At 45.2% G+C, this 51,019-nt stretch overlaps 3 protein-coding genes across 4 annotated transcripts; 1 reads left to right on the forward strand and 2 right to left on the reverse strand.

Annotated features, from left to right (window-relative positions):
• Positions 1-282: 282 nt before the first annotated feature.
• On the reverse strand, positions 283-7,229 carry RBP7 (retinol binding protein 7). Of its 2 annotated transcripts, none has more exons than XM_054579652.1 (4): positions 7,094-7,229; positions 2,710-2,888; positions 2,492-2,593; positions 283-506 (listed from the first exon to the last, which is right to left on the reverse strand). In XM_054579652.1, the coding sequence occupies exons 1-4, from the start codon at positions 7,164-7,166 to the stop codon at positions 456-458; spliced, it is 405 nt and encodes a 134-aa protein (XP_054435627.1). In that variant the 5' UTR covers positions 7,167-7,229; the 3' UTR covers positions 283-455. The 2 variants fall into 2 exon arrangements, with proteins under 2 accessions (XP_054435627.1, XP_054435625.1); XM_054579650.1 differs by lacking the exon at positions 7,094-7,229 and adding an exon at positions 5,797-5,835.
• Positions 7,230-16,265: 9,036 nt separating this feature from the next.
• Positions 16,266-36,990, reverse strand: NMNAT1 (nicotinamide nucleotide adenylyltransferase 1). The gene is made up of 5 exons (XM_054579778.1): positions 36,908-36,990; positions 21,781-21,951; positions 20,668-20,851; positions 18,509-18,651; positions 16,266-18,193 (listed from the first exon to the last, which is right to left on the reverse strand). The coding sequence occupies exons 2-5, from the start codon at positions 21,893-21,895 to the stop codon at positions 17,778-17,780; spliced, it is 858 nt and encodes a 285-aa protein (XP_054435753.1). The 5' UTR covers positions 21,896-21,951; positions 36,908-36,990; the 3' UTR covers positions 16,266-17,777.
• Positions 36,991-37,134: 144 nt separating this feature from the next.
• Positions 37,135-49,208, forward strand: LZIC (leucine zipper and CTNNBIP1 domain containing). The gene is made up of 8 exons (XM_054579779.1): positions 37,135-37,290; positions 37,683-37,837; positions 40,357-40,465; positions 41,514-41,649; positions 41,990-42,088; positions 43,534-43,629; positions 44,258-44,339; positions 44,817-49,208. Exons 3-8 carry the CDS (start codon positions 40,365-40,367, stop codon positions 44,873-44,875), a joined length of 573 nt encoding a protein of 190 aa, XP_054435754.1. The 5' UTR covers positions 37,135-37,290; positions 37,683-37,837; positions 40,357-40,364; the 3' UTR covers positions 44,876-49,208.
• The last annotated feature ends 1,811 nt before the right edge of the window (positions 49,209-51,019 follow it).

The following is a 51,019-nucleotide window of genomic DNA, read 5'->3' on the forward strand; positions in this document are numbered from 1 at the left end:
CTTCCCGATGCTTGCTGCTTACCTAGGCTTCAGGTCTTAGCTAAGGACCGCCCCCCAACCCCAGACCCCTGCCGCCACTTGCCCATGCCCAAAAAAGTCAGGCTTGCCCTCCCCACAGCTGCCCGCCCTTATCTCCACTGCTCGGGCGGCTCCTTTCATCTGCTGTCCTCGCCAGACCTTGAAGGCAGGAATCACATCTTACTCACTGGTGTATCCACCAAAGACCAAATATTTCCTAAAATAGCGGGATATGCTAACATGGAGAAGAAAAAGTCAGAGTCATCGGACAGGTTTATTGAAGCGAAACAGCTTTCCCACAATGCAAGTGGTTTCTGGCGCAGGCTCTCTGACCACAAGGCCCCATCACCAAGCCAGGACAGGTTGACACCTGTTCATTCTGGAATATGGCCTGGTATTAAGCCTCAGCCCTGCGCGGCCCCGCTGTTGGACGCGGATCAGGCTCTCTGGAACGTCTGCCTGCACACTTGGCCCTCGCAGAACATTTCCTAGGGATCAGGAGGGAGGGAAGAAGAAGATGACTTGGCATGTGGTCTATCAGTATTCGCAATGCTCTGACACCAAGTGTGTGCGGTTTTTTCCTTCCTGACACCAATTATGTGCTGTCTTTTCCAACCCCCTTCTCCAACTCTGACGCCCACTGGTATCCATTAAGTCAACTCAATTCTGACACTAACAATCCAAAGTGAGTGCAGAGCCTGCAGGCCTGGGGCTCACTGTTCCCTCTCCAGATGTCAATTGCGAGTCCCTGGTCACCTATACTTCTGACCAACCAGTGAGGGTTCCCGTGACTCCCTCTTCAAGTCCAATAATTCGCTAGAATGGCTCACAAAACTCAGGAACACACGTCAATTATGTGCACAGGTGTTTTGTTAAGGCCACAACGCAGGAACAGCCCCGTGGAACAGATGCATAGGAGAAGGTACTGACCAAGAGCTTGGGGCAGGGGCCAGGGGCATGTGGAGCTTCCAGGCCTCTCCAGGAGTCCCACGCTCCCAGCACGTCAACATTCCCACCCCCTCCGGAAGCTCCCTGGACTCCTTCACTTAGGAGGTTTTATGGAGGTTCCATTACATAGGCACAACTGGTTGATTGAATCATTAGCTATTGGTGAGTAACTCAATCTCTAGCCTCCAAGGGTCTGCTTGGGCAGAGTTCCTGGACATGCCCAAGGAGGATGTGTGCAATTCGAACATTACTTCTCACAGCCAACTAACCCGAATTCTCAAACATACTTGTATTTTCTTTGTGATGCCGTTTTTGTGATGGCGAGTTTCCTGCTTTGTTTTTATTGTCAGAAGATTGTGAGAGTTGTCAATCTAGAATCAAAATGTCTTCGGTGCCGTTGTAATCAAAGCCTCCCCTGACCCTCAAAGACCATTCCAACTTTAAGACTAGCGCTCTAATTTTGTTTTCATGGATTTCACCTAGATTTCATACACGTGTTAAGGCAAACAAGGCATATAGTTGAAAGCACACATTCTTGTCAGATCTGGATTTCAGTCTCGCTGTGCGGCCTTGGGGAATTTCTAAACCTCAATCTCTTCATTTGTAAATGGGGAAAGCAGTATCTCTTTCAAGGTACTGTCTTGAAGACTAAGTGAGATAATCCCCTCAGAGGACTTACCATGTAACTGGGCACAAAGTCATCACTTGAAAAATGTAAGCATCATAACACACATGGCAGGAAGAGATTCTCGCTGAAAAAGCTCTCTGTAAGCCTTGAGGTACAATAGTATACCTTCAAGATTATGTTTAGAAATATATTAGGTTGAGCTATAATTTACATGTTCATGAAGTGCTCGTTGGCGGCATGGGACAGCGATGCACCCTTTTGGAAGTGAGTAAGGCAATGAAGCAGCAAGAGGCAATGATGTGTGGCCTCAGGCCACAGTGACCCCTCTGTGAGTTCTTCCCGAGGGAATAAGGCCATGGGGGTAGAAAGCTCTAGGTACACGAATTTAAGCAAACCTGGAAATTCATTAACCCGGCGGAATATTGTGTGGCAAGTTTGCTACCTTATTTTATATATTCAACTAAAATATAATGACTTCAACAGGAAAATTATCTAGAAACCTGGAATATGTTTTTATATGAAATGAAAAAGCAGAATATTCTGACAGAGACCAGAAGATAACACATCAAGTAGAAAGTGTTGAAATAACGGGATTGCTGGTCATGGCTTCCTGTTTAACATTTTCTTCAATATTATATCGCCTCACTAACAATAAGAACAATGTGCCCTGGCTGGTGTAGCTCAGTGGGCCGAGCGCCGGCCTGTGAACCAAAGGGTCCCCAGTTTGATTCCCAGTCAGGTCACAGGCCTGGGTTGCAGGCCAGTTCCCCAGCCGGGGGCGTGTGAAATGCAACCACACATTGATATTTCTCTCCCTCTCTTCCCCTCTCTAAATAAATAAATAAATAAATAAATAAAATCTTTTAAAAAAAAGAAAAAGAACAATGTGGCAAGTACCAGGTGGAGCTTGTCGCCTTCAATCCAATGGGTCCAGCCTCTGTCCTTCTTTTCCCCCTTCTGGACACAGGTGAGTCTGTCATTGTCCCAGGTGACCAAGCTCTGCATGACAGAGGAGAGAAACCTTAGTTTGTTCTAGCAGGATCCTCGACTATTCCTAAGTACAGTGCCAATTATCTTGCCTGATAAAGAGCTTATGTTATTACTTTCATCTTTACCTTGCATTTTCTGTTATCCAGGCCTTTGTTATCTTCATCAAATTCTTCTCCAACTTTAAATTGAACAAGGTAGTTCCTTAGGCTGCTGTACGTGTGTATGGTAAAAGAATCCCCATTTTGCTCAATCACTTTCTGTGGCTTCAGCAGCTTGGCTATCTTACGAGTGGCAAAGTCAATACCTTCAAAAGAGTAATAATGATAAAAAGAAATCTCAACTTTCATCTGAGATGCAAAAGCAAAGACCTTTACAGCTATTCTCAAAATCATTGCATTTGATTGCTAGTATTTCTTTTACAATGTCAATGTCATTTGTCACCACAATTGGATCTATAGGGAAAGATATCCTTGCAAACCTCCAACCAGAGGCTGATTAAAAGGATTCAACAGCCGCCCTGGCTGGTGTGGCTCAGTGCATTAAATGCTGGCCTGCAAACCAAAAGGTTTCAGGTTCAGTTCCCAGTCAGGGTACATGCCTGGGGTGCAGGTCCATGTTTCTCTCTCCCCCTTTCTCCCTCCCTTCTCTTCTCTCTAAAAATAAATAAACAAAATCTTAAAAAAAAAAAAAAAGGTCCACTTGCTTTCAGAGGACACTCATGAGGCTGGCTGCGCGTTGCCGATGATGGGACTGAGGCTGACGGAAGCTGGGCACGGCAGAGCCACTCTTGGAACCCCCGCCAGCGGCTGACAGGGGGACGAGAAAGCCAAGGGGACAGGGCTCAGGCCCCTAACCCAACCTCGATGACAGCCACTCTGCCCTTTTCTGCTTTTATGTATTGACACTTCAAATAAAAACAGAATCTAAACAGTTTCTGAACAACCATTTGAAAAAAACCTCAAAAACAACTGCAATCCTTTAGGAATCTTGAATAAGCTTTAAAGAAGGGTCACACCCATGGAATACTGAGAAGATCAGGGTTTGGGTGTAGAAAGTGGATTTGAATCCCATTGCTCACTTATTAGCTTTGAGAACATTATGTGGCTAGAGGTTGTAAATGCTCTCTACCTGTCCTTCAGGAATTTAAAATCAAGAATAAAGGTGAAACGGCATAATCTAAACCTTCCTTTAAGAAGAGAATCTGCTCCCCTGGCTGGTATGGCTCAGTGCACTGAGCGCCAGCCTGCAAACCAAAGGGTCACCAGTTCAATTCCCAGTCAGGGCACATGCTTGGCTTGCGGGCCAGGTCTGTGGTTGGGGGCATGTGAGAGGCAACCTGTCGATGTATCTCTCATACATCCCTCTCTTTCTTCCTCCCCTCCTATCTCTCTAAACATGAATAAACAAAATCTTTTTTTTTTTTTTAAAGAAGAGAATCTGCTCCCATCAAAGGCAAATTGAAAACAATCTTCTTGAACTTAAAAACACTTTGATTATTTGAGTTCTGGGCCATAGATCCCTCTATATGCCATGTGCTGTTTTTAAAAAGAATCTGAATATAAGACATTGAATAGTTCACTAAGCACTTGGTTAACTTAAATATTTAACTGGGACAAAAATCTCAAGCTCTATTTTTGGCTAAAAGGGATAGATCGCCTGGTTGTATCTTCCTTCCACCCAATGAACAAGATAAGGACTTTCTGGTTTTTATTACAGGAGCTATCTTTATTCCCCTGAAATATAAACCTGTGTGTTTAAAAAAAAAACGTTTTAGTTCACTGTGTAAAGTCATAAGACATGGCTCAGATAGGAGAGAATGCTAACTCACAAAATGGGCTTAATTCAAACAACTGAATTTAAAAGGAGTTTTCATTCTTTAAATAAAATATAAGATTTATTGTATGTTCTCTACCAAAGTCTCCTTGTAAGTCTTTTTTTGTTAATTTTTTATTGTGGTAAAATAGACAAATTTTACCATTTTACCCATTTTTAAGCATACAATTCAGTGGCTTCGTACAGTCACAATGTTATGCAACTATCAACATTATTCCTTTCCAGAATTTTTTTATTCTCCTGAACAGAAACTCTGTACCCGTGGGGTTCAGGACACGGTCACTCAACACAGGGCACCTTAGTGTAGTGCGTCTACCTCTGCAAGCAGAGGGCAGAAGGGATGGAAAAAAGAGGCTGGCCTCTGGTAATTAAGAGAGATTATTAAGGGGAACTTACATACGAAGCATGTCTTCGGCAGCTACAAGACGAAATGGATCCCCTCACTGCTTGGCAAGTGCCAAAATATCATCTAGGGTAAAGGTGGGGACAGTCGCAAGTACTAGTACGTAAATGCTACCAAGTACAGGAAATTACGTTACGTGCCTAACTAGGTCACGACCACATGTGTTCCAGGAACCAGCGCACAGCAGGAGGCACGGGCAAGGCCCTGATTTCTGTCCGAATGAACACTGATTACGACCGGACAGTCTCTCTCTAAGGGGGGGTTGCAGAAAGTTACACCTTTCTGACCTGGCCCAGCTTGCAGGACAGACATTGGCCATGTCATAGAACAGTCTCTCACCCACACTCCCTGTCCCGTCTGTACCAGGACAGACAGAAGTTAGGAGACAACCTTTGACTCTTATCAGCCTGGAAATGGCACCAGGAGAATCTACATAATCAACTTTACTAACTAGCCCTTCTTTTCCATTAGTTTTCTCATATATTTACTTCCCCATTATTTGCCACCCTGGAAACGGAAAGTCCTTTTGTCTTGTCGCTCCTCTACAAAATTATTACTCTTTGCTAAGATGCTACATAAGCTCAAGTTCTGACTGCTCCTTTGAGGTACTCATTGCTGCGTACCCCTGAGTGTACGCAGGATGCGTGTGCTAAATTTCTGTTTGTCTGTCTCTTGCTAATCTCTCTTCCGTTAGTCTAATTTAGAGAGCCCCAGCCAATGAACCAGATAGGTAGAGGGGAACAATTTTTTGAGTAATAAAATCAGATCAATGTAAATCAGATTTCGTTTGAGAAGCTCTAGCCTTCCCTACTTAGTGTGAGAAAGGGAGGGGAGGAGAATCCTACCAAGGGGTCAGAGACCTTAAAACCATGCCTGGGCCAGAGAACTGTACATTTCACAAAGGGTTAAAATGACCAATTTTATGTTATCCATATTTTATCACAGGAAAAAAAATTGGATTCCTGTCTTAACTTACAGATGGAGAAACTGAGGCCCCGCATCAGATCAAAGGAGGAGGAGCTGGAGTCGCCCCCAGGCCCCGTTCTCTGGGCCCCAGCTCTGGCTCCTCTGTCAAAAGCGCCACGGATTGGCGTCATTTAGTCAAAAGCACTTGGCACAAAGTAGGTGCTCAGATCCACCAAATCTAAAGACTGAGAGTAAGGGCGGGGCAGACCGGGGTCTGGAAGGAAGGAAGGCCTTCCACCGTTAGGCCGGAAAACTTTCTCCAGCCCCCCTGGGAAACAAGGACATTGGTCAGTCTCCCACCGCACCCCCCACCCCCAACGCATACACCCCGGCTTGACTCAGTGGTCCCTCCGCTCCCTAAGCGCTCGGGGCTGCTGGCTGGACAGCGGGCGACCCAAGCGGGGGACCCTTTCAGGCACCCACTGACCGCCCCCGCCGCCGCCCCACCCTGGGCTGGAACTGCATCACCAAGGCGGGGAGCGAGGAGGGGCAAGCGGCCTCTAAGGGGCCTGGGATCTTGACACCCCCGAAGTCCTCCGGGGAAGATGTGGACGCCAGAAAACGGAAGATTTCAGACCCGGTTTGAATCTAGCGGGCAGGGAGGGCAGGGCGGGGCGGGGCGCCCGTGCACCGGCCGCGGCCGGAGCTCGGACGCCGGGCTCCGGAGCAGCGCCCGGGACACCGGTGCTGCCGGCCGGGACCTCCCTGGGGCGCCCCTGGGCTCCAGGGATCGGGCCGGCTGCCCAGAGCCGCGCCTTAAAAATGCCTGCAGAGGGGCTTCGGCTGGGACGCCCTCGCGCGTGGCCGCAGTCCCGTGGTGTCCGCGAGCCCTCCTGCGAGGTATCCCACGCCAGCGGCCCTCGCCTGGTTAGAATCCACGCAGGGGCAGGACCCTTGGCCACCCGCGGGGTAGAAGGACGGTCGAGGGGACGACACTAAGGCGGGTCGGGGGGCCAGGCGAGGTCAGGGGGCGGCGGGACGGGCGAGGGACGGGGCGCTGGCGGAGGTGGAAGGACAGGGAGCAGGGGACGGGCGCCCGGACCCGCAGACAGACTGGGTGGGGTGGATCGACGGGGAGGCGGAGGACTACGGGACAGGAGAGACAGCAGGGCTGGGGGACCGGGAACGAGGGGACGGGCAGGTGGAGTGGGGGACGCAGGACAGACTTGGGGGCGCTCAGACGGACGCGCCCGGGGACGAACGCACGCGGGAAGGACAGACAGGGAGCCGGCCGCCCGGGGACACGGACTGACAGGCTGTCGTCCAGACCCAAGACGGGCGCGACCGCCCGCGGCCCCTCCGCCTACCTAGAGCCAGCAGGTAGCCCTCGAAGTTGTCGCTGGTGAGCAGGTTCCAAGTGCCGCTGAGGTCGGCGGGCATGGTGGGGCTGGGCGACTCGGGGGCGCACGGGCTGGCGGGCGGCGCGCTCGGCCCTAAGTGCGGGGCCCCGGGGGCGGGACCGGGCGGCCCGCGAGGGGCGGGGCCGGGGGGCGCCCGACGGTCAGCCCGGGGCAGCCCAGGGCCTTCTGGCTCCCTTCGCTACGGCCCTGGGAAGCTCCGGCTCCTGGGGTTCCTCCTGCTCCAGAGGCATCCGTGGGCCTGCCCAGGCTGTGCTGGGGGCCACACTTTTTTCTCTGCTTCAGGTTAAGGGCCAAGGGGTCGCCTTCAGACTCAGGGCGTTCATCGCTGTGTCCGCTGCAAATAATATATTGATAAACCCAGACCTAGTTGTCTCAATAAACACAGGGTTGTTTTTCTTACCTATCCAGCAGCCCAGGGCTAAGTGGTTGTTGGTCACGATTTGGCAACTCCACAGCGCGGAAGTGGCCTCTCTGTGATTCGGTGGCCTTACCTCACTGTGATGAGCTCCCTGACCGTGGGGTCTACAGCCAGGACACCCTCACATTCAAGGTTGGAATCGGGAGGGAAAGCGCCATCTGCCATTGTCACTTCAGATTTTTCTTTACATTCATTGGACAAAGCTGTATCTTATGCCACTTCCAACTGCAAGGGAGCTCGGGGACTCTAGTACCTAGATTTAGTCCGGACTGTAAAGAAAGGCAAAAGAGAAGGAGTTTGGGAATGTGGGCTAACCTGAAACATTAGCCACAAAAACTATTAATGTATAGGACGCCTCTAAGATGTAAGCATTCATTTCTGACCCCTCTCATGAGCTCTAGACTCCAATATATTAAGAGCCAGAATGTATTGCGTAATTACTGTGTATATTATCATTGGGCACAAAATCCTACTTCTCCAATCGTTACTTCATTCTCTCCATTGACCGAGACAAAGAGAAGGTTAGGTAACTTGCCGAAGCTCACAGAGGTGGTGGAAGAGTCTGGTTGCAAACCTAGGCAGCCTGACTCCTGAGCTCACGTGCCGGCTCTCACTGCCTACTTGACATCTCCACTTGGATGTCTTAAAGGCATCCCGAACTGAACAGGCCCAAGACAGAAAGCGTGAAACGAAAGTATTCTCCAGCTTCCCTCATCTCTGTCAGTTGCACCGCTGGTCACCTGGTTGCTCAAGCCAAACCCAGTCGGTACCATGGATTGCTCCCTTCTCTGCGCACCTGTCTCCAGTCCATCAGCGAGACGTGTTGGTTCTTCCATCCTAACCCAATCCCCCTCTTTTATGTCTTGCCTCCTCCCTGAGCTTGCTGCTTCAGCTCTGATCTCACCAAACCATTCTCCATACTGCAGCCAGGACGAGATTTTGAGAAATGTAATTCAGATCTTATCACTGCTCTGCTTGAAACTCTTCAGTGTTGTCCCATTCTTCTTCTGTTCTTTTAAGATTTTATATATTTATTTTTAGAGAGAAAGGAAGGGAGGGAGAGAGAGGGAGAGACACATCAATGCAAGAGAAAAACATCAGTTGGTTGCTTCTCATAAGCGCCCTAGCCGGGGACTGAACCGGCAACCCAGTCATGTCTCTGACCAGTAATCAAACTGGTGACCTTTTGCTTCACAGGACAACACTCAACCAAATGAGCCACACCGGTCAGGGCATACTTTGTGTGTGGGGGGGGGGAGGGGAGAGAGAGAGAGAGAGAGTGGAAAGGGGGAAGAAAGAGTGGGAGAGAAACATCGATTGCATGCCTTCTGTAAAGGCCCAACTGGGGACCAAAACTGCAACCCAGACACGTGCCCCAATCGGGCATCGAGCCAGCGACCTTTCGGTTTCCAGGACGATGCCCACCTGAGTGAGCCACCCCAGCTGGGGCCCATTTTTCTTAAGTAGAAATTTGCACTCTGCCATGGTACATGAAGCCATTCCTGATCTGGCCTCTGGATACTTCACCGACAGCGGTGCTGCATTCTGACTCAGGACCTCCCATCACACCAGTTTTGTCGTGGCCATGGCTCTGTGAAGAGGTGAGACCCTGTCCTTTTTCAGGGTCTGTATGTGGTGCTCGTCTCTCTGGGGTGTTTTTCTCCTGGTTTTTGTGTGGTTGGCAACTTTGGCATCCAGTTCCAAAGTTACTCTTAAGGGTCCAATCTTTCCTGATCATGCTCTCCGCAGAGAGGAGCGCTCCCCAAATACCCTGGCCTCTTCCAAATGCTTACTTTCTCCTCGTGGAGGTGGCATGAGTTACCTGGTCAAGGGCAACCTGGGCGACCACCATGCTAGTTCCCTGAAGGCGGAAGGAGCATCAAGGACATGCCACTTCCCCCCCTGAAACTGCAGAAGTTCCAGGAAAACCTGAATGAGTTGCTTGCCATTGATCCAGTTTTTATCAACCTGGCTGTGAATCTATCAAAAATTCTAAACACAGGGTATTCCTCTTTTTTCCTTCTCCTCTTTAAACAGGGACTTGAGCGTATGTCTGTTTTACAGGCCCAAACTTTCCCTCCAGTAGCCTGTTCCAAGGTCTAGGCTAGGGGAGTTAGTGTGTAAGTTATTATTGTCTCCCCAGTGTAGTGGATACAAAAATAACAAAAACCATTAAATTTGCTCACAACTCTGCAATGTGGGAAGGGGTCACAGGAGACAGCTCATCTCAGCTTTGTGCGGCAGCAGCTGGGGTAGTAACTTGATCTCAGTTTGGAGGGCTGGGGAAGTCACTTCCAAAATGGCTCAGTCTCCCAGCTGGTACATTGCTTCTGGCTGTCTCTTAGCTGGGTGCCCAGCCAGGCCAGGGGGCAGGGGTCCAGGTTCCTTTTCATGTGGGCCTCAGTGCGGGCTGCTGGGCTCCCTTGCAGCATGGGCGGCTGGCTGGGTTCCAAGAGGGAGCATCCCAGGAGCACCAGGAAGGGGCCGTACCATCTTTTCTGACCTAGTCTCAGAAGTCATGTAACAGCACTTCTACCAGAGTCATAGGCCCGCCCAGATTCAAAGGGAGGGGATGTGGAGCTCATCTCTCAATGTCACATTGTAGGGATAGCAGGTGGGATGGGAGATCTTAGAATAGCCCCCTTTGCAAACACCGTCTGTCGTGGGCACCTAGCCCTCTTTTGGCCCTCACACTAAGTTATGACTTCTAACCTAGACTTTGTCAGTAATGAAGGTGTAATTTTGGTTCTCCACGTGTTTTGTTTTTCATCTTATTGTCTAGTTTGTTTAGAACCTGGACAGAGAAAGCCTTGGATCTCTTCGAAAATCTCTATGAATGTCAGCTTTTCTGAACAGCCTTTGATATACTTCCAATACATGTTTACTCTGCGTCACATCTCTGCTTATTGCCCTCATAACTATCATAACCCATAACGATCATTTTTTCGGTTTGTTTGTCAACTACCTTTTTCATTAAAATTTCAAGGGTGGAGACCATGCTCACCTTGTTTACCACCACAGCGTCGCCAGGGCCTACCACGGTGCTGGGCAAGGGTTCAGTGAATGGTTGCTGAATGAATGGCTACAACTTTTTTTTCCGATTTTTATTTATTGATTTACTTTAGAGAGAGGGGGAGGGTGGGAGAGAGGGGGAGAGAAACATCGACCTGAGAGAGAAGCATCAATCGGTTGCCTCTCAAACGTGCCCCAACCGAGAATGAAACCAGCATCCCAGGCGTGAGACCTGACCAGGAACTGAACTGGCAACCCATCGCTTTGCAAGATGACACCCCACCAATGGAGCCACACTGGTCAGGGCTACCACTTTTTCTAAAGAAGCAAGGCCATTTTCATTGAGGAAACAGAGTGGCATTGCACTGTCACGCTTTGCCTTGCCCAGAATGAGATTGTTGAGTCTCATAACTATAAGGCATTGACTCCTTTGGTGGAACATGAGAGGCTGTTTTCAAAACCCAGACTTGGCTATAGTTGCCACTTAATGGGCACAGAACCATGAACTCTGACCAGATTTCTGGAACATGAAGCCTGTTTAAATCCCAGGCTAACAGGATATGAAGAAATCATACTTACTTCCTACCCTTAAAATCTTATTGTTCCAAATCTTGGCCTGAAAATGGAAGTCACGGGAATAACTAATAATGATGTTAGCACTTGTGCTGGCTGGTATAATAGAAATAACTAATAACAATTTTGGCGTTGGTGCCAGCCCGGGCAGGGGCCATCCGGTTGGGACAGGGTTGGATTTCAGTTCAAGTCGCATAAATGGGACTTGCCCATGGGATAAGGAGTCATTTTTCTCCCTTACAATTCTAAGATGTTTCTTCTAGACAAAGAACAAAATTTTCTCTACAAAGAAAAGAAGGGAGGCCCTGGCTGGTGTGGCTCAGTGGACTGAACGCGGGACTGAGAACTGAAATGTCGTAGGTCTGATCCCCTGTCCGGGCACGTGCCTGGGCTGCGGGCCAGGTCTCCAACTGGAGGCGCGCGAGAGGCAACCACCAGCGGATGTTTCTCTCCCTCTCTCCCTCCCTGTCCCTCTCTCTGAAAATAAATAAATAAAATCTTTTTTAAAAGTTTAAAGAAAGGAAGGGAGAACTTTGGCCCAATTCAAGCCCTATCTTTTCTTCCACTTGATACCAGCAAAGCAAACCGTAGCATGGTAGCCATGGATCCCAAACCGGGTACAGGCACTGCTGCCTCTAGACAGTAATGGGTGTGGATTGATGAGGGGCTCTTGTCGGGGAACCGCTCGTCTGTCACTTGATGGAGCCTGATACTGGTCCAGCAAAGAATGGCATGGATGTCGTGGTGAAGCCCGCACCGTCCATGCCTCCCCTCCCCAGTGCGGGGAAGCGATGCCATCGAGGAGCTGGCCCGGTTCCCGGGGCGGGCCCTGGAGTAGTTGAAGGCTCAGGTGATCACAGAAATCCTGTCTCCTTTGCCAGTGCTTGATTTTAGGGACAAGCAGGTTCACATGAATTTGAAGCAGCCAACAACGTATGGGAAGTTGGATGGGGCTGCTGGGAAAGACGCTTGACTTTAACAGAGCCTTTCTCCGCTTCTGAACATGAACAACAAACACTTGCTACTGGTGACTGTCCGACAACTCAAGGGGCCCCAGATGCAGGACACTGTGACCGGCTGAGTAGGGGGATGAAAGGAACCAGGGTCCTTGATGACGCCGTTGATTCACTGGCCCGTGAGCCCTGAGTCCTGCCTGCCCTCTGTCTCTACTTCTGGTATAAATGTCCTTATTGTTTAAAGCACTTGCAATTGAGCTTCCTGCTACTTGCAGTGGAAAACATCCTGATGTAGACAGTAAAAGTGAGGTACTCTTGTCCCCTGAAGCAACTTGTTTGCCTTTTCCAACCTGTTTGAGGGCACACGACAAGCTAAGTATGGTTCCCTTCCGGGCGTGCTTCACTTGCTGAAGGTACTTAACAAGTGTGGAGGGAAATCCTTACCCTTCCTGAGGACCATCCCTCCCGATGAGAACAGCGTGGCTGGAAACTCAGGTCTGCTTTGGTGGCCCTAACGCTCTGAGCGGCGCTCTTTACACAGCACGTGTGCCAAGAGAACCCCTGGCCCCTGAGGAGCCACCCTGAAGGGAGCAAGTTAGGACTGTGCTTCCCCGGGCCCTCAGCCTCGCTCCCCTGTTCTGCGTCACAGAGGGGAGGATGCTGGCGAGGTTGCCAGACTCTCACTGGCTTCCCATGGAGCTGTTTTTCTTGAGATCCTGAGGCAGGTTGACTAGGGCCAGATGAGTTTTCTTTAATCCTCACCTGAGGGTATGTGCAAGAGTTTTAAAGAGAGAGGAAGGAAGAGAGAGAGACATCAAGGTGAGAGAGAATCATCGATCGGTTGCCTCCTGTATGCACCCCGACCAGAGATCAAATCCACAACCTACGTATGTGCCCTGGTCGGGAATCAAACCCACAACCTAGGTATGTGCCCTGACCGGGAATTGAACCCATACCTTTTTGGTTTACGGGATGACACTCCAACCAACTGAACCACCCAGCCAGGGCCCAAGTGACTTTTTTTTAAAAAAAAAAAAGACTCCTTCTTTTTCTCATCATGCACACACGTGCACATACCCAGATTTTGTGACTCTGTATGATGATGGATGTTAACTAGGCTTACTGGGGCGACCATTATGCGATAGACAGATTCAAATCATATGTCACACACCTGAAACTAATATAATGTTTTATGTCAATTACGCAAAAAAAAAAATCAAAATGAACTCTGAAAACAAAACAAAAAAAAGCCTCCTCTCTTCCTTGACTGCCCCGCACTCCTCAGTTCCTCCCGCTGGTCCTTAGTACAATTGTTTTAATGTAGAAATGAGACTCAAGCATTCCCCACACTGAAGTATTTGTAGATGAAGTCACACATCTGGGCTTTGCTTTCAAAGATTCCGACAAAGCGAAAACAATGGAGGACGCAGGCAACGCAAGGCTGTCAGAGCGTTAAGAACGTTACGGATGAAGCTGGGCGAAGGCTTCATAGCCGTCCATTCTACTGTTCACTAGCTCTATGTTCTGTATGTTCCTTAATGTTTGAAAATGTCATTTTGGTCATGTTACCCATCGGCCTGGGCAGCTTCCTGTGAGGAGCTGCCCCTGGAACGGCCTCGGCCCTGGCTCCCCGCCCTGCAGGCCGCGGGCGCTCACGTGCAGGGCACCTTTGGGAGTGGCTCTGGAGAGGCCCTTGCTGATGCACAAAATGCAGCGGGTTTCCCTCCCCGCCTGCCTGCGGGCAACCCTGCAGCAGAGTCTGTGTCTTACACGTGCCTCCCCTTGGCACTTCGTGTAACAATAGTGTCCCAAGACATGCCCCCTGGTCACACAGCAGGGAAGGGACAGGCGGCAGCGCCGAGTGGTGAGAAGCCAGTGTGAATGCCAACCCTCCACCCTGTCGAGTGTTTCAAGAGTAAAGGGGCCTCAGAGGTCACTGCATTATTTTAGAGAGAGGGACACGGAGTCAAGGGACTCCGTCCGCACGCATGTAACTGACAGGCCTGACACTGAAGACCCGCCTCCCAGCCAGAAAGACGCTTCCTTGGCTGAGTCACGGGCAGTGTCCCTGCCTGCCGGTGTGAAGGCGCCAGCACGGGCAGCTGGGCATCTCCTGCTTTGTCCTGCGCGCAGACCATGGCTCACGTCACCTGCTCCCTCTGCCCTTTTGCTGCCCTAGTTCCAAGGCATTGCTGACATGGGGCATGTTCAGCTGAGTCCTTCTGTGTGGACTGAACCCCTCGGCCATCGCCATCAGACTGTCGTACCGTGGAAAGTTTATTTGCTTGTACTCTTCCCCGTAGGGTGGGTGACAATTTCAATATTTGGCTAAACTATCATTGGCAAAGTCATACATCATGTGAGGTGTGGAGGGTTAAGAGCACAGGCTCCGAGACAAACTGCTCATTCCAGCCTGGCCTGTCGTTGACACCCGCCACCTAGTTCATGAGGCCAGGCCCACAGTAGCGCGCGCCCAGCTCACACTAAGCGCTGGCATTATGGAGTTCAAACAGTGCCGCTCGTAGATGAGTTACAGGTGTCAGAGATGGGCCCGTCTGTGCACCCTCACGTTGGGGCGGAAGCCGCGGGGCCTTTGGGAACAATTAGGAGAATGGCAGAGGAACAGATGTCCATGGCACCCAAAAATAAGTTAGTTAAAGGAGCCTATTTCCTAACACAGTGACTCCTGGGTTCCCAGGAAGGGACTGGGAGGTGGGGTGGAGGAGAGTGGCCCACGCGTTGGGGGCGCTTGCTTCTCCCCAGCGAGGAGACCCTCTGAGGGCAGAGTGCAAGCTGACTTCGATGCACAGAGATGAGCCTAAATCGCCCCTTCGGTTCAATCTCTTCCCCCTGGTCCCCAAGGAGAACCTTCTTTTCTTTTTTTCCCTTGAGTTTCCATAATGTGACTTTATTATTTTGTTAGAAACATCATATACCCCCAAACAGTGAACACCACAAATGTACAAAATGCAGAGTTGGCCTGGCATGGTTCTTGTATGTTACCTGCTATATCCCTTGTCTTAGTTTCCTTGGTAAGGAGGCTGGCCTGGGCTTTTCTGACATTGTACTTGCTCACTAGGGAGTACTAAGTTCTGGAGGTTGGGAATCTCAGATGAAGGTGCCAGTGTGGTCAGATGAGGGCCCGCTTTGGGGGTTGCAGACTCCTAGCTGTCTCCTCCCACGGTGGAAGGGCCCCGCTCCTCTTAATCTAAGAGGTTTGCGGTTCCCCGTTGCCCACTACACCGATAAACAGCAGCAAAAAAAAAAACAAAACCCCTCTCCATGTGCTGTACATTCAACTGAGGGAAGCTGCTGGAGCTGCAGGGTAAGGACTTGCTGTGAGCTTGTTTGCAGCCTTTAAATTGTACCACGCAAGGGTGAAAGGAGCACAACACGTAAAAAGACCAGCACTAAACAAGCAAAACGCCAGCTTTACGCGTTTCCCAAACTCTGACATTGCAACAGCAATTTATGAAAAAGGCATGGAACAGAGGAAACAATGATGTTTTCTTTTTCCTCGATGGAGTTCACAAGTTATTAATGTTTGTTCCCCTGTGAAGTTCATTGTTCTATTTTCTATTACCCAAAGAGGAAGCTCTGTCCTTGAAGATACGCAGAAGCATGCTATTATGCTGTGACATCAGCAGCATCCTTGGTACTGGGACAAAAAGCCAAGCCAGCCAAGCAGCTGGTTTGATGGACAAAGTCGTTGATCCATAAATAGCACAACAAAGGGCTATTTCACCATCGCCAGCTCTCCCCGGGAGGGTCTCCATCCACACGCCTTACCCAGAGGGGCTTGAGGTCAATGTACTCATGGCTGAGCAGGGAATGGGCACTGCTAGGCACAGGGACAACAGAGCATGGGAGACATTTCTAGCGTTGGAACCTTTCTGCAGCTCACACAAGACTTTACATGCACTAATTACAGTTTTGCAGGAGAAGAAATCAAAGCTAAATTTTGATAACTTTCTACTTCTAGATCGTTATTTTCCAGCACTGCTCTGACTCTCAAACTCCACAAAGCTAAGGAGGGAGAAGGATGACCCTCATTTCCATGGTCTGAGATTCTAACTTTTCACTCACTCTGCAGATAGAGAAAAAAATGACTGGGTGTCAAGCTGTGCACCCCTTCCCATCTTCAAGTTGACCTGTTGGCATTAGCAATAATGTCAGGAGCTCTAGAATGTACATTTGCTCATTTTATTTAACATTTTCCTTTTGTAAACTGTGGATTCAGATCTGATTACACAACTGCACAATTTTAAGTATTTTTTTCTTACACAGTTATACATCCTTTATCTAGAGTGGTGTAGGCATGAAATTTAAGTTGCAAAAGGTATTCTATTTTCATTAAAATTTTAAATTTAGTCTTGTTTCTATTACAGAACAATTTTCATAAACCATACAACTATTCTATAAAAAGCTATTTCTGGTCTTTTTGCTTGACCAATCAGTAAAACTTCCACAACATTTTAATCAGTATCTGACCCTATAACAAGCTTGTATTTTTAATATAAAGCTATAACTTAATTATTTGGGAATTCTACTTTGGTTAATGTCCATACAAAAGGGCAAAAAGAGAAAGTGTTTTTTAAAAGGCCCCTTTTCTGTTAAAATTCACAAAAGGCCGATTCCCAGTGGGCTGGAACAGACCCGGCGAGGCTCTTCAGAGACCCAGGGTTTGGCCAGAGATGAGAGTGTCTGCGTGCCACTCACCAGCACCCAGGACCCTGAGCTGAAACTGCTGGGCTGACCCTGCGGGCCATCTCTCCTGTTTTTAGGGTCTCTGTGTGGTTAGGCTATCAATAAAGGCTTAGAGCACTGACGATAAAATTCTTGAACAAGACATCTCATCCTCTGGGGTTCTCTCTGTTCCAGGTACTGTGACATCATCTTTGAAGTGGCTCCTGAAGACAAAAATGATGGCAGAGGGCCAGGGTCAGGACATGAGCTGCCACAGGGCTGGGCATCTCCCCGCTGGTGGGCATAGGAGATACCGGCCAGTGTGCCATTCTAAACATTCTGGGCTGGGACCCCACTCCCCGCCTCCGAAGGTGGAGCTTGAGGTAGGTGTGTATCCTGACAAAACTGAACCAGCCGTTCTAACGTGCCAGAAAGAACGAACTGTTGGCCTCAGGTTCCTGCCAGGCACATTGACAGACTGTCTCTGTGCGGCTGGAGAGGACTGAGCGGCAGCGTATCCTGCACGATGGCCATCTTAAGAATTACTGCCGTGGCCATGCTGGGCGCACACTGCTCGGAACGAGAATGCATGACTGTTCGCTCCTGTCACGACTCACGTTAGGGTTTTCATGGGCTCTTGTTGTCCTGCTTTGCTCCTCTTATGTGACAAAGCCGGGATGTCCTTTGTGATTTCTTATTTATAGTTAGTGTAATTAAACAGTCTTCCAGTTTTAGTGCTGCTAATCTCATGACTTAAGGATAAAAGGATTAGTACATTTTAGAGAAAAAAAGAAAAAGAGACCCTAATACCGAAACATTCATTCATCTTAGCAACTTCTGATAAAAAGAGGAAAAAAAACCCTGACTTTCATTTACTACTTTTACCAAACTTTTCAGCTTTAGTTTATGAAACAGGATTACAGGTCTTTTCCCCAGTTACTGACTCCCATACTGTTTCAAATCCCCAAAAGGGAAGTCTGCAGCTTCAGGCTGTTGTGTTTCTGGAGTTAGTGTCTCCGGTGTTTCTCTGCAAAGGAGCCAGGATAACCCCGACATTCTGCTCTTCACTCTTGGAACTATACAAATTATGCTTTTCAATATATTCCCTGACAAGGTCTGGTACCAAGTAGCGGATGCTCTGGCCCCTTCGGAGGGCTCGCCGGATCTTGGTGGAAGAGATGTCATTGGTGATCCATTCATTCACCACGTGAATGTTGGCCTGGTGTTCCCACAGCATGTCGGACTCATAGACGAATTTCTGAGCATCGTTTCCCACCCGGGTAACACATACGAGCCCGTAGTCCCCCACGATTTTGGCGATGTCCTCACTCTTCCACAGATTGGGGACGTGAAAGGACTCCAGGATATCTGCCCCGCACAGCAGCTTCACCTTTGGCACACCTGGGGAGAGGAAGAGGGCCCTGCCTCAGGGTTTGCTTTTCTAACAAGTCCCGGCGTCAAAATGAATGTGGGTATGTGTTTTTCTGGAGAGAAGGTTCATAATTTTTATCGGATTCTGATTCTCAGAAGAGACCTAGGACGTGTAAAAGTTAAGGACAAGAGCTGGGGAATGAGCTCAGGGCGCCATTTACTCCCCCGGCCCCCGCCCCCGCAACTCTGAGGGGTGTTTCCCAGGCACCCGCACCTCCTGAACAGAAAGTGAACGTGGGAAGGGGGCTGGCTCAGCTCTGGAAAGTCTGGGTAAAACACACAGACCTTTTGCTTTGGGCTCTGGGGATTTTTTCGGACTAACTTCTGATCTTTGTTCACGCCACTTCCTCTTCTGCCCAGGCCTCTCCAGCACAGGTGAGTCCTGCCGGTGGTCACAGCTCCCCGCCTCCAGCTTTTCTTGATGGTGTCTGTAAAACAGCGAAGCAACAGAACATCCCTTGTTCTCCCCGCGCTTGCCTGAAGCGTCGGCCCTCTGTGGACACCCAGAAGCCTCTGATCTAATGCTGAAGGTGGGGCGACAGTTAAAACATTAACCGCAGGTGCCCTTGCTGCCTGTCAGTAGGAGTGGGTGCTGGCCAGTACACTGCAGTCCCGGCTCCTGGCTACCGGGGGTGGGAGGCGAGGAGAAGCCTGGGAGCACGCACACAGTCGCTGTTGCGGTCTAAGCTTTGTGCGTCTGCGTCACAACAACAAGGGTGCTCGTTATCTACTACAGGCAAAGCACTACACTTGACACTCGGCACGGATTATGTGCTTAAACATTCTCAATATCCCATGTCATAAATAATAACAGTTATTATCCTATAAATTCTAGTCCATAAAAATTCTATTATCATCACCATCCCCATAACAGAGGGGGTAGGCTTAGAGCCCCGGGGACATAGGAGCCTGATGGAGGGAACGTTCTGGCCCTTACAAAGCAACTGTGTCATTGTCGCCATCGCATCAGAGTTGTTTATTATCTGCTCTGAGAGAGGACACAGATTGATTTGCTAAGGTCACTTAGCTTATAAGTGGCGGAGCCTGGATTTGAAACCTCAGCAGGTCAAACTCTTGACCACTGAAGGGTGTGGCTTGGCCTGGGCCTGGAGCGGGCAAGTGCCTGAGGCCTGAAGGGAGGGCCGGCAGGCAGCGTCCGCAGGTGGCTTTGCTCGGGGCGGGCAGCCAGGGGCCCGGTGATCTACCGCCGCGCAGTTATTCAAGCAGCTTGAGCTACACTTGTGGAACAGACTCCGGGCACTTGTGCCCCCACACCCCTTCCTGGGTGAATTCCCGAGAGAGAGATGTAAGGGACCGCAGGTTACTCGGAGCCAGAGGGGCCGATCTGCAGAGGCCCGGTGCCTGACGGGAGCCTCCCCACTCTGGGCCGAGCATAAAAGGAGTCAGCCCTTCTGATACGTCACCATGCTGGCACCGGCTGCAGGCGCAGTGTTTAATTCTACCCTGAAAATGTTTCCCAGCGGTCCTCGCAGCAGCTTCTGGATGTGACCGAGGTCCTGCTGATGAGACTCACTCGTGAGAGACTGGGAAGGAGGAAGGGCAACAGAGGCCACCTTTCCACTGCTGTGAAGCTGAACAGGTAGTATCACAGCGTGAGTGTGGTGCCAGGCTCTATATCCCACTGTCCAGCCACCAGCTTTAGGAGACGGGGACAGCTGAACAGTGGGTGGTGGTGGCAGACAGGAATAGTTTCCTGACTCCAGCTGCAGCTAAGGAGGCGTGACCTTGAACGAGCCCCGACTCCCACTTCTGCCCTTTTAACACGTTTGCCTAAACACCTATGTGCCTTTCGGCTCAAAACACTCATGGTGGTTTCTGGTTCCCGTCTGAACCCTAACTGATGCGGTCAGAAGCCGAAGGCTCGGAACCCTAAGAATGGACCTTAGGCAGAAGGGTTTTTCAGAGAGCGCTCCTGTTTCATACACAAGAAAGTGTTAAGTAATAACTAGATGTTACTCCCTCTGGTTTCTGAACCCTGAACTGGAACGTCCAAAAGTGTAAGCACAGAGGTCTGTGACAAGCCCTGGTGCTGTCATGGAAGCAGCAAACAGAAACAGGCCAAGCCGCCATCCAGTGTCACAGCGCCCCTGCCGTAAACTACCTGTCTCTTTTTTTATACCTAAGACTCGTGATGAAAGACCTTATAACCTGGCCTTTGTCTGTGTATATTCTCTAACAGAGAGCTACATAGTAATACGCATACAAACATCTCAAAACACCACGGAAGACATAAAAGCTGAGGAGAACCGCCTGCATAATGTCGCCTCCCACGGGAAAGGCACAGCCCCAAGCTGTCCCGCCCCAGGGCCAGCTGTGTTCATCTGTGTGCTCACAGACACAGGCTGCCCCAGACACGGCAAAAGGCCAAGAAAGTTCCCAACCCATTTCTCGAGAACTGACAAAGCTGATTTCACCATAAATACCTTAACACCTTAGCAGTCTCTGTCCACTCCTTCTGCAGACTCTCCCAGCTGTCGACTTCCACCCAGCCGGCATTCTTGGTGGCCAGTTCTGCCATGATAACTCGGTGATGTGCGGAGATGAGCCCTTTCTTCTTATATGCATCGCCAACAGGAGAAATTATGCCCTTGATAACTTTATATTTTCCTGGATAAAGAGTTAGGTTTGAAGTGAAGTATAACAAGTTCGATTTTGCGCACAGGGAATATTATCATCAATATGTTTCATAATCAAGGATTCTCTTTTTTTTTTTAAACAGGGATTCAGATTCATTCATTCATTCATTCATATATAATTGTGGTAAAATAGACATGACATAGAACTGCCTTGTAAAACACCTTAATCAAGCTGTATCGCCCACCCAGAGAGTAGAAAAAGCCCAGTTCTCCCCAGCCTTTGATATTTGACACTAGCAAGTTTTAAAATTTTTGTCCACATGATGGGGAAAATAGATGTCATTCTTTAGTTCCCTGATTATTAGTAGTATGAGCACCCATCCATCGGCATCTCGCATGATCATTCATGCAACAAAATAAGTCTCGTGTACGTAGGGAAGAAAAACATTTTCCTTGACCCCTTCATTGGGTCCCTGGCTGGGGCTGAAACTTAAACTGAGAAAGATAAGATTACTAAAAGAAAAGCATACACGTTTATTTAACATAAAGGTTTACATGACACAGGAGCCTTCATAAGGAAATGAAGACCCCGAGAAAAAGTTCAACCTGAGTATTTTGGTGCTGGATTTGAGGGCGGGTAGACAGTAGTGGAGAAATAGGGCAGGGCAGAGGTTTTAAGGCAAGTGCAGGAAATTCAGGAAACTTAGGAAGAACCTGTTCACTGAGGTTCTGCTTGGGCTCCCTCAGAGATGAGGCCGCTCCTGTCCTCCATACAGGGCGGGCACCTCTCCCATGAGGGTTTCAGGACCTGCTTCAGGGACGGTGGGGGAGGAGGTCAGAGTGGACTTCCTGGTTCTGCCAGTTTCTCAAACTCCTGCTTAAAACATCCCATATGCCACGGGGCCATGTCGGGGGACAGGTGTTCTGAACCCCGTCGCCGCTTTTGGTTGCTGCTCCTACCTGTCCCATTCATGTAGTCCTTGGCCAGCTCGAACAGCCTGAGGTGCATGTTGGTGATAGGATTAAAGGAACCACAAGCAAGGAGAACCACTTCTGTCTTCTCTGAATTCTCCATGCCAAGAATTTGCCGCTGTTGACCTAAGTGGCACACTCTGACACCTCCCTTGTTGTCTACAAAGGAAAAAGAACGTCAGTTATAGGTCTTCGGACACCCTTCTGTGTTCTCATTCCAAACAGATGGATTAAAATATTTGGCTTTAATGACTATGAATTGCAAAAGTGGCCCCATTTCTCCACCTTCCCTTTTCAGTGTGAATTTGCTGTTCCTCCCAGAAAGGATGGGGATCTCCTCCCGACGCTGTGTGACTTGCTGTAGCCAAAAGAATGTGGCAGATGCGACAGCGAGGCTTTGTACACTTCCACTTTCTTTTGGATTCCTGCCCTGGCCAGCCCGTGGGAGGGCGACGGAGCGTGGGGGAGAGCTGGCGCTCCTGCTGACGGACAGCCCGCCACTAGCTACGTGGCGGAGGCCACCATCCGAGACCAGCCGGGTCACAGCTGGCTCAGGCAAGACCAGCAGAGCCTGGCTCGGATCACACACCCACAGCTGACCCTGAGCTCGTGAGCAAAAATGTATGTTTACTGTTGTAAGCCACTGCAGTTTTGTGATTGCGCTATGCAGCCAGTTTACTGCCACGACGACAGTGTCATCTACCAAATGTGCCCTCCAAAGCCGAGTTCTGCCTCTAAGTCAACAGGATCATATTACCATTCCACTGAATACTAGCTTACAATTTACAAACCTCTTTTTCTTTCTTTTTAAAAAGATCTTATTTATTTATATTTAGAAAGAGGGAAAGGGAGGGAGAAGAGGGAAAGGGACATCAGTATGTGAGACATCCATCCATCCGTGGCCTCTCGCATGCCCTCACGCCCCCAGCTGGGGACCCGGCCTCCGACCCAGGCATGTGCCCTGACCGAGAATCAAACTGGCGACCTTTTAGTTCACAGGCCAGCACTCAACCCACTGAGCCACACCAGCCAGGGTACAAGCCTCTTTTTCCTATAAATTATTCTATTTGATCTTCCATACACCCAGTGAAGTAATGCAAGACATCTGATCTAAAAATTTCATTAACAACTTTTATTAAATGAATGTCGATTGAGAAGTCACAGGGTGACAAAAGGGCCATAATGAAAACCAAGTCCTCGACCACATCCCTCTCACCAAACCCTCTATTCAACTCCCTAAAAGCAACCAGCAATAGCTTTCTCAGCTATTTCTCTTGGTAGATTCTACCATCATTCTGTATTATGTGCTTTTAATGGTATCCCTTAATAACTGTCTACTTACTTTCTCTTATGATCTCTGAGGATTAGCTCTCATATACCCCCATTCTCCTCTCCCAAACTTCCATATCTTCTGGAGGGTGGGGGCTTGTACCACAGTACAGGCTGCCCCCACTAGGTGAGTGTTCTAGGAACCCATCTGAATCAGTGCACCAGCTGGCGTTGTTGTGAGAGGCTGCACTCAGCTCCAGTGAATGTTTTGGAAGACTTTTTCTACACCTTTGCCCACTTCATGATGGGTGATTTACGAGCGCCCCTGCCTGCACCTGGCTCAGTGCTCAGCCGTTTTTGACCAAAAAAAAACCAGCATGATCTCCGTGCCCCACCCTGCCTATTCACCTAATCTCACCCTGAGCGATTTTCTGTTTCTCCAGATGAAAAAAGTCATCAAAGCAGAACATTTTGCTGATGTGGAAGAGGTGAAACAAAAAACAGCAGCAGCACCAAAAGGCATCAAAATCTGTAAGTTCAAACACTGTTTTGAGCAGTGGAAACAACATCTCAATAGAGGTATTGCATCAAATGGAGAGTACTATGAAAGTGACTGAAGTTTAAACATGTAAGAATAAATATACAATTTTTGAAAATCATCTTCTCCCAGAATTTTGAAGGTACCACTTCTAGATTATAGTGCAAACAGCAAAAAATCCAAAGTCACATTCAATCTTGGGTCCTTTAAGTGTGACTGACTTATTTTCTCCCTTGAAGCCTGTAAGGTTTCCTCTTTGTCCCAAGGTCCTAAAATTTCACACTGATGTCCTCTAGTGGGGACATCCGCCCCACCGCGCTGCGCACCAGGCAGGCCCTTTCGAGCTCCAAAGCCTTAACTTCCGCTCTGAAAAGCACATGAACTGTTCCACCCGTGACCTCCTGCCTCCCCTTCTCTCTTCTCTCAGAAATGCCTGTTCTTTAGAGCAGAGGCACCTGGAAGGGTCTTCTAATGTTATCATTTCTCTTTTACTTCTGCCTCAAGCTCTAATTCCTAGATACCAATTCTATCCTCCAACACATCTACTAAGTTTTTCCTTTCTGCTATTATATTAACTTCTCAGAGTGTTCCTTTTTACAGATCCTCATCTTGATTCACTAAGGCATTATCCTGTCTTATCTCCCTACCAATATGAATGGTACAGTTTAAATTTCCTTCAGAAATAGCTGGCGGGCAGTTCTGAGTGCGTGGGTAGGGCTTTGCACAGCGGGCTCCCCAGCACGGTAACCCGGCCGTCGATACTGCAGTTCTTTCCTTTGCACTGGTCAGATCTCACAGAAAGGTGTTGTCCTGTCTCCTGCCTAGATAGCATCACAGTTAAGAGCTTATGTCCCCAGTACGTACATGTCCTGGAGGGCCCTGCGCAACCTGACCCCAACCTCTTCTGCCTTTTGCCCCAGTTTTTCTGTCTTAAGCAGAGAAAATAACAGAGCCTACCTGATGATCGTGAGGATTAAATGAGGCAACACACAGTTCAGAAAACTGCTTTTGGTAAGCAGTAAACACACTGTGAAAGATAACTGTTGATGTTGCATGTCATGTTGCTACACTTCACCTCCTTCTGATCTATAAAAACACCAATTTCAAATAGTTCAACCAAACCTTATGAACACTATTGAATCTGGGTTTCCCTGGGACGCTCCTTCTCTAATTCGGACTGAAAAGCTCTGCTCTGCTGTGCAGGTGCTATTCCGAAATCCTTTTCCTCTGAGTTAGGTCCCCCGGCTGCTTAGGGCCACAGCACAGACTCTCATGCTTCCCTTTCTCATTTTTTGAGAAGCGTGTCCTCAAGTAATTTCGTAATGAAGAGCACATGGGAGGTAAAATGCTCGCTTATGTCTCTCTTCTTTCTTCAGTGATGCATAGCCCGAGAGAATCCCAGGTTTGTATTCTGTAATGAGTCAATGACCAAAAGTCCCCGCGGACACTTTGGACAAGACCAAATGTCCTGCAAAGGGCGAAACAAGACAGGACGGCCGCTTACAAAGTCCTGAGTGCTTCCATTTAAGTACAGTCTTGGGGACGGACATAAAAAGCATTGATTCAATACATTTGAGGCCTTCTGCAAACAAAGCACCGTGGCAGGGATCACAGGGACAGCGCTAATCGCTGACAGTAAATAAAGGAGCGAAGGGTCAGCAACGCCGCACATGGCATTAAAAAATGAGTTCCTTGGTAAGAATGGCTGACGTGTCCTGCCTTTCAGTCAGCCACCTCAAGGATGAAACCGGGGTTCGCCTGGGGCTTGTTCCCACTCATCGCCCCCCAACCCAACCCCCCACCTCTCAGGCAAAGTACCTGTGGTATTATGGGGTGGGCGTGAGTGCCGCCCCTGCAGTACCCTGGGCACCCGGGGAAATCAGGGTATCTGGCCACTACTGAGCATGGTCTCCAGGACCCAGGTGGACGGGCTGGGTTCAGCCCCACCCATCTCAGGTTGCAGGTACCATTCCCCACGGAAGACAGAGCTGTGAGCTGCAGAACAGGGAGGCTGAGATCGGAGGCGCTGGTTCCCGAGCTGCTCCCCGCACGCAGGAACAAAGAGCGCAAGGCCGCTCCCTGACCCTGGGGATGGGCTCAGGTGTCCAGGTGCTCCCCAGGGCAAGGGCTGGGGAAGGGGCTGGAGAAGCTCATCTCTCAGCCTAGAGAAAGCGTTCTCCCCTCTCACATTCATGACCTGTCTCAAATATCTAGCTCAGTCCTATTACTTCACCGTGAATACAACCAACCTGAGCTCAGACTGAACATTACACCCTCAAAGCCGCAGAAGAATTAAATTACAGGGAGCGCCAATCACAGGCCAGGGTGGTTTAAAAACGCAAACAAGGACCTGTCCCTCTCCCAGGAGAGCACTCTTCTACAGGGCGGGGACAGGACAGGCAGGGCCGTTGCAAGCGGTTTGGACGCTTGCATGGGGCTGCCCGCGACCCCCCTGGCCCACGGCAGGCGCTCAGGACGCGGCGCCATGATTCACTTCTGTCTCGCTCACACGGCCTATCACGTGCACTGCGGGCTGCCACCGTCGCATCGGCGCCGGCTGTAAGTGTCCCTCCTCAGTCCGCTGCGACAAAAACATCGTTTCTTTCTGAGGTAGTCTGGAAGTTTAGCTACAATTTACTTCTGATTCCCAAGTTCAATGTCACTGCCCTTCCTGGGTTTTAAAAACATTGATGTGTAAACATTAACGAAACATTTTGTAAACATTAAGCCAGCTTTTAAAACATTAACTTCTTCAGAAAGGATAGGAATTGTTTGGCTTTTCTTGTCACATTTCAGGATGTTACAGGAGGTCGCTTAAGTAATGTGGTTGACTTGACAACCTCTGGAATTTACCTCTAAAAAGCAGCTATGCCTTTCAAAACATTAAGCATGTAACTAACTATATTCTAGTTCTAACAGCGTGCTGCTGATTTAACCAGTGTGGGATATTTTGAAATTGCCTGTTTGGTTTTTTTTTTATTTTGAGCACCTTCATTGGGGATAAATCTTTGTCCTTGGAGGGTAAATTTGATTTCTACAAACACCCTAAAGTCATTCAGTGCTAAACCCAATTAACAAAATAAATAATTAAAGTGACTAATAGAGTTTACAGCAGAGAGAGAGATATAATGGGGAAGTTGTTATACGCATGGAAACTATATACACATAATCTCAAAAGAATTTCAAAAATGTGTGAGCAGCGACAGCAGACTCCCCTTGGTGGGTAACTGTCGGTTAATCCCCGGTTTGTAAGTGATTCTCGGTGAGAACCATCTGGCTGGAGGCAGCGCTAATGCTACCAAGGGGCGCGGCCAGGGCTCTCTCGCTCTACCTCTGCCTCTTACTACTAGGTGTTTGTCCTTGGACAAGACCCTTAATCTCACTCTTGGTTTCCTCATCTATAAAATGTGGAACCACAGTCCCTACCCCATAGGATTTGTGCATACTGAGAAAAATGCACATAAAATGTTTGACACGTTTTGTCTGATTACATACACGTATATTAGTAACTCATGCTATTACTTGCGGATTGGCGTATAGCATTAATTTAGTCCTAATAAAGGAATCTAGGTTCTAAAGGTTCCTTAGAGACCAGTATCAACAGTGCTTGCAACAGAGTAGGAGCTGAATAAACAGTAGCCACTTTTCACATTCTAACTGGAGTATTCTTGGACAAAATTTTGCTCAAACGGGGTGGATCGCAATTCATCTTTGCTATCTTTAAAACTTTACCCCTGCAGTTTAATGTTACATTATACTGAAACAGAATCTGACGTTGGTTTCTTGAAGCCATTTCACCACTGGACAAATGTAAAATGTAACTTACTGTGCCCCACACAGCCAAGTGACAGTGTTCTTGTTTGGGATCACCACTCTGCTTCTCCAGTTTTACGTCCTGCTCAGGTAAGTTCTCTCATCAGCCCACCCCTCACCCCGCACCTCGGCCTGCCTGTGTCTTACCTGTGGAGGGGGCAGGGTGCGCTCTGGGACTCCTGTGTTAATTGAAGCCTGCCCCATTGTGTTTGTCCCTAGTGCTGACGGCAGTCACCTGCGTCATCTCTTCGAAAAGTCAAAAATCTCAATATAGCAAGAATAACTAGATTGGGCAGACTGGGTTTAATTTTTAATCAATACTTATTTCTTTTAGCATAAGAAGAAACCATGAGGGCACCAACGTTTCAATTTAAGGACTCCCCAGAGACCACTCCCAACAGCCTGGTGTTAGCTAGCATCTGTGGGTTGACCTGCAGGGCTGACGGGGACATGGAAAGCTCAGCCAGATTATGACTTGATATGTTGTTTCAGATTCTGGGTGGGAAATTTGTCTGGGCAGGAAAACTCAGTCAGCTAACAACTTTCTCATTGGGCCATGAAGCAAATGCAGTTTGGTACATTCAAAAAAAAAATTGCAGTTCTAAGAACTCTTGGTATTCTAAAAGTATCTGAAAACTGTGACCCCGAGCAGTGACAGAGCAGGGCTGGCAGCGGCGGCCGCATGGTAATTAGCCTGCTTCGAGCTTGGCGGCCGCGGCTGCCAGGGCCCGTGCGCGGCGCAGCTTGCCTCCTCCCTGCGGAAGGCCGGACTGCCACGGAACGTTTTTCGCCAAAAGAGCCAATTAACAGGAATTAGAAGAATGGCAAACTTTATTTGTCCACCGATTATGAATATTAATAACTCTTCAATTTCTTGTGCTAAAGGAACGAGGTTCTTAAGTGAGTGGCCCGCAGCCAAATGAACCCTTTAGTGCCAGGCCAGGATTAGAGCTCATAAAGTCCGCAGTGCCTTCCGGTGTTATGCTTAAAGCAGATTTCTTCTAATAAGCAACATGCTAATGTGTAACCCAGTGTGTTGATTTTTAGGCCCAGTTCTTCTCGGTACTGCAGCCAGCCTCTCCTTAACAACTTGGTTGGTAATATCATCTTTACTTACTTCTCAATTGGTAAGTGGGCAGTCACCCTGCCCAGCATTTATGAAGTGTCTACTCAGTGGGTAAGATAGGACTTCCTGTTTTCAGGAGCTCTCAGACTGAAACTTAAGAAAAAATTCACATTTAAAATTCAGGTGAAGGAAATTTTTAAAACTTCCTTAGTCACTATTTTAGTTGTTCTGTGATTTGAATGTGAAACCAGATTAAGCTTATCTTTTTTTAATATTTTTTTTTAAAGTGAGGGGGAGGGAGGGAGAAAGAGAGGGAGAGAAACATCCACATGAGGGAGAAACATCGATCAGTTGCTTGCCTCTCATATGCGCCCCAACCTCAAAGCAGCAACCCAGGCTTGTGCCCTGACCAGGAATCGATCTGGCAACCTTTTGCTTTGCAGACTACACCCAACCAACTGAGGCAGTCAGGGCCCAAATTAAGTTTAAATACAATATTTATAAATAATCTTTGCAGTCATATACATGTAGCAGATTGAGCCATTCGATGAACAGTTACTGAGTAGGTATAATATGACTAGAAAAACAGGGATCTTGACAACCTGGAGCCAAAAAGTGATAGAGATTTTTTAAAATTAAAAATTAGTTATTGAGTGCCTTAGGCCCTGGTCTAGAAGGCCTCCCATGAAATCATGACTCCGCCAGGCACAGCGTGTGCAGTGGCGAACCACTGGCATCAGGGAGAGAGGGAGGCCGGCTCCCTCCCTGACAGCAGCGGCAGCCACTGGGCCCCTCGGAGCTCCCTGTCGCTCACTCATAAAGCGCAGAAAACGCCTGCCTGCCTCACCGGTCTGCTGTAAGGCTTAAATGAGATACCAAGGAAGTTACTCCTAAAACAGTCGAAGAGTTGTTACCACCAGCACCGCCCGAAACATCACGGCCCGCCCAAGGAAAACCTTTGCCCTGCTAGACTTTGAGTGTGTCTGTTCCACAGCAAGGCGAGGAAACACGTTCTATTTAGGTTTGCATTCAAGAATGTATTTCTGAGATGCTAGGCCTAGGAAACTGAAGCTGCCCGGCTGTCCTTCCAGGTTTCTCTGTGCTGCTTACCCACATGGAGCCGGTCCCGCGGGCACTGAAGACGATGTTTTCTGTGTTCGGTGTGGGGTCCTTCGGGGAAGGAGTCTGCACCGCGGTGTTTACAGTTTTGGCAGCTGACTGTGTACGCTTCTAAATTCAGCTGACTGAGTTTCTAAGCGCTCAGCTTAATCTGTAAGCTTGACTGTACACAATACACCACTGGCCTTTGAGATTTATTTTCTATTTACACTAAAAATAAAGGTATGTGGAAATAGAATTCCTACTTAGACTCATGCCACAGGTAAACATTTCACCAGGGAAAGTTAAAAAAAAATTCCATGAGAGGGTTTTCTTTTTGTGTGTGAATTCCACTTCGCTAGAATTTTTTTTAAAGTTAAGATAGTCATCAACAGAGGAACTGTTGGACTAGGTTTGGCACCTTCAGCAGCAAGCCTTCCATCTCTTGCTAAGTCGGTGTCTGTCTCTGTTTAAATTCTTGGGGCAAAAACATGTTTAGTCTATGTTCCAACAGAAAGACAAGTATTCCTCACAGTGCTTTTTCCCTTCTCAAACACAGGAAAAAACGACTCCTGAACTTTACTACTTGTCTGTGCTGCTATCAGTGAGCAGCCTGGTTTCCATGGGTAAGCGAAGAACTCCCCAAGTAACCTATCTTTGTCAAAGGCTTATCAGTCCCTCAAGGGAAGTAGCTGTTCCCCTAGGACTGTTACGTTGCAAGGGGAAGGCCACGACGCGAAGGAGTCAGAAAAGCAGAAAAGCAGAAAAGCAGAGGGGGCTAGAATGGGGTGTAAAAAGCTGCCCTTCCCACATTATTCCCCTCCACTGAATTCGATCCCACTCTTCCTCCTGCAGCGCTCTTCTCAGGCCAGGGGCTGCTCTGGCTGGCCAGCGTGACCTGTGCAAGGCTAGACGCTGCACCGGCGGTCTGAAGCTGGCACGGGGGCCCTGCTGGACTCCTGCCTCGGTGCGTGTCTCCAGCAGGCTGAGCCCGTCCTAGCCGCTCTGCTCCTGACCGCTGCCAGCAAGCACACAACCAGCCGTCTCCTGCTCTGCTACCCCCAGAAGAGAGACAAAACGCTCCGCTGAACATCAGAGCTGCGACAACAGGAAGCACGTCAAAACCAGTCATTTGGAAGAGCACCATCTTTAAGGATTAACAAGCACTGACAATGGAGAAAAAGGAAGACTTTAACCAGAATCACAAGATTGACATCTCACCCAAATTCGCCCCAAATAAGGAGCTATTAAATTCTTTCAAGATCATTACTTCGACACTCTCAACCTCCTTTTTTGTTACAATGATGTTAGCAGCATCAGCTGGATGGGTGCTATAGAAATAACTAAAAGGAAACTATAAATCTTAGTAACAAAGGTTTAGTTTCAAAAGATCAGTGATTCAGACTGTGTATTTCAACAAGGCCATTTTATTGCTTCTTTTAAAATGCAGTGGGAAATTTTAGATCTGGCCAGGTGGCTCACTTTGTTGGAGTGTTCTACTATGCACTAAAAGGCTGTGGGTTCAATCCCCAGTCAGGGCACATACTTAGTTGCAGGTTTGATCCCTGTAGAGGAGGCAACTGATCAATGTTTCTCTCACACATCAATGTTTCCTTCCCTCTATTTCTCCCTCCCTTCCCCTTCTATAAATAAATAAGTAAATATCTTTAAAAAAAAACAAACAAACACCAAGCATTAAATTCATTAAGTTTACTATAAGAAAAAAGAAAAACACTTGATGGTTGACATCCACTGCTTTCTATTTAAAATTTTTAAAAACTGAAATTTAAAATGTCTTCACACTACTTTTTTCAAAATTGGTTAAACCCTAGAGGTGAAAAACTTCTAGTTACTAAATTGAACTGAATTGACTATTGAATTTCAAATGCATCTTAACCTGAAAGCTTGGCTGTGTGTACAATATACCATTAGACTTCAATATGTATTTTCTACATTAAAATATATATTTACATTAAAATATGTATTAAAATAATACATATTTACGTTAAAAATATAGATATGTAATAATAGAATTTCTATGTAGACACCTCATAGTTAAAACATTTCATTGAGAAAAGGTAAAAAAATTACAAAGACTTCTTTCCTACTTTATTAGAATTTTTTTTTTAAAGTTAACATGAAATGCCTGGAAGATAGTATTTAGGGTGTCCCCGCCCTCAGACGTGATATAAAGAGTCTGGATTTTATTCAGTAAGGAACGGGGATGTATCAGAGGGTTTAAACAGGGATTAATGAACCAGTGCACTTGAGAAATAATTCTTCTTTATTCACCATGATTCAGCAAGTATTTCTTGAGCTGGACGCTGGGAATAAAGCAGTGACCAAGATTGTCAAAATTATTCATGTGGAGCTTACATTCCAGTGTCGGGAGACAAACAAATATATATATATATATACACACACATATATGAATATAAAATATTAAATAATGGGGCTGTGAGAAAAGCAAAGTAGGGCAAGAAGACAGGAGTGCTGGAGTTCTAGACAGGGTGGTCAGGAAGGGCCTGACATCTGAGCAAAGAGTGAAAGGAAGCAAGGGAGTGAGCCACACAGATGCCTGAAGACAGGCAGCGACGCGAAGACCCCCAGACAGAAGCACGGCTGTCATGTTCCGGGGGCAGAGAGCTCAGCAGGGCTGAGGCGGTGTTAACAGAGGGAAAATGTAGCGGATGTAGTCAGAGAGGCAGTGGGAAGCCGGGGCAGGGTTTTGAGCAGAGGAGGGACATGACCTGATATATTTTTAAAGATTTCTCGGAGAACAGAATAGAGGGGGAATTAAGGGTGCTACACGGAGGCCGGACAGGGAGCTGCTCCAGTCATCCGGGTCAGGGCTGATGCTCACTTGGACCAGGGCCATAGCCACAGAAGTGGTGAGAGATCATTCAATTCTAGACACACTATAATGGTAGAGCCAATGTGATTTGCTGACATATGGAACAAGCTGTGAGAGAAGGAGGACTCAAGGATGACGTCAAATTGTTCGGGCTTAAGCAACTAAAAGAAGAGTTATCTTTGAGAAGACAAAGATGGCCATGAAGTAGCTTAGGGAAGATCAGTAGTTCTATTGATGAAAAAAATTAAACCGGGGATGTCTATTAAGTGTCCTCATGGTGACGTTAAGTGGATAAATGGAGAAAGAGCCAAGTTCAGGGAAGGGGTCCAGACTAGAGAGTGACTAGAGATTTGAGGTCATCTCATATAAATGGTATTTAAAGTCATGAGACTGGATGACATTATTAAGAGGAAGTGAAGATCGAATGGATCAGCAGTATGGGTATCACCAGGGAACTGGTTAGAAATGCAGAACCACAGGCCCTACCCTACACCTACTGAATCAAAATCTGCATCTTAAAAAGATCACCAGGTGATCTGTGTGCATCTTACAGTTTGCGAAGCACTGCCTTGGAGCAATCCATCCGTCCAGGTGAGAGACAATGTAATAACCAGAGGGGCGGTTCAAGGGTTTACAATGGATCAGGTGACTGAACGGAGGCGGGGAGGAGGATGAGGGAGGACATTTCTGACTCGTGACTGGGTAGATGCTGTGCTACTCGCCAACAAAGAGTGTATGGAGGAGGCACAAGCTGGGAGGTATGGAGGGAAGGCATAACGGGACAGACTACTGTTTTACAGGTGTTGCGCTGGAGGTGCGCACAGGACATCCAAGCAGAGACAGCTAGGAGGCCACGGAGCTGGAGACAAGAACCTGGCAGTAAAACCCAGAGATACTGAAGACTGTCTTCAATGGGGTGTCATGGTTAAGAGAACATTGTTTGATTTATTTTATTCTGAAGACTAGAATGGTTGGTAGGGCGACGGGAAAGCACCACTAGAAAGCAACAGAAGGTGCAAGAAAGTGAAGATAGAGGAAGGTCCTTAAGGATGCCACAGAGAAGGATTTGGGGAACAAATTCAGAGGATAACATAACAATAATGGGGAAAATAAAATATATATCCACACAAGGAATTGCATGACCTGGCCTGATACATAATAGCCAAAAATTGGAAACAACTCAAATGTTAATCAAGAGATGAATGAATGACTGAACGAATAAGCAAAGTTGGTATATCCATATGTGGAATACTATACAGCTATAAAAATGAACAAACTACTGATATAAATAACATGGAAAAATCTGGGGTTTGGTTTTTTTTTTTTTAGTGAAAAGAGCAAGATACAAAAAAGTACACATTGTATGATTCCAGTTGTATGTAATTCTACAACAGAAAATTTAAACTATAGTGACAGAGGGCAGGTCAGTGGTTGCCTAAAGCTGGGAAATTGACAGCAGGCGGGGCAGAAGGCTTCAGGGTTTCTGCCTGTAGAATCCTTGTCTCTCAGGTGCGTCTCACTGAATGGCAATACAGTCGCTCATTCTGTCTGGGTGGGCCTTTTCCTTACATATACATATACATATATATAGAACTATGCTTACCCAACTATGATGATGATGATGGTAGTAACATTCACTGAATCCTCCCTGAGTGCCAAGCAGTATGCTAAACATTCATGTAATCCTTAGAAGGCTCCCATGAAGTAGGTACTGTCAATGTAAAAAACACCCAAACTTGTAGAGAATATTTATGAGTTTATTTGAGCCAAACTGAGGACTGTTGCCAAGAAGCAAAATCTCAATGGATTGAAAAAAAGCTCTGGAGAATGGCCGTTTCACGGCTTATTTTATACATTAGAATCCAAGCAGTAGACACAAGGGGGAGTGGTTACCGGAAAGTCATTGGAAGTAGATCAAGAAGCTGGGAAAAAGCAAAGCAGGGATATTTCCGAGATGGATAAAGAATAAAACAGAGAGACACATACTTCTTTTATATTAGTGAGTATGAGACAGCTAACAATGAACAAATGTTATTTTTCACAAAGATGGTATTTGGGGAACAAGAAAACAATGAGGGATCCTGTGGTCTTGGGTCTGGAGAAGGAGGTTACTCTGACATTTCAAAGGTATGTTATCTTAGCTGCAAAAAAGACAATTGACAGACCCACTTAAGGTAAAGACAGACGAACCTCTGTCAAGGAAGCCACAGGCCTAGGATGTGACGGCCCACCATGACCTGCTTTTAGTCAGGAATTTTATGTTCACACCATCCTGTGTTACTTTCAGCCTCAGAGTTTGTAGGGCCTGGTATGCTGGCCTCCCCTGAGCTTGTCATGTTTAGTATGTGGCCCCTTTTCTCGGTTCCTGTACTATTATTATCCCTTTTAACAGAGGCCAAAGGAAATCGAAGTTGAAAAGAGTAAACTTGCTCAAGATCTCAGTTCTTTAACAACCTTGACTCTAATCACAGGTTCACGCTCTTAACCATTATGCAAAGTCACAATGCTACAAACTCGAGGTCCATGGCTTCAGAGAGCCTTTGGCTCAGAGTACATCTTGTTAGTCACTCAAATGTCATCTGTGCCAGCACTTCCTCTACCTCGTTGGAGTAACTTGCACTCTCTAGGCTCCCGTCCCAGGTCCAAGCTGCAGTGTTATAAACACCTCCAGCTGCCAAGCAGCATTTACAGACTCATTTCATTGCGCCTCACTTTACTGTGCTTCACAGGTGTTACGTGGGTTTTTTTTTTTCTTAAACAAATTGAAGGCAAGCCCATCCCCCAGGAAAAAGATTATGACTCACTTCATCACGGTGATCTGGAACCAAACTGCAATATCTCTGAGCTACATCTGTATCTAGTTTCGCAGTTATGACTCCCAGTTCTGAAGTTATTTACCCCAATGCTCTCTCCCATGACTACCTACTTAATACATCATTCCTCTTTTTTCAATTTCTTCTCCGCCACTCCCAGAGCTTGGATTCTATTTGTTTGAGAACTGGAATCCAAACTAATTTCCCTTACTTATACAGTAGGAATACTTTTTCATTCTCCATGAACTCTGAACAAGAACCCAAAGGTAGAAGAACACTCCCAGCACAGAACTGCTGGAGCAGATTAAGTCACTGAGAAAGAAGAGCAGACAAATGCCACACACGTAAGCAGAGTTTCCCACCGTTTCACGGCTGCACATTCCAAAACCAACACCAATACCTGATTAGAACGTCATATTATCACCATCAAAACTAGGGTAAGGACACAGTGAGTAAATGTTTATTGAATGAGTTCTTCAAATAATAAAAGAAGAACATGGGTTTTTCCAGTGCTGATTTGTTTGGCACTGACCCAATTTGCCACTGAAAGTCCCATATCACTCAAAACATTGACACATCCACACATATTCACCAGAAATTAGAGGTAATTACAGTAACATAACCATCACTTACTTTTACAAAGGATATCCTGTGAATTTGAAATGTTTTTGCAAGGTTGGCTATTGAACTATTCCAACCCGTGTATCAACAGTCTTTTTTTTCCCCTAAATCCACATTTTTTTTTTCCAATTACACTTGACATTCAGTATTCTATTAGTTTCAGGTGTACAACATAGTGCTTAGACATTGAAATAACTTATGAAATGATCCCCTCAATAAGTCTGTTACGTATCCGACTGGCACCATACAGTTACTACAATACTATGGACCACATTCCCTGCATTGGAGTTTGCACCCCCATCAACAGTCTTTTCTAAGTTGGGCTAGAGCAGTGGTTACACATCCAAATTGTACCTCTGAGAAACAATTTACGGTAATAAGGGATTCTACTATCGGACAGAACGGACAGGAATGATTCATTCTGGTAGAGTTCTAAGGTAATTTCAGCTGGAAGTTTGTTCTGGGAGCCCGAAAAAGAATTAGCTTTAAAGACAACACCTCAAACAATTTTGCAGGAAATCCTACTGATTCTTCAAGGAGATGGGTTGGGAACACCAGAAAAACGGTTTCCAACTAATTTCTGAGTAATTTTTACAGTGCTGCCCAACGCTAGTAGTTTCCTTCTCAACGGGCGGGAGTGTCAGGCCCGCTTCCGGGAAGGTAGAACGTTACAGGTTTGGAGAAGATTTCGGAGAAAAGAGAAAAAGAGAAAAGAAAAGAGAAGATGGAGGACTTCCCGCTCCACCTTCCGCTACCAAGAAGCCTCTTCTAGAGGAACTTTATTATTTCCAGGGTGAATTCACCCGTTCTGAAGGCCAGAGGCAAATTTACGGAGGTTTTTGGTTCCACATGGAGATACAAATAATCAAAGGGCAAGCAAGACTCCTGGTCCCAAACTTGACTATGACCTTGCCTCCGCAACCGTTGTACCTGACCCTCCAAGACACCCTCTTTCTTGGAGTCCCCTGCGGTTGCGACAAAAGCGGGTTCTGGGCTGACTTTCCGAGACAACGGTCCCTCAGGGGCTCAGGTTTGGGGCTTACCACGTCCTCAAGGCAAATCGGCCCGACTCATCTGGGACAAGTTTCTCAGCCCGGACGCCAGCGAGCGGAACACCCACGGCCACACCCCCAATTGGTTCCAGAAGGCCGGAAGTGCGTACGCCCAGCGGAAGTGCTCCTTCAGCGCGCTTCTGCCAGCCCCGGACCGCCAGGTAGGCGGGGCCCCTGCCTCGGTATTCCGGGGATTGTGGGCTGGGGCTGAGAGGGAGCCCCGAATCTTGAGGAGGTTGTTCGGGTTCGGGTTGGAAAGGGCTGGAAAAGTTTCGGGGGCGGCGGGTTCACGGCGACCTCTCGTGGCAACCGGGGCCTAGTCGAGCCCGGCCGCCGCGGACCCAGGTGCGGGAGCTTCAAGTTCCCCCGTGAAGGTAGGATTCGGGACCGCGGCTGGGAGCTGCTCCCTGACAGCGACCGGATGGCTGCCGTCCAACCGCTGCTCTCTTCCAGCCAGGAAACGGGGGAAGGTGTGCTCTCCGCCCTTACCTTTCCTGTGTTTTGCTGGATTTGACAGCTTCCCCGCCCCCCCCCCCCCCCCCCGGCGTGTCCGGGTGCGGGGATTTCCTCGCCCTCACCGGGAGAAAATCTCAGAAAGACCGCCCTTTCCACCTCGCTTCCCGCCCTCCTGCTCAGCCTTCCTAGAAAGAGAGGGGTGTGTTTCAGCTGCGGGCTGTTCGAGTGGAAGTTACACAGACAGCTTTAGGCCGAGCTTATGCACAGTTAAGAAAAAGTCCTTGAGAGTTGTTTTCCTTTTCCCATCCAGCTCCGCACCAAGGTGGTTTGAACTTTGGGTCCCTTGTAGTCCTGATGAACAGTTTTGCTTTTCTCAAGCGCATGGCACTGAAACTTGAAGAATTAGACGTTTATGCAATTTGAGACCTGTCATCACTGTGCAGAGTTCAGAGCAATAAGCGACAGGTGAGCCTGAATGAATAGTTTCCACTCCAGATTAGTTTTTGAAAACCATTCCTGCAATTTCGATAGAAAGATGCACCGCCTGTGTTGAATACTAGGTGGTGCCAGCGAGTTCTTTCTGGGATAAATCTCAATGTAGTGCCAGGTTAAGGTTCTTAAAGTACCTCCATGCTCCATGAAATTTATTTAGAATAGCTTTACTTCCTTAAAATATCTTGTGCCTTAATGTGCTTCATCTGGTATCGAATACGGAGGCTAAGCGGAATCAAACTCACCTTCTGCTTCCAGAGCGTTTACACTCAGGAGCGGGGGAAACGTACTACAATGAACCCACATAATTCAAGGGAGAAATAAGTGATAAGTAGAGAATAAGATGTGGAACACAGCAGAAGAAGCTCTCTCTTCTTATTATTAATTTATCAATTATTTATCCAGTACGTTCTATCCGCCCAGCGTTGTGCTAAATGCTGGTGTATAAAGAGAAAGCAAAATCCTTGCTCTCAAATAACTCATTGGGGATGGGGCAGGGAAGACTATGGAGAAGGTGAAACTTGAGCTAGACCCTGAAGAGCGAAGGAGCTAGGCTTGGTAGGAAGAAAAGAATGAAGATCACAAGAGAAGGATGAAAGTTCATGGCATGTTCTGAAATAAGTAGTCCAGTGGGGTTAGACCACAGGAAATTAGTCATGAAAAAGACACTTTCAGTTTTACCTTGGGTTTGCCTTGAATTTTACTGGAAAATTCAACAGATTTAAAATGAAATTTAAATTTGTATTTCTGGGAGAAATTTTACACGAGGAGTAGCTATAATAGATTAACACTGGCTAACCTATTATACATGAAATATAGCTACAATAAATTATGCTTCTGGCTATACACATTCATATTGTATTTATATGTTGTTAATGATTGTAGATGATTTAAACCCAGCCCACAACCCAGGCATGTGCCCTGACCGGAAATCAAACCAGCGACCTTTCACTTTGTGGATGACGCCCCACCAACTGAGCAACACTGGTCAGGGCAATTTTAAAGGTTTTGATGAATGGTTATATCTAATACTAAGCAAAATGTGTTTTCCTGAAAGGAATGTAAGTTTAACTTTTGTAAATAGAAAAATTTAAATGCTATAGATGTTAAGGTAAATACATATAATATCAACACCAAAATCAGTAGCTTTTCTCTGTACCAGCAGTAATCAGAAATTGTAATAATGAAAAGCCTATTCCCAATATTAACCTAAAATACAAAATCTAAGAATAGCCAGTGGCCAAGGACTTTGTGGGAAAAAAAAAATTCTTTTTAAAAATCATAAAAGAAAGCCTAGATAAATGGAGAGATATTGCTTGATAGGAAGATTCTAATTTCAAGGATACAGGTTTTCTCTTTTTAGTCTTTAATTTTAATGTAATCCCTGTCAAAATTTCAGTTGAATTTTTAAGGAAACTTGACAAACTGATTCTTAAATTGGGCTAGAAGAGGAAATGCGCACAAATAGTCAAGAATTATTGGAGGTAAAACCCACAGTAATAAAAGTAATTTCTTAACAGTTATCAATATACAGCAGCTCTAAAGCTGTAATAATTAAAATAGCAAGGTGATGCATTAGAGTCAGGCTATTATCTGTGAAACAGACTTGAGTCTTACTATTGAGCACACTAAAGGTGGCAAAAGTGAATACTGATGATAAACAGCGTTGGGGCAGTTTACTATCCATTTAAAAAGAAAAAAAAAAAAGACCCTTCACAGCATTAACAAAAAAAGATGTAGGTGGTTTAAAGATCTACATGTTCAAAAAATTATGAAAATTTTAGAATACAAAATATATATTTTTAAATCTTGAAGTGGTTATGGCCTCCTTTCATGGGGCACAGACTAAGAAGCCTTAAGAATCAGATAGATTTGACCTTTAAAAATAATCTATTGTGACAAAAATACCCTAAATAGAATTAAAGTCAGGAAACAAGATAATATTTGCAACATAACTATAAAGTTTTCATATCCATGTTATATACATCAGTAAGGGAAATACAATCCAGTAGAAAATTGAGCACATTTCCAAAACAGAAATTCATATCAAAAGTTGTTCATACTCACAAAGCATTAGGTAAGTGCATGTAAGACCAGTAAGATAATACTAGGAATGTTCTAAGTCCTGGAGCATACTAAGAGTGAAAAGGAATGTTACAATGAATCCGCATTCACACCTGATCTATTTCTTTATAAGTCTGTACTTTCATCTATCAAATTTGTTTAAAGTAAGATAAACCACTAGTGAAGACGTCTAATTAATTCGTCAAGTCAATTAAGAAGACTGCCAGGCAGTTTTGGGGGGGTTATTAGTACATGAGTTTAAACTTTTATATGTAAATCGAAATTTTCTTTGTACGGCTGTCTTTCCCACACCTGTAGCTCAGAAATAATATCGCCTATTTTAAATTTGCCTGGTATGTTGAATCATTTCAAATAACCAAATATATACTGTAAATATATACTGTATGTGCATTTATTGTTCTACTTAGAGATTAAAATGGCTTCCCGAGGAAAGACAGAGACAAGCAAACTAAAGCAGAATTTAGAAGAGCAGCTGGACAGGCTGATGCAGCAATTACAAGATCTGGAGGAATGCAGGTAACAGCACAAGTGGACGCTGCTGTGCTGTAAAGTGGCTTCTCTGCAGCTAGATTACAAACTCTGTGGGCTCAGGCACTGCGTGGTGTTGGCTTCCCCTGTAGTGTTCTTCACAGCACTTTATCTTTTGGGAAAATAAACTCAGTACAGCCTTTGGGGTTGTCAGGCTGGGATGTGAAAGTCATTTAATTACAAAGTGAGTGAGAACTTGGACAAAACACTTAGCCCCCTTAAGTTTCCATTTCCTCATATGTAAACTGGAAGTAGTAACACCTACTTTGTCTTCAGTATTTAAAATTGCCCTGCTTGGTATCAAGCTGTGAAGGTACTACTTGAACTTCTGATGTGTTTTCAGCCTTAACCACTTAAAGGACACAGACTATTCAACTTTAGTAAATATTACAAATGAAGAGGCCACCAAAATGCTTGGCTCAGAGCAGGTGCTTGGAAAATGGTCGCTGTTGTTATTTGTAGTAGATGTTTAATAAATGCTTTGTTTGACTGGCGAATAAAAATAGCCTCTGACTCCCATGGCAAGGACTACATTGCTGTTGTATTTCAAGGTGCACAAAATTCTACCTACTTTTAATGATAATGATAACAGCTATTTAGCTGGTACCCGTCATATGCCAAGCACTTTCCATATTTCATTAAATGCCACTAGCAACCCTATAAGGAGGGTACTATCATTACCTTCAGTTTATAGAAAAAAGAAACTGAAGCTTGGCTATACTTAGCATCCTGCCCGAGACTACAGCACTGGTTTATAGACCGCTGAAGCGGAAGTTATCATGTGGTTTAAGTGTGCCTCATTTTGACAAAAGAAAAATGTTTAATTATCAGAGTAACCACATTGCAGAAAAATGCCCACATTTTTAATATCTGAATATATCTGTCATTAGCATTTTGATATTTGCTTTTAGCCTTTTTCCCCAAGATATTTTTTTCTAAATAGGTGTAATGTTTAAAGTCTTAGCATACAACTACTAACATTGCTGTTTTCACTTGGAACCCTGTATTTTCCTGTATTATATTCACTGTACTTCAGAGAGGAGCTTGATACAGATGAATATGAAGAAACCAAAAAGGAAACTCTGGAGCAACTAAGTGAATTTAATGATTCGCTGAAGAAAATTATGTCTGGAAATATGACTTTGGTAGATGAACTAAGTGGAATGCAGCTGGTAAGCATAATTTACTTACATTGGTGACACAGGTTGTTATTATTGTTGTTATTATTATTTTGGTAAGTATATGTAAGATAGAAAATGCACCCTTTTTGGAGGGTTTAACTTCCAGATGAGTGTCTATTTGTGGATAAAACAGCATGTGTTTCCAGATCTTTATTTAGTTATATATTTGACTCCAGTGACATGCACAGAAACAGCAAATGGAAACTACAGTTGCAACAGTATTTGATGGACAAAGAAGACCTAATAGTAGTTGAAGACCCACCAGTTCCATTACTGCAGTATCCAATTCATCCGAATATTGCGGTTAGTTTTTACCTCCTTGTATTTCTAGGCTATCCAGGCAGCCATCAGCCAGGCCTTTAAAACTCCAGAGGTCATCAGGTTGTTTGCAAAAAAGCAACCAGGTCAGCTTCGAACAAGGTTAGCGGAGGTAAGGTTTCTTTAAATTGATCCAATTGCTATGTGTATTTTTTTCCTTAGCCCAAGAATTTGCTCATTATGTTATTCTGGAGTTTAAAAATTGGTCAGCTGAGAGTGAACAGCACCAAGAGTAAACCCTAATGTAAACTGTGGACTTTAGGTGATTAGGATGCGTCAGTGTAGGTTCATCTGCTACATCAAATGTGCCACTGGTGGGGGACGGTCATAACGAAGGGGCGATGCGTGAGTGGGGGCGAGGCGTGAGTGGGGGCGAGGCGTGAGTGGGGGCGAGGCGTGAGTGGGGGCGAGGTATGTATGGGAAATCCCAGTACCTTTCACTCGATTTACTGTGAACCTAAGACTGCTGTAAAAAATAGTCTATTTTTTAAAAATTTGGGTAAAAATTGAGACAACTGTAATTGAATAAACATGATTTATAAATTAAAAAAATAAAAATAAAAGTATTTTCAAGTAAAAAAATAAAATAAAAAATTGGTCAAAATTAGTCCTTTGAGCAATTATTGTTGATAGTGAATATAGAAGGTTAAGCAGCAAATGGTAGTTTAAATTGCTGATGACCACTTCTACTGAATTCCACCTGTGAGATTTATTATTTACTTCTGAAGTCCTGAGTTGAAATCCCACCTAGAATTCATTAGCAGCATTACTTTATGCGTGTATGGCCTTTCTCACCTAAGAATTTCAAATGTCTCTATAAACCTGACACTTGAAAAAGTCTGCTTATAGACTTGACTGCAATTAGGGCATTGCTAGTTATTCACAACCACTGGTCACTCAGCAGGATAGGGCTTAAGAGCATGGACCCGGGTCAGACTGGCAGGATTTGTCTTCCTGCTCCACATGGAGGTTATATGATCTTGGAGAAGTTATTTTGATCAATCTCTTTGTGCCTCAATTTCCCCACCTGTAAAAAGGTGATAATGATTGTTTCTACCTCTAATGGTGGTTATGAGGATTAAATGAAGGAATGTGTGCTCTGCATATAATATGGAATATAGGTAAAAAACAAGAATAGTACCAATGCACAGTTTATGCTATCAGCATTTCTGCTGGTAAAGGTAATATTTAACCCCAGTTCCAGGAGATCTGATGCCAGTTACCCTGTTCAAGCCCATAGACCACTCTTGAGTTTAATGAAATGAGTTCTTAAAGGATGGCTCCTCTCTAAAGGAAGCTATTGACTTACTAATGCTTAATCCCAAAACTCTACTGAATAGAGTTCATACCTAAGACAATGGTTATGATTAGTATTAAGATTTATTAGAACTGTGCAGTAGCATTTCTATTATGTTTGCCTTGAATTGTTTCTATAGTTCCTTATAATAATCAGCTAGAGAATCTTCTTTTTTTAAAGAAGTAGATTTGAAAAGCTGGGTTTTGTGCATGGAATATTTTTAACTTAAATACCGTATGCTTTGTGTTCATCCATTTTAGATGGATAGAGATCTCATGGTCGGAAAGCTGGAAAGGGACCTGTACACGCAGCAGAAAGTGGAGATACTAACGGCTCTCAGGAAACTTGGAGAGAAGGTACCCACATTTAATTTAATAATAGGGTTTTTTTTTAAGATTGTATTTCTTTATTTTTAGAGACAGGGGAAGGGAGGACAGAAAGAGAGGGAGAGAAACATCAGTGTGTGGTTGCCTCTTACATGCCCCCAACCCGGGTTCTGGCCTGCAACCCAGGCATGTGCTCTGACTGGGAATCAAACTGGTGACTCTTTGGTTTGCAGGCCAGCACTCAATCCACCGAGCCACAGCAGCCAGGACAAATTTAATGTAATACAGTATTAGGCATAAAGAAAAAGTATAGTCCTGGCCGGTGTGGCTTGGTGGATTGAGTGCCATCCTGAGAACCGAAAGGTCACTGGTTCGATTCCCACTCAGGGCACATGCCTGAGTGGCAGGCCAGGTCCCCAGTTAGGGGTGTGCAAGAGGCAACCAATTGATGTTTCTTTCCCTCTCTTTTCTCTCTCCCTTCCCCTCTCTCTAAAAATAATTATTTTTTTAAAAGAGAAGACAAAGTTTAAAGTATTTGGTACAGAACTTTTTGATCTGTGATCTAGTTTGTGGTCCTGAGACCTTCTTAACAGTGGTTCCTAGAACTGCTTGTTAAGATTGGCACCCACTCCACTGGGCTTTGTTTTGTTTTGTTTAGCTGACTGCAGATGATGAGGCCTTCTTGTCAGCAAATGCTGGTGCTATACTCAGCCAGTTTGAGAGAGTCTCTACAGACCTTGGTGAGTATCCTCATGGTTCTGAAACTTGGGTGTGAGAGGCTGTCCAGGGGCAGATGGCATGAGCGAGATAACATGATGGCCTTTTCTTGAGTTTAGAGGTAAAACCAGAACTGTGTTCTTTATAAATCCCTTTTATTGAGTTTATTTCCCAAAATTTTATAATTAAAAAATTAATATGGCCTTATGTTTTTAAAATATTTGTCATCTAAATGTAAATATAAAAATAAACTAAACTTTTACGTAATTTGTTTCATACCTGAAGCTAGAGTAAGCATTTGTAATGAGTAAGACCATCTGTAGCTGAGCTGCTTGGGGGAAGGAAATTGGGGCAGCAATGGGAGCTTAGGGGTAATGCACTAGGAATAGAAGCCAGTTTGATTGTCTGCTTCAATATGTATGTGGTACATTTTTGCCTCTTTACCTGGAACTGTAAATGCATTTGAAATGACCTTTTTGTTTATGTGTCTTTCTCCTTAGGCTCTGGAGACAAAGTTCTTGCTTTGGCAAGTTTTGAGGTTGAAAAAACAAAAAAATGACACGGTGTGGAAGCTTGGGACAGTGATCACATTCTTGTTGTAAATGGCATTTTTCTTCTGGGAATTTTGAGTCATTGCAAAGAAATCAAGAGAGTCTTGAAGTTCATTAATAATCTAAGGAAACGTGACAGGAAAATATACCTGTGGCTTCTATTTATGCCCTCACCATTGTGCTCTGTGAAGGGCCATCTCCTTGCGCAATCCTGGACTCGGTGGGATGGAGGGGTCACTAGACCTTATTCACTATGATTTATCTGTTCAAGAGAGAGAATAGAAAATAGTTTCTCTGACTGTTGTCATTAAGGCTCCTTGTTTTTAGGTGCTGATAGAAATGAAAAGAGGTAAACTAGTGATTCCTTTCTGTTCATAATTTATCCCCATTTGTTGGAATGAATAGTGTAGCAACATTAACAGACCTCATAGGTGTTCATAGAATTTTAGAGGCCTAAGTGATCTTAGAAATCATTTTCATTGTTCAAACAAGGAAACTGAGACACTGCAAGAGCAAGTGACTTGCTTAAAGTCACATCAGAGAGTTGGGGACGGGACTTGGTGTTCAGACTCTTCAAACTCTCAGTTTAGTGTCCATTGAATTTTATTTTTTTTCTATGCTGTTCTTTAAAAATAATTAACACGCATTTGTGCAAGTCCATGTTTATAAAAATTCAATGTCCCGACAGAAAGTTGTCACTAAGAGACCATTCCCTAGCCCATAAACTCTCCTGATGAATGGGGCCTATTGTGTCTGAGTTGGAGCTCGGAACAATGGGAGCCCTGTTGAGAGTCTCCTGAGGTAACTTAACCTCCTGTGCTGTTTCACCAGGGAAGCAATTGGACGTGGCAGCTAGAGGCCCTCCCTGTGTGTGACCTCTTTGCTGAAACCCGTTGGGTGGTGAATTAGTGTTTACCAGTCAGTTTTTTGGAGGAACAGAGAATAAGTTCCGAGGAAAAGCACATTTCTCTCCTGAGCGTTTACATCTTGCTCTCTGCTCAGATATATGGATTTCCCCACGTGCGTAATGTTAGCTTCTTTCCTGGGCCCTGGCTACTTTATACTCCTTCATGTGTTTCTCAGTGTTCTTTTCTTCTCACTTTATACAAATTAAAGACATTTGTAAAGCGTCATGTATACTGTAAACTCAACTAGGTGCTCTCTCAACTGGACAGATTGGGAAACTCAGCTATATTAATGCCTTATTTGGAAATTTTAATGGATAATTTTTTTATATATTGATTTCTGATGGTCAAAAACTCATTGAAATTGTGACAAACCAAGAAAAAGCAAATTACCTGCTCCAGGGCTTTATAGTCAATCACTAGTTCATCATTCTGTATTTTTGTTTTAATGGAGGTAAAATTCACGTAACGTAAAATGAAACATTTCAAAGTGTACAATTCAGTGGCACTTAGTACATTCACAGTGTTGTACAATCATCACACTATTTAGTTGCAAAACATTTTCATCACCCCCAAGCGAGATCCCACACCTATCCAGCAGGCACTCCCCATTCCCTCCCTACAGCCACCGCTAGTTTACTTTCTATCTCTATGGAATTACCTATGCTGGATGTTTCATATAAAGAGTCGTACAGTGTGTGACCTTCTATGTCTGGCTGCTTCCAATTAATATTTTCGAGGTTAATCCATATTATAGCATGTATCGGTACTTCATTCCTTTCAATGGGTGAAAATATTCCCTTGCTTGGATAACACATTGTGTTTTTCCACTTAGGCTTTGATGAACATTTGAGTTTTTTCCACTGTTTGGCTATTGTGTATAATGCTCCTATTAACATTTGTGTATAAGTGTTTGGTTAAGTACCTGTTTTCAGTTCTTTTGGATATGTATCTAGGAATGGAATTGCTATGTTTATTGTTACTGATCGAAGCCATAGCAAGCTTTCCCCTTCCCCTCCAGTACTGGGATGAGGAAAATTACTAATATTTTGTATTTGAAAGGGGCCTATATGAACCTGGAATCCTTAATTTAGGTTTCCCTTAAACTTTCTATAAGACCAACATCAGTGAAATATATTGTCATTAATCACATTAATGTATTCATTTAGTAAGTGCTGACTAGTACTCAATTTAATCTTCCTTTAAAAGAGGTCAAGTTTGCAGTGCCTAGCGAGATACTGCCAATCATGGCCACGTGACCTTTGATAGGTTACTTTATCTTTTTGAACCTCATTTTTTCTTCTGTTCAAAGGGGACAATAGGACCCCACATAGGATTACTGTGCATTCCCCTCTCTTCTTTAGTACAGAAATAAATTTTGCATTGGCACTAATCCACCATTTAACCCTTTCAGGGGCAATATGATATATTTTATTTCACAAATTTGGTATTCAAAATAATTTGAAAATTATATATAGCTATAGTTATAAAATGACTTGCAAACTGTGTTTCCTGTTCATATTTTGCTATATTTAATCTTCTAGTTTTTTAGACCTCTTGGGAGGTCTCAGAGCGCAATAACTAATGCTGAGGCAGCTAACTTTTTACATCCTTGGGTCAAGCTAATATTTTAATGAAAAGAGTTCTTGCATTTTTTTCAAAGAACTGGAGTTGAAGCAAAAGTCAATTCCAATGATCAAGTGTCCAACTGGGCTGTTTAATGAAATCTAATAATTTAAAACAATTTTTGTTTCAGTGTTTTGTTTTATCCTGTGAGTGGTCAGATAAGTATTCTAGGTGGGTGGCAGAGGAAGAAACCAAGAAATAGAATGAGTTGTTCCCAGGAAGGAGTTGGAGTTTGGACAGATGGATTTTTAACTTTGATTGTTGGGTTTTTTTATTGAAGACACTCAGCCAAAGAATAGTCATCTTCAGCCAAAAAAAAAAAAAAAAGACTGTGGACCCACCGTTGTTGCGGTATCTTATTACAGTCAATGGCTAGTTTGAAATTATTACAGAAAAAAACAAACCCAGACCATTTTGCCTAGAGCTTTTGAGCCACCTTCCTGTCCATTTTTTCCTTATTATATTCATTATTAAGACCAAAGAATGCTCTTCTTTGCCTCTGAAAATGTTTTCCAGCATTAATATGTAAATTAAAACTGTCAGCATTCCCACAGACCCCTTGAACGAGCTGTAATTGCTTCCAGTCTGTCTGGCCCTGGAATTAAAAGATTTAGAAAACGGGTTAACTAGCATTTAATAATTTCATTGAGTTGCAAAAACACAGGTTAAAAATATGGCTGTGCTAGATATTCCCCTAGAATGTGGCCTTCTGGCGCCCTCACTCACTCCCATTTTGAAATCTCTCTCCATCCACCCTAACAGCTGCGTGGAAAGACCGCGGGGCAGAAAGGGCCTCCGACACAAGGGGTCAGCAACGCTCTTGGGAGTTGCCCTGGAGCATCCTGTGCTGCCGGGGGGGGGGGGGGATGGAGTGCAAAGGTTTGAGGCTGTCGGTCACTTCCTGATGCTTATCTTCTGAGATAATCACATTCCCTGCAGCCTGGGACGGAGGGCCACAATTAAAAATAACTAGTAGAAAGTTATTTTCTATAAAGGAGGTCAAGGAGAGCCACCAATTTTGAGTTAGAAAAGAGGAAGGTAGGGCTGGTAAGGGTTCTTTGTAAGATTTATGCAGGAGCCACACAGCCTCTGCCCCCAACTTCTGGCAACTGTGACTGAATTTTTGAGGCCTTCCCACAAGAACCTCTGATTTTATGTCATAGTCATAATTTCAGTACATGGATTAAGAGCTTAAATTATCTTAATTATGTCTGTTTATACTAAAATGTCTTAGTAGGTGGGGTACTTTTTTGTTGTTATTGCTCAATTGTCATATTGCATGGGGGTGTTATTTCCTGTAAGAGGAGATGAATGTTTTTTTGGCTTGTGTGTAAATCTGGTTCATTTAGGCCTGGTATTATTCCTCCAACACTTACAAACCAAGCCAGGTTGAAAACTGAAACAACTATCCTCAGTGATAATCAAAAAGATGGGTAATTTAGACAAACGCAAATATTTGGCCTGGATTAGATTATAATTGCCTTCACCTTGATTTGATCATGACCTTAGAAAATGTGGTGCTTTTACTACTTCTTAAAAAAAAAAAAAAGATAACTTCGCATCTCCAGTTTTCTGTACATCAAGTTTATTCCAGGTCTTGGTAAATTGTACCTTAGGTTTAGTTTATAAAGCTCTGAGCATATACTCATATCAATATTTTGTTTCATATTCACTCACGAAAGGAGCATTTGTACATTTGAAGCAAACAAGCAAACCCTCAGCCCCTTAGCTTCAGCCTTGCGGCATTTCTTTTCATTCTGCCAGAAGTATGAGTGGCTCGTGAAAGGCTGTGTTTTTTGACAAAGCCTTTAAGTAAAACTATTGCAAAACAAAAACAAGCACAAAATTTGTTTAAAAAGCATGCGTGGTTTTGTCCTCTGCATGAAAATAATCATGCACAAGGTTCCATACAAAGGGGCACATATAGGCATACCCAAAGCCACTTTGCTTCCTTAGAAAGGAAACTGCGGGCTTGGAGGAGGAACGAGAAGCAGGAACGAGAAGCGTGCGGGTGCGCTCCCTCCCGTGCGTGTCTCCCCGGGAACTCTGACTGGACCAGGTGCCCGTCGCTCCGGTAGGCACTCATGACCCCCCACAGTGCTACTCTTAACCAGAGTGGGAGGTCGATTGTGCCAGGCCAATTTTGTTTCAGTCAAAGCACTGGACAAGATTGTGTACACTAGGCCCTTTCAGTTTGAAAAACTCAAAATGTACTTTTCCCTGGTAGGGATTATATCTTGAGAAGAAAATGTGTTTTAGAAAAATTTTAATGACAGTGTGGGAGCAGGGAAAGTTTCTATCTGCTACCTCTTCTGATAACACCATTTAGTCCTTCATCAGACATTTACTAAAGTGCTGATATATTCCAGATACATTACTTGGCTTTTTTTGTTAGATTTTCTAAAATGGATATTGGATGGAATCCTTTTCTTTATGACTCTAGATTATTTATATAATAATAGAAGTTTAGACACCCAGCTGCATCACCAGAGGTTTATCTTACAATGATAAAATTGTGTTTTAAATAGACAACAATAAAAAAAAAGATACCTGTAACTCTATCTTAATTGGCTGGGTTCTTAGAAACATTTCAGATGTATGTCTATATATCATAAGGAATATTGTGCTTGGACATAATCCTGACCTATACAATTTGGTCTAAGTGATCCCTCTCAACTATAATTTTATCTCATCTTTTAACCAATCTTGTAAACTGTATATATCTCATTAAAATATTTGCGTTATTAAGTTGTTTTGGGACTATTAAATGAATAGTTGGAATACTATTGTAGGGGAGGAAAGATATCTTTCCTCTACCTCTTATGTTCTTGGCTGAGACTCCTATAGCAAAGGACAGATTAATAAGAGAAAAGCATACAAATTTATTTAATATGCATTTTACGTGCCATAAGGAAATGAAGACCCAGAGAAACAATTAAACCTGAGTGTTTTTATGGTAGCTGCGATGAAGAGCAGGAAGTCATGGAAAGATGTGCTAAGACAAAGGCAAGCTAAAGGTTGTCACAGAGGACAATTGGCAACATCTGTTTGTTCAGATTCTGTGTCCCTCGCCTTCAGGAGGTGCGGCTGCTCCTTTCCTCTGGGCATTGGGAAGGCGCCTCTCCTGAGGGTTTTATCACCTGTGTCAGCGGAGCCTCGGAAGTCCTTACACCTGCCATTTCTCAAATGCTTTCCTGTTAAAGTGCCAAGTGCCAGATTTTGGGATAGCATGTCCTGAACCCCATCATTCCCTTTTTAGTTCTTATTCTGTCACTCTTATACTTAATTTTTATCCCATTTTGTCAAGTCACCTTCCAAATATTCATGAAGATATTTTGTGAGGAATGGTTATTAACTGTATAAATTACTTTGAAACTACAGTATGAGGAACTGTATAAAAGCTGTGTCATACCACTTTATTGAAATTACAGTCGTAAAATACACATTTTAAGAATACTCAGTAAAATGGAGACATGTTTAGTTCAACTAAAGGAAGCTTGTGTTCATAATCTAGATATTTGAAGTAATGGGAAATAAAGATCATACAATAAAAATAACGGGAGATAAGGCCCACGATTTTGTTACTCCGTCTTTTCCTTTCTTGGAGGTGAGATGAATTAC

This window comes from Pteronotus mesoamericanus, unplaced genomic scaffold (genome assembly GCF_021234165.1).
Source record: "Pteronotus mesoamericanus isolate MK-2021 breed Mesoamerican mustached bat unplaced genomic scaffold, CSHL_Meso_final contig_557, whole genome shotgun sequence".
NCBI classification, from domain to species: Eukaryota; Metazoa; Chordata; class Mammalia; order Chiroptera; family Mormoopidae; genus Pteronotus; species Pteronotus mesoamericanus.

Coding starts and splice junctions, on each gene's coding strand:
- NMNAT1 (XM_054579778.1), bottom strand. CDS start 21,895: ATGGAGAATTCAGAGAAGACAGAAGTGGTTCTCCTTGCTTGTGGTTCC. Junction 20,852..21,780: donor GGACTACATGAATGGGACAG/GTAGGAGCAGCA, acceptor CTCTTTATCCAG/GAAAATATAAAGTTATCAAG. Junction 18,194..18,508: donor CCCAGAGCCCAAAGCAAAAG/GTCTGTGTGTTT, acceptor TCCTCTCCCCAG/GTGTGCCAAAGGTGAAGCTG.
- LZIC (XM_054579779.1), top strand. CDS start 40,365: ATGGCTTCCCGAGGAAAGACAGAGACAAGCAAACTAAAGCAGAATTTA. Junction 40,466..41,513: donor CAAGATCTGGAGGAATGCAG/GTAACAGCACAA, acceptor ACTGTACTTCAG/AGAGGAGCTTGATACAGATG. Junction 43,630..44,257: donor TCAGGAAACTTGGAGAGAAG/GTACCCACATTT, acceptor TGTTTTGTTTAG/CTGACTGCAGATGATGAGGC.
- RBP7 (XM_054579652.1), bottom strand. CDS start 7,166: ATGCCCGCCGACCTCAGCGGCACTTGGAACCTGCTCACCAGCGACAAC. Junction 2,594..2,709: donor TGGATAACAGAAAATGCAAG/GTAAAGATGAAA, acceptor TCTGTCATGCAG/AGCTTGGTCACCTGGGACAA. Junction 507..2,491: donor AAGGCGACAAGCTCCACCTG/GTACTTGCCACA, acceptor CCTGATCCCTAG/GAAATGTTCTGCGAGGGCCA.